Consider the following 72,089-nt stretch of genomic DNA (forward strand, 5'->3'; position numbering starts at 1 on the left):
AATGCTATTGATTTTATAAATATTTTATAAATATTTTATTGGTTAGGCTTTGCCATGCCAAATTTCCTTTCTGCCTTAGTTTCATAAAATGACCTAACCCCTCAAAAAGAAATCAGGTAAATCCAAACAATTGAAACATCCTCAAGAAAATCAGCACACAGCTGTATTCTTACCATTAACTTTTAAACCCCCTGAAGAACCTACATATGTAAAGATGCTAAGCTGAACTTGCTAATAAATCTTAAAAGACCAGTAGGCAGTATGAGTGGCAGTCTAGGTATGACTGGACCTCACACCTTGCAACCCCATACCATTATCAGGACATCAGCATTAGAAGTATGGGGTTAATCAGTATGACTTGGCATTTAAAATCTGAGTATTCTGTTACTAATTTTATGTATGTGAATATACATTATAAATGTAAACTACATCTACTACTAAAAAGAGCAGAATCTATTTTTTTGTATTAAAAGACAGAATTTCAGCTATATTAAAAAAAATTAGCCATCTTGCAAAACTTAAAAAAAAAAGTGTATCTTGGAAGTTTTTTTAAAAAGGGAGAAATCCAATACATGAAAGTATTTGAATTTAACTTTAGATAATTAACTAAGACATTCACACAACATATGCATGTCAGTCTCCTATTTGGTCCTAGAGCCTGCAGTATTGTAATTTATTGTGAAACCATGTAACCAAGTACTTAAATATATCCACAACATCTCTATCACGGTCATGTATAGTACATAATATACTAACATCTCAAAATAAATTTCTATTACAGTTTTATGCAAATTATGGTATAAGATTACCACCTGCCACATTCTGAAAATGGCACCAACTTCATGTAATGTTCCATTATCAATGTACTACTCAAAATCCTTACTGGTAATGATGTTTTATGCATTATCATCTGAATATTTGAAATTAAGCTGCTAATCTAATAACCACAGTGTCACCAATTCAAATCACTGCATACTTGGATGTTAAAGCAGGTTAAGTAATACAGCAGGAAAAATATTTCTAATTCACAGTTTCAAAAATAAAGGGTGCAGTTTTCAAATATCTGATTGCTTAAAACTGGTCACTAAATTTAACAACTGCCTCCTTCACATGTAAACTATGTTTGCACAGCATTAGGAGATGTCTTTATTTCAGAAGTTAGTTCTTACTGTTACAGGAGCACCACAAATTTGAAGGAAGAGGCTACAGTGTGAAATGAGTTCACTGAAAGATATGTTAAATAAAATTTCAACTATGATGTAAGGTACTGCAAAGCTTTGTTTCCCCCAGCAGAGACCCCTTAATCAGGAAAAGTGGTCAGCATTTACCAAATACAGTATGTAAACTAGCTCTACAAGAGAAGGGGAAATCTAACTCAACTAAAAGAAAATGCTATTATCAGCTAACAAACCTGTGAGAGCCGGTTTCAGAATTTTCCTAAAACTAAAATTTAAAAGCATACACAGTATTTGTATCCTTCAACAAAGGGATGGAGAGATCCAAAGGGAATGAAAGAAAAAACTGGCCTTAAGAATTTAATTTCTACGTGGCAACACACACACAAATGGGTAACTGAGAAAAACTGTGTACTTAAGTATTCAAATTTTAAATGTGTAAGAAAATTTATAATAGAAAAAAGTGGCATATTGTTACTGTGACTTGATTTGCTGGAAACATTGCAAATTCACACTGGCACTAAGAAAACCAAAGTTTCAAAAATTTACTCCTCATTCTCTCTCCAGATATGTTTTCTGTGCAAAAATAAATATCTGCAAATTGCACTAATACAATACTTATTGTAACTTTTGTATTATGAATAATCTGCACATGCGGCTTTACAGACAATACATATTTGTAAACTTGCTCATGCAAAATTAGTGTGCGCAACAGGGATATTTTTAATCCCTATACTTTAAAAAAATGATACCTTATTATCTTTTTTAAATTGCCAAACCCTCTGAAATGTAACAAATCTTACACAGATATTCTTATCTGCCAGCTAAAAATCAATTTACGTTGCTGAAACAAAAAGTTATACAAGAAAAAGAAACATGGTTTTTGTCTTGCAGAATTTTTGATTTTTAAATATGAGAAATTTTATAAAAGAAAGAAATTCATGGTCACAAAATTTGAACATTTTAATCCTAAACATTACAGGGCAAGTAGATCCCGGACCCTACCTCCATATTCCATAAATCCTAACTTTTGGTTTCCATTTTAAATGTTGCCCTAACCACTAAAAACATTAGTGGTTTTACAACCTCTGGGTTATGGAAATACGTATTTCTGAAATAAATGTTACAAAAACAAAAATGGAAGTAAGCCAAACTGTCTCCATGAAGGAAAAAAAAGTGGAACATTTTGAAGCTTTTAGACACTTCTCTTTCCATGTCTTATGATTAACCTGTCGATTCAGTGCATCATAAGGTCAATGTCATGGTCCCCATGTTGAACAAACATCTAACTAGTGTCCATTGATTCCAAGTTAGTGGATGATGAATCTTTTTGGATACTTTCAAAGATGGCTGCCAGCTCAGGGTTAGAGCTGATCTGCGACTGGAATTCACTCATCAGTGGACTCTTCTCTGCTTCTGGAATGGTTAGCAGTGCTGCTACTGCTCTCATAGCAGATCGCTTTAGTTCGTCTTGCTTTTCAAACTCCTGCTTTACTGAGTTTGCCTTTACCTGTAAGATTGAGTAAATTTATGATATGCTATAAAAGATAAGCTCTTATACACACAAAATTTAAGCACCTAGAAATTTCTGGTAAATAAAGCAAAGCTGCTTTCATAGGTCCCAAAGTCATGTTGTATTCTAAGCATAGTTGTCTTTAAACTTCTTTTTAGCCGTAGCTTGCCTCCTTTAAGGGAATAAAGCCCATTAGGAAAACAAAATCCAGAGCCATATTGTTGAAAGAGGAAGTATCTGAGCTATAATACTCAGCAAGTCCTACTTTGGCCTCCACCAACAAACTACTACTCTAGACACCCTGTTCATTCATTATTCTTCAAACACATCATGTACTGACATCTCTGTGCCTTACTTCATATAATTATTTTCATATCCTGTTTTACCTTCTGAATCTAAAAGCATTTCTGACTTTTTAAGGTCCATTTTAAATGTCATCATGTTCATATGAAGTCTTCTATGATTACCCCACCCCCAACCAGAATTAAACATTTCCTTTTTTGTGAATCTATCTCACTTTACCCTGTATCAGTACTTCAAAATGTATATCATACTGCAATTATTATAAATAAAAACTAAAGAACAGCATTAAATAGTGCATAGTTTTCTAAAACATCCACATTCAATAGGTTAACTTTCAAAACCTACTGCTACATATGGTGCTAGCATGATGAGGACAACTAACAGTGTAAAATCAACTAGGAATCCTGAATACACCAAGTCTGGTCGAAGCTGATGTCTACCAATGATTAGTTGTTCATGAATGATTACCTTAGTTGTACATGTGGCACGTAATGGCTCAACAAGCCGGTCCAACCTCTGCAGTACTGCACTTGGACAAAGGGTGGACAATCTCACCAACATTAAAAATGTTAACATCTATTATGAATAAAAAAAGACAGAATTTAGACCTTGTGTTATTTTCTGAAGACAATTCCAAATTCTACAAAGCTTTTGATTTTTTTCTAACAAAGCTTTCAAAAGGAAAATGACTAGCATGCACCATAAAGTTTCATTTTAGTGTGATCAGTCTCAGAGTTGTAGCAAACCTTATCTGAGGAATTTGAGTTACAAGTACTAGAGAGACCTCATTTACAATGTGGTCCTAGTGTACAGAACTAGAAAAGTGGTTCTCAATCTTGGCCACTCATTAGAACTGGGGAACTTTGCCCTGTTCCCAGAGACTTTTAATAAGAAATAACTGAACCAGGAGAAAAGCTTTCTTAGTTTCTACTATCTTAGCAGATTTTCCTTTTAAAAACAAAAAACAAACTGGTTATTCAGATTTATCCATAGAAAGCCAGGTAACCCATAATCTTTTTTCTCTTGGACTATAAACTGTAGAATTAAACAGGAAGATCCTATTACTTCCTTGGGGGCTCTTTTTAATAGGTTCTGGTAAAGGTCAGGTTACTACTACATATGAAAATAAGAAGTTGGAGCTCTGAGTTTGGCTGCATAACTGCTCAACTACCACTTTTGCCTGCTTGACCAAAGGCCATGCATGCAAAAGAAAAAAAGGCAATGCACTTACTATTTTTCAATTCCCCCTTTAACAGTTCACATTTGAAACGGACATGATCAAATAGGAAAAACAAAGAGCAGATATGAGCAAAATTCATGCTCTAAACCTAAAAGGTGGTATATTTCTCTTCTAGTTGCTTCCACAAAGATTGCTTTAGGTATCTGACAATAGTTCTTGCATGTTATCCTTTAACAAAATTCTTGATATTACACCAGCATATTAGATTGGAAAACAAAAATCCTCATTCAGGCAATAATACGGTCATCATGCAGAATGACAGAAAACCCTCGACTGGTTTACCGCAGCACACTTTTGAGACAGGCCAAACAGATCAGATTATATACTCTGAACTGCAAACCTGTCTGGACTCTTCTTTGGAGGGAAAGCATCTAGGGACTACGCACTAAGCAAGCTGGCAAAGAATTTCTTTGACTTTCCATCCACTTAGACTAGACCTCCTCCTCCAAGGAAAAGGTTGCTGGATTTTTTTCTATATGTCAACTGATGTTACAATTGTACCACTATTACTTTTGCATATTATAGTTCATGACAAGCCAAGCAATTTTTCTCACTTAACAGACAAAAGTAAATTATAAGGGTAAAAGTCACTGCAGCTAAGTCTTCTAAAACATTCTATAAAGAGACACAAACATCTTACCTTAATATCATAATGGTCCTTCAAACCATCTTCAACATGATTTAGAAATTCAAAGATATCTAGCCTATCAAGACAACTGTCTAGAAGTGTGTACATACACTCAAAAGCTGCCTTTCTAATATCCAGGCCGTCATCAACTGTATGTTTAAATGGACCCATTTCTACCTGTTGAGACATAAAAGAGTATGTACATATACTTAAAAGTAAAAGATAATCTTAGAGAAAATGTAATCTAACAAACTAGCTTACCTCTCTTATAAGCTCCTTTCTAACTTTTGTTTCATTGTAAAGATGTGGAAGAACAGTATCTAGAAGATCCCTTATTAAAGATGGCTTATTATGTGCCGCTGAATTGAATGTGACCAAGGCTACTCTTCTTACATTCAAATCTGGGTCTTCCAACGTTTTTAGGAAATCACCTGAAAAATTTTAAGAGAAGCAACATACAATTAAGGTAAGCTTAAAAGAAAATATACATTATGCTTTTTTCTAAATTGATAGTTTATTGTTGTTGGTATTATTTGTTCAATGCAGGTCAGGAAAGAACATGATGAAATACTCAGTGAACTATATAGTTTCTTTTAGCAGCAGGTAAACTATCGTGTCTCAATGTGAGTGGATTTAATTGATAATTTGCTCTTGTGTACCTATAATATAGATACATAGTGACACTGAGTCATGAAAGTTCCCTAATTACTTTACAGATAGTTTATAAAAAAGGTGGGTTGCAAAGAGAAGTGATGAACTCAGCAAGCACAGGATCTAGTAACTTGAGTGACTATCCTTAGAGTTCAAAATAAGATAAGGTGAGGACAGATCCACTGCTTGATAAAGATGGAATACTGTTAATAAGTACACAATTTATCAGATGACAAAGAGGAATGTGCCTCCAAAAGTCCTATTTTTATTTGTTTCTTTAACAAGAAATATACAAATTGGTAAGAGGATAGAATACAAAAGGAGGAAACTGAAACCTAACATAGGACTAAAAGCTAAAGCACCTAGGCACTTTAAAACAGACAGAGACCTGGTTTTCTAACAAATGTGGGGAAGGAATTATAGTGCAAAGATCTTTGGAGTCCTACAGATGATGATCCAAACCGCTTCATTTGTCAATTGTATGACTTTTGGTAAGTTCCTTTAGGCAAAAGTCTCGGTGTCCCAGTTTATAAAATGAGAATTATAAACCTTTAGGGCTACTGAGCAGAATAAATACCATGTATATTGTTGAACAATGTCTGGTATGCAGCTGGTATTCACCTGGAACTATCATTACATAATCTCAACTCTACCATCAGCAATCTTATAGAATTCACAGGGAAAAAGAGAAGTGCTAGAAGACTTAAATGTATTACAACAGCAATTTGAAAAAATGGTAAGAAAGAAATACTTCAGACACCACAGATTGATAAACTCAATGTTGACCATCTAGGAAAGTTCTGATTACAAAAAAAGCTTAGGAGCTAGCTTGGGTTCAAAAAGAATTTAAATGTACCAGACTAAACTCTTCACCTGCTCTCTTTAGAGTTACTAAGATGATAAATTAGAATTCTAATTAAAGATGTTTTCAGTAAACCATCTAAATAAAACATTGCTATTATTATGGACAAATGATGACATGGACTAGGATCAGTGGTCCTCAACTCCTTGGTCTAGGAATTTCAGTTTCTGAAAAGCTTCCTAGGTGGTTGTAAGATGTTTATATAACCACATATAATATTGAACTAAACCATAATTCAATTAAAACGATAATCACCTGATTGAATAACTATATCAATGATGAACACTGACTGCTGTCAACCTGGAAGATGTCTCTAGAGATGTGACAGAGGTCTTTTCCTTTGTACTATCTTATACAGTACCAAACATGAATAAATATACCAAAGGGGGGGTGACGGGAACAAAGGCAATAATCTTCTGATAGAGAATTTCTTTGAATTATTTCTAGGTCCCAGCAGTAGCACCCATTTATCCCTGTGTCCTCTTACTTTGAATTGATAATCCCTTTCTGTAATTCTTTTAAATTGTGTTTCTCCCCTTTTTGGTGCACTGTAGAATGACCTGACACTGCAAAACTTCTTTCCCATATCCCTCAATCCTCTCCACTTGTATATCCATTCTTCTGTCCTCAAGAAAGCACAAAAGTGAGTTCTGAGGGCTTTTAGCTACTACTACCAACTCCAGGAAAACTGATGATGAAAACAACACAGGGAAGTTATGACATCATGAAAAAACAATTCTCAAAGCTAGTTCTTGTCTTCACAGAAATGGAGGGAGCCCTAGTTGTTCTGGAGTATCTCCTCTTAGTTCTTCTGGTAAAAATCTTTTTTTATTCTTAGGATGTTACATATGGAAGTCTCAATAGTTCCCCTTGGGAACTGGAGAGTTACAAATAATAACAGAAAATTGGGGCCCTAACAACTCAAGATAAGATTCATTTATCTGGGGGGAAACTTCAGGATTATTTAGATAGATCAAATACCACCCCCCATCCATTAGTTATTTTAGGCCATCCCCAAAAGACGATTATCAAATGTGTACTTGACTCTAAAGACATTCTAGCGTATTTATTAATTTCAGTTATTTGCAAAATTATCTGGTAATAATTTCAAACTAAGGGGCAACAGAATGTTAGTATATAAGATGATACATTATCAATACCTTTCTAATGAAACAATTACCAGACCCTTAAAAGCATTTTAGTTCCTTAGTGATACTTTTAGTCATTGAAATGATTTGTTTTTTCACAATTAACTACTAAATAGTTAATCAATATGTTTCCACTTACCTATGCAGTTCTTTAATAGTGGATCAATAGGTTGTGGATGATCAGAAATAGTAAACTTCACAGCTGTAACCACTGAGCTTCGAGCATATGATGAGCCTAATTAAAAATAAATTTAAACCTATTGGTATGTAAGTCTACTAAAATCCATGGATATTTTCATTTTTCAAACCACTTCAAATAACACTAGTGTCTTCAATTTTTCTAAGTTCTCTTTGGCCACAGGGTGGGGAGGTGGGTTGCTATCAGAATACTAACAGAACGGAAGCAAAGTTTACTCATGAAACAATCTCATTTTACTTCTAAAGGAACAATTTCTTCTGGGAAGAAGGCGGCCTGGGAGAGTAGCAGTGGAGGATCTAGCCCTCACAAAAGGGAATTGGTTAAATCCATAAATAGCTTATAACATCTTCAAGTTTATTTAAAAAGAAAGCAATTTCTAAGAATAAATGGTATTATTACCTTCTACTTCCTTTAAAGGGATTTATATTGGTAAATCTGAAAACTCTTCTAGGATCTTTCATTTGAACTAAAGTACACCAACTTTACTATTATAATTATTAGTAGTAAGCTCCTCAGGATATATTAATTCAAGAAACGCCTTTTCCGCATTTTAAGACAAAAAAGTAACAGAATATAATGAACACTAGGATAGACTTATTTAACCATTATCTAATGACTCTTTATCCTTTTAAATAACAAAAGGTTACTCAAATATGGCTCCATATTGTAACATAAGGCAATGGGTTCTATATGTAACAAGATACAGAAATGTTTTAACTTCCACATTAGGCATCTTTTAAGGCAACCAACTGCTAGAATTAAAATTTTTTAATTAAGAAAACCACGGGCCCTGGCCGGGGTGGCTTGGTTGATTGGAGCTTCATCCCGTACACTGGAAGGTGGTGGTTTGATTCCCAGTCAGGGTACATATTCAATCTGTGGGTTCAATCCCTAGGATGTGTGCGGGAGGCAACCAATTAATGTTTTGCACATCAATGTTTCTCTCTTTCTCCTTCCCTTCCTGAGATCACTAAAAAAATTAAAATAAAATAAATAAGAAAACCTCGGTACTCACCTGATATCAAGTACCCCTTAAGCCGTGGAAGGAGAGTTTCTGGATCAATTAGAGTGAGTTTGCCTAGACATTCAGCAACAACATTTCTGGTTCCTTCTTCTGCACACTCACAGTGCTTTAGCAATAAGGCCCAGATGTTTTCAACATATGGTTTAAGGCCCACCACTGATGCAGAGCTAATAATTTCCTTCAAGGAATGAAGCAGTAGATACTGCCTTTTGGGCTGACTGGTTATTTCTTGTAAGACAAATGGTAGATATTCAGGAAGGTTGCCCACGCTAATGCTGCCTAATGCGTAAGACGCAGCTGACTTGACTTCTTCACTGGGAGATGAGAAGGCTTCTAATATTACTGATTTCAGTTCCAGTTGCCCGCTTAAGTCAATGTGATGCCCGACTTCTCCAAGAGAAAGCAGAGCTAAAAGACGAATAGAATCTGTAGATCTTGAGTTCTTGACATCTTGAATAAACTGACCTACCACAGCTGGTCCTTCTTTAGGACATGCTCGAGTAAGGGCAGCTACACATTTGGCAATGGAATAATAGGACTGCTTGTGAGTAAGAGCTGTGCTCTGAGAATAAACTGGACCGGTCAACATGCGCAACAAATCCATGTATCCTAGATTATTTGTTCCAGTGACGACCAGGGCCTGGAAAAAGTCTAGCATGGCACTGAGAGCACCCCCCTGCAATAAGGGTGATCTCACAAGTCCAATAAGTTCATTGAGAATGGATCCACTTATCTTTGAAAGGGAGGAGGGATACACTTTTGCCAGTGTGGTAAGAAAACTGATAGCCATCTGTGAAACATGCATATCGCTTTCACTGATAAGAGGTGGGAGCTCATCTAGAACTGCATCAATCATGGCAGCTGTCAAGCTGTCGCTATAGTTTTTAATTAGAATATCTAGGGCAGAAAGAGTGCCCAGTTTCAAAGCTCTCTGGTTTTTCCTGAGAAATGAAGCAAGGATAGGAACTCCTTCTCCCAGGACAGGCCTCAAATCTATCTTCAAAGGTGACCCAGCAATCAGTGTCAACGCCTTCACTGTAGTTAACCGGGTAATTTCATTCTTTAGTCTCTCCAAGAAAATCTGAAGTGTATTAGGCAAGTCAGAACCCAAATTGTCTCCAAGGTTGCAAATAATTTGTCCCATACAGGAAATAGCCCTTTCCTTGACTTCTTGATCAATATCAGCTGCTTTTAACCTCTTAATGGTACAGGTAAATAGATCTTTGATGTAAGGAGTTGCATCAAACGAGGAAGGCTGATCTAAGGGACGAATTACTTTGACAAGTTGTTGCGTAACAAGAAGTGCTTCAGATGTAATCTTGTAAAATGGGTCTCCAACACAAGCCACCACTGGAGGGACCAAAGCCTGAACATGAGGATGGAAGACTTGAGGAGAGTGATTACAGAGGATTACATATAGACACGACAAAGCATCGATCTTCAAATTTGATGAGCTTGATTTGTCATTCAATGAGAAAATGATTCCTAAAAAGCCAATAAAAAAAATCACAATAATTTTTATGTAATTACATATACATATAGTTTTATGAAAGAAAAAAAAACTAATCCTTAAAATATTGCTAGTTCCCACTTCATCACATTATCGCTAAAGTAGTAGAACTTCCACAATCTGATATCAGAGCCAAAAATTTGAGGATAATATTTAACATTTTACTTGCAAATTTCTAACTTTAGGTATTCAAAACGGTTCTATAACAAAGTTTAGTTCTATGTACAAATTTAGTTGTCACAAATTATCCTTTGGAAGGAATCATTTAAGCTTACCTAAGTCTTAATAAAGTCAATATTAAGTTCCAAAAGTGATATATTATTTCATTCATACCTGGTACAAGAACAGGAATATGCTGTGTTAGGGCCCCAGGTAACACATTTACCAGTTCAGTTAACATGTTAAAACAGCACTGTCGGGTCTTTACACTTTTTTCTTTCATCTGTTTGTGCAGAGCTTTAACAATGTTGGGAACCTGTAATTATCACACACTCATTAGCTGTTTTAACTACTGATATTGCTTCAGTACACTTAACACAAATTACAGGCGATGAGGAGAAAGGGAAGAACTCATTTTTTTTGGTTAAATTCCTAATTCTTCTAACTGCTAACAAGACTGTTAGATACAAACTTTGTTACATAAATTCCACTCTCTTGTAACTGTATTTGCTTGATACTGATAGAGAAAAATAGCTTTCTACTGAGTAACAAAATAGTCTTCCTCAATTAATTTTTAATTATGAAATGCACAAGACTAAAAATAAATCAAACCAAATAGTAAAATTTTTAACCAAAATATTCCTGGCATAATTTGTAAATGGCTTTTTTGAACATAAATAACACAGAAAAGCATTAAAGGGAAAAAAACAAATTATGGAGATACCATCAAATGAGTCCTCTTTTTTCCTTTTAGTTTGCCATTACAATGAAATCAACCTAATTTCAAATGGAGCTACAAGCAGTAGGGGCTTGATTTAAAAAATGTATGCGTGAGCCTGGCTGGCATGGTTAAGGGGTTAAGCATCGATCTATGATCCAGGAGATTTCAGTTCAATTCCAAGTCAGGGCACATGCCCAGGTTGCAGGCTCGATCCCCAGTAGGCCACCGGTGTGCAGGAGACAGCCAATCAATGATTCTCTCATCATTGATGTTTCTATTCTCTCTCCCTCTCCCTTCCTCTCTCTGAAACCAATAAAGACATATTAAAAAAACAACACATATATATTTTTTTAAAAGTATGCTTCTAAACTTTCTATACTAATGTTCTGTTAGTAAAACCTAAATAAAATATTTATTAATAAATCTTATGAATACCAGGATACAGCCACATATATCGAACAATGATTTGAGAACTATGGACAATAGAAAACACCTATCTAGTTAATCATAGCATCATCAGAATTTCCTGTGATTTTACCTAACTTCTATACACTTATTCAATTGCTTATGTCACCCATATACTTTATCTTATTTCTTTCTATAATTAATCTTCAATGTTCACCTTTAAGCTCACCACATTTTTCAAAACTTTGTACTACTTGAAAACAAGATATGGTATATACATCCACCCCTCTAGTTTAGTTGTTTAATCTGGCTCACATGTTTTGTAATCCATAAAAATGGACAAATATGCACCCATTGGCTGCCATAGGGATTACATATATGATAGGAAAATGCTTAGCATGTACCAAATAGGAGCTATATAACTATAATATTTAGGATCTTAGAAAAGATGAGCTAAAGTGAAAATGTGTTTTATTAATAAGAGCTGCCATTTATAAAAATACTTACTATATAGAAGGCACTATATTAAATGTTTACATAGATAATTTCTTCTATCACTACCCTGGGCAGACAGTTCTAAGTAAACTCTTATTACAAATGAAAAAAGTGAGGTTTAATAAAATGAATAAATGATCTCTTCAAGATCACACAGCTACATTAGGAGTGAAGCCAGTTACCACTGCAAGTAGTCTGACTCGAATGTTCTAAGGTTTTCCATTAATATCAACGATAAAAATTACTTTACTGAATCATAAAATTATTTTAATATTATTTATCCACTAAAATCAAGAATACTTCAATCAAACTATTTACAAGTAACATAATATGAACATACATAAACTACTGTACAAACATATTCCAGAACTTGGTTTCACTCAAGATGTTCTGGAACTCACATTTCCACATTAAAAATACAATTTTAAAGAACTCATCTACTAGTATGACTTTCAAAACCATACTTTTAAACTGACCTGACTCTGAAGCATTGTTAAAGGTGTTTCTCCCTGTTCCATTGCATCAGGGTCACACAGCCAACTTTGTACAGGACGAGTTTGCTTCAAAAGAGAAAGGTATGCGTGAAAAACATCTGCCTTTACATTTTCTTCACGCTCTTTAAATCTGGATATCAGTGCAGGAGAGACGGTCTTGTAGAATTCTGCAAGCATTTCATGCCTTGTGCTAACTACAGCATCCAAGCACTTAGCAGCTGCACGTCTCACTTTCCAGCTCATGTCATCATCATCACTGTATTCATCATCACTCCCTAAAGAGAAGTTTTAACGTTAGGTTATTAATCATAGGAAAAGTTTATTGTTTAATACAGGAAGTAAATTCATAATTAAGATAGTTTTCTAACTTTTCACTAGCATATACAGCAGTGGATAAGTTTATAAAGAACTAGAACTTAAACAGATCCAGTTAACTTTGATAAATTTACACATAAATTAACCTCTAAATAAAAACGATCATAATTGTGTTTTTAATTTGTTAAACATTTTCTCATTTACAGTGAGTAATGAGCTGCTTATTAACCCTTTAAAATCATTAACACATTAAACTTTAGAATATAAATATTTGTAAAATCAAAAATGCCCCAGGCTTTTAAACAATATGAATAAAAGTTCAAAATCAAACAATCAGGGAGTTTATAAGATAATCCATGAAAAAGACTTGTGGTTATAATTGATGTGATAAGAATGGCTATCAATCCCAGAACAATCTATAGAACTAATTCTCTGAGGAGAAAAAGTATTCTGACATCAGCTTTCTTTATGACAAGACTTTTCACTAAATTGTTAATGAGGGGGTTATTAGGAACAAATATGTATGTTCACAACCTTTCAAGATACTGTCTTAATGTAGTTTAAAGAAACTACACTGTCTCAATCATAACAAGAAAATTCTGCCCATGTAACAACAGAGCACCATCTTCTCCATACTTCTATTAAGACTTAAAACAATATTTCAACCATAAGCATTAACAATTCCATCTCATTTATGTATACTTGATAAATTTTGTGTGTGTGTAATCTTTGAAAATTATTTCTCCCTAACACCACCAGGATGAATCAGTTGGGTAAAATGAAGTCAGGAGGATGGCAAAAATATTAGCAATTCTCAGTGCAGTCCAAAATTATCTAACAACAATTTTGCTATTCTTAGATAAGACTAAAGCCGTGAAATGATTCCTCATTGGGGGAAAAAGATATCTCATCATTTACTTATACCCCAATTAGCCAGTGAAAGCTAAATGTAGCCTTAAAAAACCCTAGGATATATAATAAAATTGTCCAATCTCCAAAAGGTTTACTTAATTTCCTCTTAACACATTATAGGAAAACGCAACTGAATACTGCTAAACCCAAGGCATCTGATCTATTTACCAATACCTATTTGAATAAAAATTACAAGGTACTATCAAAGCAAATAAGTGAAGTTTTTCTCATGGTAACTGAGCTATGAGAATAACTTTGCAGGAATATACTTTATTTAAAAAAAGGTTATAGCCCAGCCAGGTGTGGCTCAGTGGTTGAGCACTGACCCAGGAACCAAGCGGCCAAGGTTCAAAGTTCGATTCCCGGTCAGGGTACACGCCCAGGGTTGTGGGCTCAATTCCCAGAGGGAGCATGCAGGAGGCAGCTGATCGATGATGTTTCTCTCTCATCGATGGTTCTATCTCTCTATCCCTCTCCCTTCCTCTCTCTCTAAAAATCAATAAACATATTTTTTAAAAAGTTATAAAAATTCAAACATCCTAATCACTGAAATTATAATATATAACTGACAAAAGCAGTTGAAATTGGTTTATTTTTCAATGTAAGTACACTAAAAGCCAACAATAAAAACCTGGAACATATACTGCTACAGTTCTTTCAAAGGATATTTCTATTGGGAGCTAAGATTTCCCTTCATTAATACAATGCATTTATTAAGTGCCTACTGTGTGTCAAGCACTGTCCCAGGCACTGGGATAAAGCAATCGATAAACTAAAATTAAAACCTCTGCATTCATGACGCTTACATGTAAGGTGGAAAATAATTACAAAATGTCAGAAAGTGATTAAGTGTAATGAAGAAAATAAAAATGCTAAAAAGAGTATAAAGTAAGGGAAAAGCCCTGAGATGGGGTGAGGGGAGAGAAAAGTGAGAAAAAGTAATCAAGTAGTATCACCCCAAAGTTTTTGGCCTGAGGAACTAAAAAAGAATAAAGGTGCCATTCTGAGATGGAAAAGGCTAAAGAAAAAGGTCAGGAAGGGGATGGAAGGAAGGTAGGAAGAAGATATTTTAGACATCTAAGCAGTAAATCAAACAGTTGTATATAAGAACCTGGAATTCACAGTAAAGATCTCAAATAAAGATAAAATTCGGATTTTCAACCAGAAGACTAGACGACATCAACAAGAATCTAAGAGTATAACAGAAAAGTCCAAGGACTGAGCCCCAGAATAGTCTGAAGTTCAGTGGTCGGGGTGATGAAGATGAACCAGTATGGAGACTAAGGAGGAGTAATCACAAAGACAGTACTAGAACCAGGAGACTGTGGATGGTATCCCAAATGTTAAAAAAAAGAAATGCTGCTGAGACTGAGTAATAGGCAGAGTCAAACATTCGAAGCCACTGGCAATATTGTTCATCACTGGAAAACTGGATTCAAGAGGGAAGGAAAAGAAAGGAACTGGAAAGCATTCTTTTAAAGATTTCTGTTGTAAAGGAGAGAAACTGGGCAGTAGTGGCTAGAGCATAATATGGGATTTTAGAGGAGTTTTTGTAAGTTGTTTTTGTTTTGTTTTGTTTTTGTTTTTTTAAATATATCTTTATTGATTTCAGAGAGAGGAAAGGAGAGGGGGAGAGAGAGAGAGAAACATCAATGATGAGAGAGTCATTGCTCGAGCCCGCAACCTGGGCATGTGCCCTGACCGGGAATCGAACCCCAATCGCCTGGATCCGTGGTCAACGATCAACCGCTGAGCCATGCCCGGACAGGCTTGTTTTGTTTTTAAAAGATTAATGAAATTACAGGCTTTAGAGGAAAGCCATTATGTAAATTCATTCAAAGAATCAAACTAAAAAGTATTATAAAATATAACAGGACCTTGGCCAATGTGGCTCAGTTGGCTGGAGCGTCGTCCTGTACACCAAAAGGTGGCAGGTTCAATTCCCAGTCGGGGCACGTGCAGGGGGAGGCGGGACGGGGCAACTGATTGATGTCTCTCTCTTTCTCTCTTTCCCTTCCTATCTCTAAAATCAATAAAAAAAATAACAACAGGAAATCCACCAACCCATATGACTAGTAACTTACCCATTTAAACATCTCTATTATGATTCTTGGAATACAAGCAAACAACAAAACATGAACAACCCCTACATCCTTGAAGTGCTACTCCTTTCCAGAGTAAATACAATTCACACAGCATGACATCAATTTTAAGAGCCTCAGAAATGTTTAAATTATTCATGAATAACCTAAAGTTAAATGGAGCCTCAAACAATATTTAGGATTTTTCATGAAAGTAACTATGTATAAAACCAACCACAATGCTCTAAATATGTATATCTACTGGTATAATTATAAAAATAACATTCATTTCCCTCCTTACCAAAACACTTTGTAAGAAATCTGAAGAACAAAAATCATTTATAATTGCTAGCCATGAGAAAAATACTAGTTCCATTTTTTTCTATTATTAAAAAAATTTGTTTAAAAAAAACCCTAAAAGGCCCAAAATGGCATCATTGGTGCCAAAAGCCCATGATACCAAACCTAAATTTAATACCTGATCTAACTGCAGTTCCACCCTTTACCAGAAACATAATCTTAATCAACTAGTATGGAATATTCTGGCCAAGCACCAGTAAAGTAACCTCTCACAGGAAGAAGAGGCAAGCTACATAAACGAAAACAATTCCCCTAAGAAAAGGTGTCCAGGCCCCAAAATAACCCTTTCTTTTCTTTCATAATAATTCCCTTGCCCCTCCTTTTCTTCTTCTTATAAAATCCTTCTATTTTGTACAACCCTCAGCCCTTCTATTTCCTACTAGATTTATGAATCCCTTAATTAAAACCAATCCAATCTTTGAATTTACTGGGCTGAATTTTGTTTTTTAATGAAATAAAACTGGGACACAGTAATTTCTGTTACCCACTTTTCCACTCAACTTATTAACTGCTTTAATAAATATTTTTCTAGAACATGATTTTGAAAATATTGCATAGCAGTTCAATACATGGATGCCCCATAATTTATTTAATCAATTTGCTATTATTGAATATTGAGGTCATTTCCATTTTCACTATTATAAATAATAAACATACAAATAGTACAATTTGGGGTAAGAAACCAACTCCATCTTGAATACTGGTCTTTTATGATTACAAATAATTTTCTTCTACTTAATTTGAAATACCTTGGTCATCATCATCACCACCATCTGCATCCATGGCATTTTCATCTTCATCTTCGTCATCATAATTATAATTCGGATCATAGGTAAGATATTTAAGACAAATATTTATAATGGTAGAAACATGAGGATATACTTCCTTAGGACATCTGAAGAAACAAAAACTGTCTTAAGTAACTGAACTTTTCTCTCCTTGATTCAGTGCCTGCCACATTTTGCTTTGTTACCAAATTTTTTCCTCCCCTTTAATAGAGCATAAAAAAGTGGACCCCAGTCTTTTCAACACCAATGACCCTACATCTTTCTCTCCCATTGGCTCCATTTCTAAAAGATTTACTTTTCAAATTACTTATATCAATTTTAAAATAAACTTTAACCTTCACATTTTAAAATCTCTGAAGTCAGAATGATTTTTAGGGTTAACGTGGAGTAGTATAGAGAGAAATTTGTATACAGTAGTCCCCCCTTATCCATGGGTTATATGTTCCAGACCTTCGCAGTCTGTACTGCAGACAGTACTGAACCCTATTCCCCCCCCCCCCCAATACATACGTTCACTTTTATGGCTTCTCTTTGGCATACTGGAATTGCCAGCATTACTACTCTTACATTTGGGGGCCATTACAGTCACGTGCTGCATAACAACTTTTCAGTCAATAACGGACCTCATGTATGACAGTGGTCCCATAAGATTATAATGGAGCTAAAAAATTCCTATCACCTAGTGATGTAAGGTCTTAATGCAATGCATTACACAAAGACTTACCATTCTGTTACAACTGCTTACAGTATTCAGTATAGTAACATGCTGTACAGGTCTGTAGCCTAGAAACTGTAGGGGAACAGAATTTGTCACCCCCAAATATGTCTCTTTGGCATAAGGACTGTATTAAGCTGGTTAATTGTAAGAAGTAGCAGACATGAGAGAAGCGCTGAAGACCAAATATAAAGTAACCTTTGTAAAAGACATTTACATTTATAATGGAAATCCCTATTTGTAATGGTTTCTCCCTGACTGTACCAGGAAAAAGGTGAAGGCCTTATCTCTAAAAAACCTTGTACCAGTGAAGGCCAGGACTCAAATCTCTGTAACAACCTTACCCTTGTTTATCATACTTTTCCTGGTAACCTCCCATAATTGACTCCCCCTATCCCTAACATCATCTTTTCTCTTCAACTGAAGATGGTATGTATCTAAAGGGTGGCTTCAGCCATTTTGACAAGTCAGTTTTCACGGGTCTCTCCTATGTACACGAGAAATATTTGTGGGTTTTCTCTTATTAATCTGTCTTATTACAAGGGGTCTCAACCAAGAACCCAGAAGGGTAGAGATAAAATTATTTTTCTTTCCCTACAGAGCAATAGGCTGTATACCACATAGCCTAGGTATGTAGTAGGCAAATACCATCTAGGTTTGTGTAAGTGCACTCTATGATGTTAGCACCAGGAGGAAATCACCTAATAAGAAACATCTCAGAATATATCCCCATCATTACGTAGCACATGACTGTATTAAGTAAAAAAAAAAAAAAAAGCACTGCAATACTGCAACATGCAACAGTAGACCTGAAAACACAGACAGCTATTAACTAAAGGTTTGGTAGCATATGCAGAATGGATACGTTAGAAGAAAGAATGGGTAGCATCCTCAAAGGATGGTTTGAGATTTCATTAAATTGCACCTTAAAACAGGGTGCAATTTAAAACTTATGAATTGTTTATTTCTGAAATTTTCCATTTAATATTTTCGGAATAGTTAGCAGATAACTGAAATCTCAGAAAGGGAAACCATGGATAAGGTGAGACTACTATATGCTGTATCTTTTCAACATATGACTAGAGAACTAAGCCCATATGAACTTGCTGCTCTTTAGCAATTAGGATTATTTGTGAAAAAGCCAATGCACATTCATCTAGGCTTGGTCTTCTAGCTATATGTTAAGAAGACAGAACATAAAAATGCCCCAAAATAAAGGAATAATTTGTTTCTCAATTAAAAGGACAAAAATAAACCCCACAATTTCTGATTTTAACAATTTGATATGACTATAAAGCTACTTAAAACCATGAGTGGCAAGGGATTGCTGCAGATAGCAACCAGTGAAATCTCAAGACACAAGACACTATACCATGCTACTATACTGTCAATTCTAGGCAAAGGGGGGAAAATCTGTTACACGGCCCTTTCTAGTACATAACTGCAGTTTTTATTATTAGAATCAAGATTTTCAAATTGAGAACCACTGCCCTAGCAAAATGGATGTGACATACCTCAAAAACTGTTGAAAACATATGAAACAGTATATATTTATATATTTCTGGCCTGATTCCTGGCTGTCAGTAAAATAACTCATTTCTTCTCACCCACCTAATCTAGATCTTATTTTATTTTTAAGAAAAATTTTTATTTGAAAAAATAGAAATCTTAAAAACTTACCGTCTCACAAATGATTCAAAGGCTTGAATGCAGTACTCTCTTAACTCATCATCATCTACATTACAAAATTTTACCACCAAAGGAATTATCTTCTCAAGGTATTCACCTAAGAAAAGCATACTGGTTCTTAAAAACATTCTCTAATACTTTTTTTAAATTAAAGAAAATTTGAAAATATTTAAGTATTTCTTACCTATTCTATGGCCAGCTTGCCTACTAATAGCAGCAATACATTGAATGTAGGTTCTTGTTGTTGACATGGAATCATTTTTGGACAACTCTGACAAAAGATGTTCAATAAGATCTACAAAAACTATATTTCCACAGCTCATAACCAGATGGCCAAGAGCAATAATGGTTCTTTTCCTCACTGCAAGTCTAGGGCTGGTCAACTGGGGGAGTAGACAGGTCAGAATTGAAGGATGGAAATTAACAAGAAGTCCTCCTTGCCTTAAAATAAAATAAAGGAAGAAAATGACAAATAAATTCAAGATGTCTGAGCATTACTGAAATGTCTGGCCCCTGAACTCAGTATCTTCAAAAATTAAAAATTTACATGACATAATCTAAATTTAGAATGAAAGGAAAACTAAATTCTTACTCTCTCTACCAACCCAACTGAAAACTTGAACTAAGTGAACGTAGTTTTGAAATTTGTTTCCCTAAATTACCTTCTGGAATCTAGACCTATATTCCCATTTATAGGATATCCAACCAATAGACTTGGGAGTACATTAAAAAATAAACCACAATGATCTTGTAATTTTCCCCTTCCCAGATTTCTAAATTAATTTTCTCTATTGATAGCTTTTTCTCTATTACAGCTCCTTCAGGGTTCACAACTCAAAATATCAACACCTCTTGACTATCCCCTCTCCCTGTTGTCTTTTCTCTATACATCTACAGATATAATATAAAAGAGTAAAACAAAACAAAGAAACTTTGATGAAATACTGAAGTCACAAATTTTATGAATTTACTTCTCAAAACTATATACAACATGCTTGCTATGCAACATTACATGATAAATATAATTAGCTTATTTCTCCCCTCACTCCTAACCACACATTTATAAAACAGCCATACTTAAAACATGGATAATTTTAGACCAAGTTATATTATATTTATTAGAAGGGATTTTTAATAAATGCACATATTTATTTTGCAAGTAGTATAAATTATAGGCATGTTTACCTGCTCAACATATCAGCCATAATATCCAATGCTTCTAGCTGAACAGAGACATCTTCCTGCTTTGCTATTGCACTGGTAAGACGTCCAGTAATCTTTTTACATACATTAGCAGCTAATGCAGAGCCTGCATGAATAAGAAACCAATAATCATTTCAAGGCAAGTATTTTTAATTCCACCTCACATTCACGGAAGCTGCCAAATATTCAACAACTTTAAATTTGATTATGAGACTGACTCAAGAGATTGATGTCACAAAACAAAACAGGTATTTCTCAATAAAAAAAATTTATTAGACAAACAAAAATTAGAGAGAATAACTGCAGAAAAAGAATACATGACCCAGGGAAAACAATATGGATTCAGATAGGCTCTATTGGACAACTATCTCTATGCATGGCATGAATGCTAACTACGGAATCAGTAGTAGCTGTAAGTGGTTGGAAAGCAGGAATGAGATTTTTCTCTACTGGAGTCCTCTTTACCAGTAACCTACACTTTTAAATTTCAGTGAATTAAAAAACAATGATTAACATGGTTTCTTAAAAAAAAAATACTAATAATAACTGTAAACTCTAATAAAATCCATTCCAATCCAAAGATTCCACAACTTCATTACAAAGTAAGTGTTGTTGCAGAGAATTCATAAATCAAGGTTACTATTTTAAAGTAGGTTTGTGTTACTAAAGTGAGAGGGAAAAATGTTTTGAAAGGAAGAACCTGAATGGTTAACAACCAGAAATCAGCTAAAAACAAACATGTTTTAATGAGGAGGAAAAAAAAAAAAAGGAAAATGTCAATATAGCTAATATAATTATAAATAACATACTTGAGTTGGTGAAATAACTAGTTTTAAGTTTTTAAAAATTACCAAGTAGCTATAAGAGGCTCAACCTTACCTAAAAGATACTAGTAAACTGAACTATTTCACAGCTGTCTTAACAGTGTTAAAAGTTTTACATCATAAATTCTAATGCAAAGCAAAATTAATATTGAAAATTAAGAGCTAACCAGAAGTAACTCATGATTTTGGTTAACTTTTTCCTTACTGCATAGGATAGCATAACTATATTCTGTAGCCACGGTACGTAAACAATATTATATCTTGCTCCAACATAAGAATCCTTCAAAACAGTTATTCCTATGAGATACTTAAATTCAATCAAAATATTCATTTAAAACTGAATTTACTTTTAATCAAAAATAAGACTCTGGGCTTGTTTTTCTTAGTTGTTCCAAGAGATGATTACCAAAGATCTTTTAGGATAGACACCTCTCTTCCTCCCTGACCAGGAGAAAAAAAAAAAGAGTAGAGGAGAAATATCTCCAAAGGGAAATAGGAAGAAAAGCATGATCTTGCTTACTTACCACTGGAAGCTGGAGGAAGTTCTCCAATTACTGTTTTAAGGCCAATACTTGAAATATCTCGAAGTTGTTCTTTATCAGAAAGCATGTTAGTGCAGAGGGTATCTACAATTGTCTCTACTTGGTATTCCTTCACTTTACTCACTAAAGGCCCAAGGCTGTAATATAAAGAAAAGCAAAAATTTAAATCTAGATAAATATAAAAACTAAAAGAAACAAAGAGAACATTAACTTTCCTGCCTAGGACCTGTCAACACAGAGTAAACACACCATGCCTGAATCGTGAATAGTATGCAAATAAGGGTATACAAGAAATTCTTGATTCATAAGCTCTTTGCAGCTGGTTTCCAATCCCCCCCCCCCCCACACACACACTGATTTCCATCATAGTACAATGAAACTTGAGATAGTACTACTTTGTATATGCTGTTCATGTTAGGATTTTATACTGTTAGGTTTGTATGTAGACCCACTGGTTAAGGGGAAAGAGAAGTCATTGCTTTGTGTCCTTTCCCACAGAATTTAGCACATAATAGGTAATGTTGAGTGCATGACTACTCATTGAGGAGGAGCCATTATATTCAGGACTGTACTGAATAAAAAAGTATAGCCCCTATCACCAAAAATTTACCATCTGGTTGGTGAGGTAAGGAATTAACATGACTATTTTAGAAATGAACTGAAGGTACTATTCTACACAAGTTTTGTAAAAAAAAACCTTTTAAACTCAATGTTATCTACAGGATATTGCACCTAAGAGTTTTTTAGGTACAGGGCTTTGATGGGATATAGTTAGAAGAGCATTTCATATATGAAGATCAGAGACTAGAATAAGTGAAATGCATACTCAAAGAAATGAGAGAAAAGAACTGTTTGATACAGAAGGCAAATGAAAAACGTAATAGGAAACGTAGGCCCCTGGGACATTATGGAGAACCTTTAAAGTTAGACAAATTAATTTAAATGTGTTGTGGGAGCCGATGGATTTTCTCAAGCATAAGTGACAGAATAAAAATAGTTTAATTTGATAAATGCTCAGGTTAATGTTTCACATATATATGCTCAATAAATAAATGCTGCTTGACTAGAGAAGTAGTAAGGAGAGAAATTTGGGGAGTTAAGAAAGAAAAATAAACAAAAACGTTAAATCCAAGAATAGTCCAATTCAAAATGATGGCAGTGACAGCAAAGACATGGCATATATGGAGAGAGACACTCAAGATGAAACAATGAAAATTGGTAGTGAAAATAAAAGGAATTAAAAAATGAATTTAAAGAGTTCTAGCTTCCATTACTGACAAAATAGCTCCGTTGGACTAACTCTCCTGCAGGTAACAACTGTAAGGTCTCTACAACTATTATTTTAGAAAACAATTTAAATGCCAGATAATGATGAAACTAAAACCAGAGGAAAACTACCTACATTCCATATCCAGTAAAATTACCCTTAAAAAATGAAGATAAATTAAGACAATGTCAGTTAAAAAACAAGAATATATCGCCACCAGACCTATACTACAAGAATTGCCAAAAGAAGTTCTCTAGGCTAATGGAAAATTAAACCAGATGATAAGTTGGATTTATAGAAAGGAATAAAGATCACTAAAAATGGTAAATGTGTATACATATAAAAGGATACATTTTTTAAATTATATATTTTTTGCATTATGGACACACACACAAATATATAAAAAACAGTAACACAAAGACAGAAGAAAGAAAAGTGAAAATTACTGCAAGGTTTATGTAATTTATACCATGTGGTACAACACTAACTTTTAAAAGATTGTGATAAATTTAAGATGCAATTTATAATCCCTAGCCTAGTGACAATTTCAAAAAGTAATGCAAACAGCTATCTAAAGACCCCAAAGAACTTTTCTTTGCGTGGGTTGTACCTGTCAATATTTACCACATTAAAAATTAAAAGTGACAATAAACCCATTATATGTTAACATAAATAACATTTAAGAAAAATTATATTACCCCCAAAAATAAAAGTCAGAAAAATTTTACATTTTTGAAAATTAATTTGGTGCTTAAAACAACTGGATCCAATCTGTTGTAATATCATATATCATGTGGTCTCTGGAAAATTATACTGTGCACTTATGAGAAAAGGAGAATCAAAGGGAAAATATTCATATGTAATTATTCATATAATAGCCTTGATACTTTCAAGGTAACAGGATGTCCCAGGAACCCCCAAATCAAACTAAGAATTGCTGCTATAAAATATATGATTAACCCAAGAGGTAGCAGGGGAAGAAAACCAACAACCAAATAAAAACTGTAAGAACAACAACAAAATAAAAAACAAGAAGCAAAATGGCACACCTAAATCCAACCATATCAATATTGACAATAAATGTCAATGGACTATTTGATGTCTACAAAATACAGAATTTAAAAATAAAAAAAGAGATTAAAATGAAAGTAATATATAGAGATACACTATCCAAACATTATCTTAAAAAAGTTGGAGTGGCTATATTAATATAAAAGAAAATATATTTCAAGATATGGTATATTTAAAGAGAAATATTTTATACTCATAAAACAGTCAAATATCAGAAAGATAAGTACCTAGTCATACAGCTTTAAAGTACATGAACAAAATCAACATTAAAGAGAAAAACAGATAAATTGACAATCATAGCTGGAAATTTTAACACCCCTCGTTTGGTATTTAATATCAACAAAAGAAAAACATCACTAAGGATATAAATCTGAACAATACTATCAACTACATGACATAAGTGACATTTCTAAAATACTGTACTCAAGTACTGAATACACTTTCTTTTCAGTGTTCAAGGAACATTCACCAAGACCTACCATATGCTGAACCATAAAACAAATCTCAGTAAATACACAAAACGAAGAATCCAAAAACCAAACAAAACCACCCTGAAATCTTAAAGAATATGGCTCTCTGACCATAATGAAATTAAGTTACAAACCAGTAAAAATAAAAACAAACATCTAGATACCTTCAAACATTTGAAAATTGCTTCTAAATAATCCATAGATCAAAGAAAAATCACATTGGAGATTAAAAATACTTCAAAAACAAAACAAAACAAAAACAACAAAAAATAAATAAATAAAAATACTTCAAATAGAATGGTAATAAAAATACCAAAATTTATAGGATGTAGCTCAAGAAAGTACTTAGAAAAAAATATATGCTTTTAAATGTTTATGAATTAGAAAGGAAGAGTGAGAAGGAAAGTAATAATATGGATAAGAAATCAATGAAATAGGCAACAAATAATAGAGAAACTTAACAAACCATAAAATCAGTTATTTGATAAGAGTAGTAAAGTTGGTAAATCCCTAAATAGAGGAACTAAAGAGAAAAAAGAGAACAAATTACCAAAATCAGGATTAAAAGGGGGATAGTAACTGATGACAATTATTTAGGTAGAAAAGCCTGAAGAATCAACAAAAAAGTATGAGATATTGCAGTTCATGGTTAAAAGACTGACTCATTCTTGTTAGGATGTTGATTCTCTTCAAGTATTTCTATAGCTTCAACACAGTCCCAATCAAAATATGAGCAAGGTTACTTATAAAATAAAATAGAAATTGACAAACTGATTCTACAATTTACATGGAAATACAAAAATCAGTACTCCTTTGGAGAGGAAGAATGAAGTTGTGCAACACATCTATGGGTCTACTCCAGCGATTCCCGCCCACGGGCAATTTTGTCCTCCGGCAGATAGCCAGTACGGGTTCCGTGGGAAAGTTTTGGCTGTCACTAACAGCCGAGGGAAGAAGGAACGCTACTGGCAGGAAGTGGGGTCAAGGCCAAGGTGCTACTAAACATCCTACTGCACACCTAATAGCTCCTCACAACAAAAAATTACTTGGCCCAAAAAGTTAATAGTGCCATGGCTGAAAAAGCCTGACTACTCTAATAAAACAGTGCTGTACTGGCACTAGAATAGACAACTAGACAACAGAACAGTGATCCCACTTCTAGGAATATATCTTAAGAATCCTGAAACACCAACAGAAAGAATTTACGCACCCCATGTTCATGGCAGCACAGTTTACAATAGCTAAGATCTGGAAACAGCCCAAGTGCCCATCAGTAGATGAATGGACAAAAAAGCTGTGGGACATTTACACCATGGAATACTATGCAGCTGTAAAGAAGAAGGATCTCGTACCCTTTGGGACAGTATGGATGGACCTGGAAAGTATTATGCTAAGCAAAATAAGCCAGTCGGAGAAAGACAAACATCACATGATCTCACTCATATGTGGAATATAATGAACAAAATAAACTGACGAACAAAAAAGATCCAGAAACGTTGAAACATGCAACAGACTGACATATTTCAGAGGGGGTAGGGGTGGGGGCAGGAAGAGATTAACCAATGGACTTACATGCCTAGATACATAACCCAAGGACACAGACAACAGTGTGATAAAGGCCTGGGGAGGGAGCTGGAGAGGGGTGGAGGGGGTGAATGAGGGGGAAAAAAGGGAACATCTGTAATACTTAACAATAAAGACAAATTAAAGAAAGAAAAAGAATGTGTAACAACTAGTACTTTCATGTAAAATGGTACAAATATTTTAGGGAAAAATTTGGTAGGCTCTTAAAAAAATCAAAATGGAAAACAGCAATTTCATACTTAGTATTTTTCCATAAGAAATAAAGACACACGCACTGTATTAAAAAGGACTCATACAAGAATGTTCGGTGTATCTTTTATTCACAATAGCCAAACCCTAGAAACCAAATGTATAACAGACTGTGGTATTGTTGGCTATTGTTTTAAAAATATGTCTTTATTGATTTCAGAGAGAGGAAGGAAGGAGGAGAGGGAGAGAGAGAAACATCAATGATGAGAGAGTCATCGATTGGCTACCTCCTGAACGCCCTCTACTGGGGATGGAGCCCACAACTGGGGCATGTGCCCTGATTGGGAATCAAACCGCAGTCTCCTGGATCATAGGTCAATGCTCAACCACTGAGCGACGCTGGCTGGGTGTGGACTATTAATCAGTAATAAACTCATAAAACAATAATACACTCATAAGCCAGACACAGAAGTGCACATACTGTATGAGTCCATTTAAGTCAAGTTCTACAAGAGGCAAAACTAATTTAAGATGAACAAAACAATGGTGACCTCAAGTAGGGATGTTGTGTGTGAGGTAAGAAAACAATTTTCTTTTTCAAATGTTTATCCAGTCTTTTGAAAAAAGGCCCAACTTTTCACCAATGATGCCTGCCACCTACCTTCATTATGTACTTTCCACTCTATTTTACTTCACTGGTCTATTAATGTCTCACTATCTCACTGTTTTGATTAGAGAAACATAACAGTATGTTTTCCTATCAAGTAAGGCTAATCAACACCCCCACTCTCACCCCAACTCCAGCACCTATTATACTTTTATAGTGTTTTCTTAGCTATCTTGAGCAAACATCCTGCCCCCTTCTCCTTCCCACCAAAATTTACTTTAGAATCAACTTGTCTAGCTGGTGGGCAAAAATTACTGATTTTTATAATCAGGCCAGCATTAAATTAACCTGGAGAAATTGAGTTATCCTAACCCAAGAACATGGAATGTCTTTCCATTTGTTCCAAGTACATTTGTTTCCAAGTACATTTTGGTTATCCATTAGGAGTATTTTTAAGTTTTCTTTCATGTAAGTTTTGAAAAAGATAAAATTGTTAAGTTTCTCTTTACAATACCCTCACTCAAGGTCACCACTGTAACATTTCTTGTTACATTTATTCCAAGGCATTTTGTCTTTCTGTTGCTGTAATAAATGAACATTTGTTTCCACATCTTCCAACTGGTTATTACCTACTTATATGAAAGCTACTGATTTCTGTTCATTAATTTTACATCCTGTTGCTTCACAGAATTCTTATTGTTTACATCAAAATTTTTCCACTTATATTTTCCCATGTACCCTTTTCAATACTTATGTGTCTAATTTTTCCCCCTTGTCTTACTGTGGCTAATAAATACCTTCAAAAGAAATGCAACAGGGACAGAGACACATCTTTGCCTTGTTCCTGACTTGTGTGTGGAGGTATCTGGTAATTTACTGGTACTTGCAATGAGGTATGAATGTGTATGTTTGTGAACTTTCAATGCTAAAAAGGTACTATCAATTCCATGTTATTAAATGTTTTACTTCAGGTAATGAATTATCTCTACTGAGATAAAGCATCCCTGGCCTCTTCTTCCCACTAATGACACATTAAATACAATGCTGGTATTTGGAAGGTGCTTCGCTCCTCTATTTATCCAAAGTAGCCTAAGTGTTGGGTTTGTTAATCAAAATCAAGTTAAATCTTACAGTGCCTTGACAATTAACCAGGTAGTTTTTTCCTTCCTTTGATCTATTAACATGGTGAAATAAATGTATTAATAAAGCACATAATACTGAATTGCCCTATATTCTTGGGATGCACCTCACTTGACCATAATATGTTGCACTCAATATTTTTTTAATTTTATTTTGAACATTTAAATGAAACTGGCCTGTAGTTTTCTTTTTTAATGTTATTTTTAGTCAGGATTTATCATCAGTATTTAGTTTAAATAAAAGATTGGAAGGTTTTCATACTTTATGTTCTAGAATAGTACTAGAAGTATGGGTACTGGAATTGTATGTCCTTTGAGGTTTCAAGGTGTGTGTGAAAGATTTTTGGGCCTGTCTTTTGGATGATAAGTTCTTTGCCAATTTTATAAGTTTCTTGATAAGGCTACTTAGTAATTTATCTATCTATTGGGATTTTTCCTCCTCCAAGAATCAGACCTTGAGTTTTATCTCCTAATTTATTACTTTTCTTTATATCTTAATTCTTTTATTTTCTTGAATATGTGATTTCTCCCCCAACCCATTAAGTATAAAAGATCATCAAAAGATCAAAAGCTCAGGTTCCTATGAGTTAAGATTCCTACTCAAGTGGTAAAGACCTAAGTACCTCTCGACTCTCAACCTGGAACAAAGACTACTTTTTTTGATTGTATTTAAAGGCCAGTAAATGTTCAGCATGTATTTTGAACAAAACTTTCTTTATTAAGCAAATGGCAAAAAATTTAAAATATGAAAAATAACAATTTGGAATTGTTCTGCAACTTTAACATGTGTCTGTTGAAGACCCATTTTATTTTAAGCTTGCAAATATCCCAAGTTAAGGAAATACATATAAAAGAAAGTTTTTTTCTTGAATATATATATATATTTTTTAATGTCTCTTTATCTTTATTGTTGAGACCATTACAGATGTCCCCCTTTTAATCCCACTGATCCCCTCCACCCCACATCCATCCCACCCCCAGGCCCTCCCCACACCAATGGGCATCCAAGGGCCATGCCCATAAACATACAAGTTCCCTGATTAATCTCTCCCCTCCCACATCCCCCTACCCCCCTTCCCTCTGAGATCCCTCAGTTTGTTCCAAGCTTCTATGTCTCTGGATCCACTTTGTTCATCAGTTTATTTTATTATATTCCACATATAAGTGAGATCATTTGGTACTTGTCTTTCTCTGACTGGCTTATTTCACTTAGCATAATACTCTCTAGTTCCCTCCATGCTATGCCAAAGGCTAAAAGGTCCTAGAAATTCTATGCTGACCTATGATTTCTCACATTTTATGTAAAGGCTTAGCTCAAAACCAATTAAAAGTCTTTATAAGAAAATCCAATAAAGCAGTAATGAGACAATGCTTCATTTAACTGATATCAAATATTATGTGACATAAAATTCTATAATTTAATTTTATATGAAACTAAAGGTTATACTTACTAATAACTTACTACGTAAATTGTTAAGGATTTCTAATATTTGGTATGTATAAATTAAATAGATGCATTAACAGAATAAGTCCAACTTTCAAGTTTTCTTATTAGCATCATGCCTAACAAGATGCTCCTACTATATTATACACACGACAATTGGAATTCTCACAATTTTTAAGAAAGGTTCTTTGTAACTATTTTATCATCAGTGTTGATTTGTTTTAATGATGGTTTTAACTGCTGCTATTTTTTTTATTTTATTTTTTGCTATTTTTTAAGTCTTACTATTTTTGTCTTTACTTCCCTTGATCACTGGTTCTTAAATTTTTTCCACACTGGAATATAGAGGTGGATAGAGGCAGGTAGGCCTTTTAATAAAGCTAAAAAAAAATCAGGTCAGCCCGGCCGGGCGTGGCTCAGCGGTTGAGCGTCGACCTAGGATCCAGGCAATCGGGGTTCGATTCCCGGTCAGGGCACATGCCCAGGTTGCGGGCTCGATCAATAACTTTCTCATCATTGATGTTTCTATCCCTCTCTCTCCCTCTCCTTTCCTCTCTCTGAAATCAATAAAGATATATTTTTAAAATAAATAAATAAATAAAATATCTTCCTTTAAAAAAAAAAAATCAGGTCAAACAAGTCAGAGAACCACTCTTTCTGGAGTTTCCTATATGTACTTCTTAATAAAATACCATAAAAGGCTACATTTAGTCAATATAGAAACTGTAAGAAAATGTATCATATGTACCAAGTATAAACACTAAACATTTACCACTCCCTAACTCCAGAAAGACATAGTACAAGATTAAGATAATTTACCAATTATTGCAGTATTTTAAATGTGCTAGAGGGCATAGTAAGCAAGTAAAAAAACTTACCATTTGACAGCTAAATTCTGTACCTCTCCATTTTTATCTTCCAGTAACTTCAAAATCATTTTCACTACTTTCCTTTCACTATCGTCATCCAACTTGATAGAATCTTTCTGCAGTTCTGTCATCAAATCATTTGTAGCCATAAACCTATCAAAAAATTAAAATTTGTCAAAAATTTAAATAAGTTATCATTACTCCAAATTACCTTCCCCAGGTTAGTCTTGATTTCAAATTTACTGATAGGACTATAGTGACTGATCTTTCATTCTAATTTATTGCATCACTGCTTTTAGGGGGAGAAAAGCTCCTTGTAACTTTTTCTTTGCATGTGATTTGAATTTTACCTAGGAAGCCTTTAATTACCAACATTAAGAATACCTTCCTAAGTATATTGTGTGTTGAACTGAGGTCACATAATACAAATTACTAGGAAATTTCCAAAATCAAATTCTCACCTCCACCTCAACTCCCACCACTAGGTATCATTTTCAAAATGATGAGGTGATTCTAGAAAGTTGTTGCACCTGACACCCAAGCCCCTCCCCTTAAGAACCACTGCCAAACATTTAAGACTAAACACCTCACAAAAACTCCCAAATGATCAACTGTCTAATCTCAGTTTTAAATGAAAGCGTTGATCAGAAGATAAAATAAGGTAAATAGATTTGCAGATTTTTCCTTATACCTCACCAGACAATTGTTTCAAAAGTAATTTTGCAGAATATTAGATAATCACATTGAAATCAAGCCCCCAAATCTGTTTAAAGACCAATGAATTTTCCCCATAATTCTTGGCTCCCTTCTACCTATAAAAAGAACCTAACTGAAATAACTACTTAATGCCTTTTTCTTTTATTTGAACTAGATCCTGTTTGAGCAGAAATTCAATATTTTATGTTACAAGCAGAAATATGAAAATCCACATTTAAATCAATTAAAAAACAACCATTAAAGCTGAAACGATAAACAGCTATGCATATAGCCTGGCAATGTAGGCACTAAACTATGTGGCAAGGATTTGGCAAAACAACTTATTAATTTAGCAACTCATTACTTATAAAGCAATTTAAAGATAACTCCAGTAATTCGTGTGTTCATTTAATGCTGATTTCACAAAGTTTTAAACTACATGCAAGCACAATTTTTATCAAATTTTGTAAAAGTGGTTATAAAGAAAAGCTTATGTTCAAATTGAGACAACACAAGGTAAATTAAGCATGTACTTTTAAAAACTGGACAGTTCTCCTTATTGGAAGTCCCCCCCCCCATTTATATGACAAAACTAAATTAAAACCACACAAATTCTGGAAAGTAAAATAAAACAAACTGAATAGCACACGAATGCAGGTACTTCTAAACATAACACATTAAAAGCATCTTAACCATTTTACTTAGATAAAATTTTTAAATAACCATTGTAATTAGCACCTCTAAGAATCCCTAAAATGCTAATCATCTGGTTAAAGAAAAACATAATGATTATCAATTTCAGTAAAAAAGCAGATAATCTCAATGTAAATAATTGTTTTATGGTTCTGAAGTGATTCTACTAGCATACAGATTCATTCAATCACTGCCTATTATTCTTATATTCTAATAACTCTATTGATTTTCAAAAAACAATTAATAGTTAACATGTTAAAATGATGACCTGCAAAACTAACAATAGATATTTTTAAAAATCAGAAAAATTGGATTCTGTAGTATGAAGTTGTAAGAGTTACTTTTTATTTTTTAATTTTTACAAAAATATATTTTTATTGATTTCAGAGAGAGGAAAGGACAGGCAGAGAGAAAGACAGAAACATCAGTGATGAGAGAGTCATTGATTGGCTGCCTCCTGCACGCCCCCGACTGGGGATCGAGCCCACAACCCGGGCATGTGCCCTGACTGGGAATCGAACCCTGATCACCTGGATCCTAGGTCGATGCTCAACTGCTGAGCCATGCCCGGCCAGGCTAAGAGTTACTTTTTAATAGTGACACTGAAAACTAAAAAATTCTGAGAATTTCTTCCTTCTGTTAATATAAAAAAACTATACTATAAATCTTCTTATAAGGAAATTGACCATTATGAGAGCTGTCCATGGCAGATTCAAAAGCCAATTGGTAAAATGTCTCTTGAGCATTTACTCTTTTAGGTATGGCGCTAATGGCTGAGATAATAAACACAGAGTCAGTCCCTTTCTCTTAACTTTTTCATCTACTATGGCAGACAGATAGGTAAAAGGACAAATCTCAATCTCACCAGTTTTTTAAAACAATACTCAAGGGCACCTGACAATGACCAACCAAAGAACTGATGGCTAGTTTGAGTCTCAAAGGACTAACAGGGGTTTGCAATGGGAAGGCTGGTTTGGAATTTAAAATGTTTTCTCTGTGTGTGGGTGGTGAATACAGACCTCAGAGTAAAGGACTAAGGAGCAGTTCAGTGGAAAGCTGATCTGGTAACCAAGAGGGCAGGCAGCGTATACCGTGTGGATATGCTGGACAGAGATGATTCACATCCAGGTGGGGCACAGCGGGATAGTGAGAAAGCTCAAAACAGTGCTCAATTTAAAACTTATTAACTATTTATTTCTGGAATTTTCCATTTAACATTTTTGGACCCCACAGTTGACTGTGGGTAACTGGAAGTGCAAAATGCGAAACCGTGGATGAAGAGGCACTAATGTATCCTCTTCTTAGTCTACTTAGTCCCTCGTTTTATGAATATTTGTGCTTTTTGTTGGTAATTTTGCTATGTAAAATAACCCCCAAGCGTAGTGCAAAACTGCTGTCTAGTGTGCCTAAGTACAAGAAAGCTGTGATGTATATCCCAGAAAAAATTACATGTGTCAGGTGAGATTTGTTCAGGCAAGAGTTATAGTGCTGATGGCCTTGAGTTCAATGTTATCAATCAACAACATATATTACATAAGGTGTTTTAAGACAGAAACACACATAAAACAAAGTTACAAACTGGTTAACTGATGAAAATTCTGTGACTTGCTCATAGAAACCTAATCCTTTATTTCCCCTAGGAGCAATGGTTTGGTATTTGCTAACTGAATCTTCATGGCAACTTTGAAAAATGAGAACCAACTCTGAGATTTACAAGGTTAAAATTAACAGGTCTTTGAAATGGATTAGGTATGGGGATGGAAGAGATGGGTTAGGAAATGGACAAAGAAGTAAGAGGAAAACCACAGGACTCAAGTGTTACAGCTGACTCTGTATCCTGACCAGTGTCTTAATGTTATTGAAGAGCCACTGTCACATCAGATGGTTCAATCACTCATTTTACAAGGGAAAGGATTAATAAGCCTGGTTCAACTACAGACTACACTGAATGGCCACTTCTCTGATCTGAAACAACAAAACATCAGCAATAGTGAAAATGTGAACATCATGAATTAATGTCCTGCAGCCCAAATTCACCTGCCTTTGGCCAAAAATGAAGACTGAGAAAGAAAAAAAACAGCAATCCCTGAAGTCTTGGAACTGATCTGAGGCTCATAGCTAAACCTCAATGTTACTCCAAACTGCTCTGATGTTTACAGCCAAAGCATATTGTTTCCTGGACATATACAACCTCACAGAACAACCGTATCAGACAAATTCACTTAGCAACATAAAATATCAAAAAATTTCCTCCTCTCTGAGTGACTGCTACTTCCTTACCAATTACAGCTCTTTCTCTGCTTTAGCCTTCCCTACCTGTAACGTTAAGATGTCCAGTGATAGAATTGCCCCCAATTTCAAACAGCCAATCTAAAGCAAATCTCCCTTCCTTAGACCTTTCCCAAAATTACCCAAATAGGTCCCAAAACCTCTTGCTGAGACATCCCACAGTGTGTGTGCTCCCTCGCTATAAAGTAATAAACCTAATTCCTATATGAGAATTCAAGAAGGAAAAAGTGGTAAACTGCTTACATATCAAATAGATGAGTAAAGAAAATACCCACTAAATTAGTTACATGAAGGTTGTTAGGAATTTTGGGGAAAGTAATTTCAGTGAGCTTAGGTGGGCAACAACTAAGAACTTTAGTTTATCTTGTAGTCAATGGGAATTAGTGGGGAAGACAATGATCAGCTGTGATATTGAGGAAGACAATTCTAATGGAAGAGTTACCAACAGATTGCACTAAAAAGAGGCCTCTAGCTGGCTGGCTGGAGCGTCATCCCATGCACTGGAAGGTCATGGATTTGATTCTGGGTCAGGGCACATACCTAGGTTGTGGGTCTGATCCCCAGTTGTGTATGGGAGGCAACCTATCGATGTATCTCTCATATCAATGTTTCTTTCTCTCTCCCTTTCTCCCTCTCTAAAATCAATGAGGGGGAAAAAAGAAAGAGGCCTGAGATAGGGAGACTAATTTGAGAAATACTCATCACGGGACCAAAGAAGAGAAGTAAGGTAAAAGGGTAACATCAAGGTTTTCCAATTGGGACATTTGGTGGATGGTAATGTAACAAGACCAAATAATAATAATAATAATAATGATAATAATAATGGATTAATTTAAGGTGGGAGGGGGGAAATTAAGATGTTAACTTTCAGACTCACGGGGGAGTCCCACGTGGATATAACTTACAGGCAGTGCCATTCATTCATTTATTCAACAAATATTTTGGGGGTATTATTATTAGGAACTGTGCCATGCTTTGGAAACACAGTTATGAACAAGACAGTTATAGTCTGGAACTTACACACCTGGCTTATTCTATAGAACTGAAAGCTCCTTGAGGAGAGAACTTACTCACCTTTAGTAAATTCAAAGCAGAGAAGCTTAAATAATGGTAGAAATAAATACCTTGTACTGCACAATGAATAACTCTCACAACACTTCCTCTCATGTGTAAACACAATTTTACCCTTGTGGCCAGCTGCACCAAAAATCTAAGTGATATGGGCCAAATGCATCATTCTGTGAACCAATTTTCTTTCAAGGACCTTATACACACCCCAAGACTATCTAACTTTTTATTTATTCCCTTAGAGACATTAATTAACTTGGGACAGCGTTAATATTGTTCATGTAAACAAAACTGATTTTTAGTCATCTTTCTTCTTCCTGGTTTCCTCAATGAGGTCCCTTTCTCCTCTTTTTCAATGGTGAGCTGTAATCATTGCTGATAATCAATGTTACCAGTATACCTATATCAAGAAAAATCATATAAGTGAAATCAAGTAACTTACTGCCACCAACCTGCAAAGTACTTAAAAATGCCTCCAAATCACCTTCTTAATCTCTACAAATCTATTTCTTCTGATTAAACCTACTTTTTTCAAGCACAAGCAGTCCAGATAACTTCACTTAGTATTTCCTGTAATATTACTGTAAATGCTCACACAATACTTTCAGCTATGTTATAGGATCTCTAATATCCCTTCCAGCTCTGAAAACCTGATTCCATTTAACAGGACTGAGATTTTTATTAGCATTTTAAACAGCTTTCCAATATCCAAAACACATAAGTAAATACAATAGGAAACACAAACCATTATCACGCTAGGAAATTCTACAATACAATGAATTATTTTAGACTGTATAAAATGGTATTTAAAAAAATAGATTGGTAGATTTTATACAGGCTTCTGGAGCAAACTTCTCCAAATTCTTACATGCTTTTTTCCTTAACTCTGGAACTAAAATCCAATTCAACTAAACAAGCATCTATTGAGAACCCACATGGTCAAGGCACTAAACAGAATGAAGGATTACGTTCAGTAAGACAAGGTTCCTATCCTCAAAGAGTTTCAAGAACAATATTCATTCCTCAGATACAGTCAAGATTATCTAATCCTTCTCCCCCAATGAAATTTTGTACAGTGTGCTTTCACAATATTTTCTCTACCTATAATTTAAAGACCTGCCAGACACTCAAGACACTCCACGAACATGAATCTTCTTACTTTCATCTTCTCTGCTACTTCAACCTGACAAGGACATATTGCCATGGGTTACTCATCTTTTTTCACAATAGTGTCTTCACCATTCAACAAGCATGTAGTGAGGGCCAGCACTAGAACTTCAACTTTTAGTAGTCTCTCTTAGGGACTTACTAAAAGTGTCTTCCAGCACAAAACATTCCGCAAGTCTAACGTAGAAGAAACTGAAATTTAAGGCCTTACTTTTTATGTCCCCTAGTCAAAACCCTAGAGAAATAGCATAACATGGTCGTTAAGAGTTCATGCTTGGAGATATCTGGAAAGCCCAGATCTACTAGTGTCAAACTGACCTGGGGCAAGTATTTACATCACCATTTCAGTTTCCTCAGCTGTAACAGACATTGCTAGTATCTACTGAACTAGAGTTGTAAGCTGGGTGGTTTCAGGTGGTTGGAGCACCCTCTGGTACACCAAAAGGCTGTGGGTTTGATCCCCAGTTGCACCCTCTCCCTTCCTCTCTCTCTGAAAAATAATAATAATTTAATCCTCGGGTGAGGATTAAAAAAAAATAAATAGGATCAAGTGTATAAAGCCCATATTTACCATTAATATTAACTATTGTGAACAGAGAGATAAAGAATAGTAAATTTTTTCTTTAGCTCTTGATTCCTTGTATTATTTTAATTCAGTTGGTGGTGAAGTATATAAAAATAAAAGCAGAACTTCATTATCTCAACCCATTGAATATTCAATATTAATACAGTATTCATAAATGGAGCATTCACATGATTCAGGCACACTGAAGTTTGCAGTCTGATATCTACAGAATCACCTACCTACCGGCACTAAACCTTAATATATATCCCACCTCCAAATAATATAGAATACTAAACACGAAAGAAAAGGGCATTAGTTGTTTTTTTTTTCAATAAATTGAGCCTATGACTTAAGTCCTACAAAACAATTCTTTTAAAGTGCTGACATTTCAAAACTTTGAAACCTGCACCTATTTCTTTATCTTCTTTGCATTAATGGACAATGTAGTTATCCACAGAAACCTGAAATTTCGGGCCTATAAGGGACCTTATGTCTCTCAAGTGAAAATTTAATTCCAAATTAAGTAGCTTGCCCATGATCTCACAGATATTTCATAACAAAAAGTCCTACATGACAGAACTCATATCTTGAAAGTAGGAGGTTTTCTGTTTGGAGACTACCATGAGAAGAATGTTTTTCTTCCTCTTAGATATATTTTTTCCCCTTAGCACGAGGTAGAGTGGTTTGCATGTTATATGCTCTACAATCTTAATTAGCCTTGTCCTCATCATCCTTCTAGCCCTAGGTACTTTAAAACATGTAATGGGAAAACTGTGATATTTACATCAAAATAAACAAGTAAATAAATTTCTAATGAGAAACATACAGAAAAATCTTCGAAATACTTGACTTCAAATGCTCACTATTTTAATTAATCTCTTAAATGTCTGTAATTTAATATATTTAGTGCTTTCATTCCAAAGGCTACCACAAGTCTTTAAAAAAAAGTTAATAAAATTTCTTAATGATGTCAAATCACTGGAAGTCACTTATTGTTCCTAAACATATCTTCTACCTAAAAGTATCTTCTGTAATACTCATCAACTATTAGAAATATTTCAATATTACACTTTCAGGAGAATAATCTTCCAAACAATGTTTTGATTTATTCCAGCCCAAACTGATAGACAATCCTTATGAAGCTCACTAACTGTAGCTTAACATCAGAGCATTATTTCTTAATATAGTTTAAAAAGCAAAAACCCAAGCATGTGTATATTTTTGCCTTTACTAGAAATTAAAGAAAGCTTCAGTCAATAATTACATATGCATATTATCACATTTTTTGATTTCTATGTTCTAAACATATCACCCATACACAAGTCTGACTAGTTGAGCAAAATTGTACTATTATAGGGAAAGTGCTATCTTTGAACACAATCAAAATGAAATTCAGTACTTTTACAGAATGAGCCAAACTGACAAATGGGAAGAAGGGGATCACACCATATACTCTACTAGCTGAAAGTTAGTTGAAATGTTTACTGAAACTTCAATGGTTTGCGTTAGGACCAAGAAAAGCTCCAAATGGAAGTAAAGAGCATTCAAATCCTTAAAAAACAAAAAAAAACAAAACCCAAAAACTTTTATTTCCCCTACTAATCTTGATTTTGGCCCTAGAGCTACACAAATCTAAATATCAAAATACCCAAAACAAACATGTCTCCTCCCAAAAGTCACAACACTAAAATCTTTAGTATTAGCAAACTGGATTTTAAAAGTTTCAAATACAATACTAAAAAACTCCCTAGGTAGCAACTTTCTAAAAAATCACTTGGCTTTGAAGTCACACAACTAAAACTGTATTTTATTGGCAATTTTAATATGCCAGCACATCAATTTAGTTAAGAACACAATCTCTACATTTATCATGGTTCTTGTTTCACAAATAGGGAAATTTCTTACTGGCAGATAAGGTTTAGACATGTTTTCAGGTGTTAAATCGTACTGTTCATACAATAAGTAAATAAATACACAAATAAATAAGTAAATAAGCTCTTCAACCACAATCTTAATAGAAGATTCTATGTCCTCTCTTTTAAAAATGCACACAAAATACAACCACTAAGCCTTAGAGAACAAAACGAGTATCAAATAAATAATACTTTTTTTTTAGATCGAGAGCTTTTTTATTTTGTGATGGGATGGAAGGCGGGAAGAAAGAGTTGAAACAATTACTGTAGTGCAAAAATGAAAGAGAAATCAAGATAATCTGTGAAACTATAACACTTTTTCAATATGCATGCTACCAAGGTTAAGAACGGACAGTACAAGTCTCCTGGAACAGAACTGCTATCATATTTACCATCCCCATATTAGAAAACGCTTCTTTCCAATAAGATCCATTTGCTTGGTTTACTTTCTGTTTAAGGTTCAGCAATTCACCTTTCTGGCAATAAATTCTGGATATAAAAAAATAAAACCGAAACCCCGAGTTCTTGCTTGGGTTTTACCTGACAAGGGAAAATGACAGAGATGCTGGCGGGAAAACCCTACGAGTCAAGTTTCCTCCATCCTGGCCACCCTACCCCCTTCCCACTCTCTAGAATGAAATAACCCAAAGAAAAAGTTTATAACCTAATCCGAGAAGAGCTCAGAAACAGAGAATTGTTCAAGATGAATGCACCGAGGCCCACTCACAACTGCGGGAAAGGAGGAGACAGCGAGATGCCCGAGTGGGCTGCAGCTCCGGTCCCAGCGAGAAGGGCGGCCTAGCGCCTCCGGCGGGCCGGCGAGTAGGCCGGGCCTCCCGATCTCCCAGCCTAGAGCAACTCCCTTCCCCACAATATGAGTGATTTCGCCCCTTTTCGCTGCCTGGGACACGAAAATCATGTCGCGTGTGGGGGAGGGAAAGGGTAGCAAAGAATGCGGAGGGGACGTTTGGGGACACAGAAAAGGCCGAGGACCAGCGGCGGGCAACGGCCTGGAGAAAAGAATGGGGGGAGGGGGTTACAAGGTGGGAGAGGCAAGGAGACTGCCGGGATCCGGGACCCGAGTGGCGGGATGGGGACTTGGGAAAAGCGGAGAAACCGGTTCAGGCCAAAGGGGTGGGGCAAGGCCTGTGTGAGGGCTAGGGCCGCGGATAGGGGTCCCCGAGGTGGGTTTAGGGTCGGATTTCGGCCTTACCTGAAGTCCTTGTCACTGGATGTCATTTTTTCCAGCAGATTGGAAATGTGGTACGAGGCGCTCGCCATGTTGACGGCCTCGATCCCGCCCGCTGGCGCTGCAGATGCTGCTGCCCGCTGCCGCCGCTGCTGCTCCTCCTCTTGCTCGCGGCGGTCTCGCTTCCAGGGTCGCAGCGCGACGCCGAAGCTGACTAAGGAGGCGCCTAGACGGGATGCCCCCTCCCCGGCGAGGCGTGGGCCTGTCCCGGGGACAGCAGAGGCTGCGAGGCCCGCCTAACGTCGGCGCTGCTCGCTGGAGACCGAGCTCATGGGAAGCGAGGAGTACAGCAGGACCTCTGGGGAGCCAGACACTTCCACTCCGGCTCGGCTCGCTCCCACTCCCTCCGCACTCTCTCCCTAGGGCAAGAGGCCAAAACCCGCCTCCTTCGCTCCCGGGGCGGGGGCGGCAGACGCGGGACGCTACGGAGAGCTGAGGTCAGGGTTCATGGAGGTCTCCCCACGCACGCTGCAGAGACGCTAGTTAAAGGGCAATCCTGTTGGAGGAGACTTGTGTCAGTCTTCACGTCTACCGCCTTTGAGGAGGCACGACCACGACCCAAGGGGGCTGTTCTCGCGAGACTTAAATGCGACGGTTAAAGGATGGGGGGGCGAGTGGGATAAGTGTGCTTTAATCTAAAAATAACCTGACTTTTTTTCTGTAGGACAGAGAAAAAGTTTACATTTTTTAAGGAGGAGAAGGTCTGGAATTCATGCTAATTAAAGGGCGAGCCTGGAAACCAGCAGAGGAATTACTAAAAGGAGCTTTCATTTTGAATCGGACGCGTGGCCTACATTGCTTTAACCACGAAGGTATAATATTGCCACGTGAAAACCACAAATCCCAGGATTCAGTGGGGGAGGGGTGTTACCGTGGCTCGGGATGTGATTGGCTGGAGGGACTTCTCTTTATTGGCTCCCGCGGGAGGGAGGGATGCTGGGATCTGCAGGCTGGCGAGGCGGCGATGGTGGAGAGAACCTTTAGGTCCCCGCGCGCTGGGTTTGTGTAGCTCCTTCGGACTTTCTCGGCTTTCGCTGTTCAGGGACGTCTGCAGAGCTAGGCTGTTGCGGTTTGGGCAGGCGCGCTGCGGATCAGTAGTTGTTCTTGGCAAAGGCGTGGTAGCGACTTTCCAACACTGACCCTTGAGAGTGATGGTCGTAGCCGCCTCCAAAGGCAGCAGAGCCCCTGGGCACATCCTTCCGTGCTGCGTGAAGAGGCCGCCGCCTAAAGCGAGAAGGACGATCTTAAGATGAATGGGCCAGCGACTGATGGTCGTCTTCAGGGCTTATTCGTTTTGTTCAGAAGAGCTAAATGGCTACCCTCTGTAGTGAGTTTTTGTAGACCTGATAATCCTACAGCTGTGTGCCTCACTGTGCCCAGAGACGTACACACACAGCAGTCACAGACTAGATACGAAGTCCCTTGTTTTAGTATCGGTGTTTCTTATCCGCTTAGCTGGAGCCAGCGACAGGCCTTTTTGAAAGAAAAAAGGGAGAAAACCCAGTCCAGAAAAAAGGGAAATTCAATCTCAGTTTCTTACTGCGCCTGTTAAAAAAATAAGAACTTTAAATAGCTCCTTTCTTCCAAGTATTAAATCTGACCTTTTTCTACTGTTCTTTCCTATAGCTGCCGACTGTTGTTCAGTGTCTTCTAAAAGCGAGGCACTGTTAGAGGCAATAACAGTTAAGACAGATGACTCGGGATTTGACCTCTTAATCCATACCCACATTTTTCCTCGTTACTCTTGTTTACTCCCATGTATCCTTTTACTTTAATACTGTTTTTCTCCCCAGTGGTACCACATCTCTTCCCTCATTTTACCGTCAGCTATCATTAGGTTCCCTGAGAGCTTCAGCCACAATCAGTTCACTTCTGCTCGGAACGACCCACATACACGTCACACAAATAATCCAGTCATTTATCTTGTGTGGACCCCAAGGCTTGAAATCTGCCATCTGGTGATAACCCTTTCTTTTAGCCTGAATCCAAGCTATGTGTAAATCCTTTCATTTATCAGTTTCCAACTGAACCATAATATTTGTAGTCAGACAGCTTGAGTATAAATCCTGTTTGCTGCCTCTTACTAGCTGTCTCAGGCAATTCACTTTTAGCTCTCAGAGCCTGAGTTTCTTCGTGGGTAACATGACCATTAGAGTATCACCCCATGGGGTTGTTTTAAGAATCAAATGAGTTTAGTTTGCTTGGGCTGTCGTAACAAAATACCACCGGCTGGGTGGCTTAAACAATAAAAATGTATTTTCTCTCAGTTCTGGAGGCTGGAAGTCCAAGATCAATGTGTCAGCAAAGTTGGTTTCTCCTAAGGCCTTGGCTGGCACACGACCGCCTTGTTACTGTGTTCTCACACAGCCTTTTCTCTGTATGCTCTCACCGGTGGTCTCTCTTACAAGGAAGCCAGTCCTATTGGATTGGGCCCCACCCTTTTAACCTCATTTAACCTTATCAGTGTTCTCATTTAATCTCAATTACCTCTCTAAAGGCCCTATCTCCAAATTCTTTCACATTGGAGATTAGGGCTTCAACATATGAATTTGGGGGGGAACACAATTCAGTCCATAACAGGTATCTCATTTAATGTACTCAGCACACTGTCACGAACATAATAATAAAGTTTATAACTAATTTTTTTGGCACACTTACAAAGGTAATGATAAGCATTTAATAAAAGTTGGCCATTATTATTATGTTCTCTCAGTCTTTTACTTGCCCCTATCCCAAACCAGTCTACATACACAGTTTTTCAAACTGTTGTTTTCATTGTGTTTCCAGTTTTAAAAGTTCAGTGACTATTACCAAATAAAATCCAAATGTTTTGCCAATCAGTAGTCTCCTTGATCTGTCACTATCCCTTTCTTTCTGACCTTTCTCTCACTATTCTAATATAGGAATTGCTCCCGTCAATTTCTTTGTTGAGTCCCTCAAAGACCCAGCTCCCAAGTTTTTGTACATCATCATCATCACAAGCACTTAGAGATCAGGTGCTGCATTAGCTCATTTAACCCACATTTTGACTATGAGAGGCACAGAGGTTAAGCAGCTTGCTAAAGGTTACCAATAAGTTACACTCAGAGTGAAAACCCAGGCAGTGTTGCTTCAGAGCCTGTATTCCAAACCTCCATACTGGAATGCTTCTCCCCACCTGGGATGCCTTTCATATCCTCTGTCTCCCTTTCAAAAATCTTGAACCAATCATAGTGTTTATATGCTAGCCTCCGATAAGAGCATAAGTTCCTTAAGAGCATATATCACCAACTTTAAACCACTTATGCTTCTTCCAAGTACTTAGCCTGTGACAAATTCATAATAGGCACTCAATAGTACTTAATTTTATTTTGTATTCTTGACCACTTAGAGGTTTGATTTGTGTGCCACTGAACATAGCGTGTTAATAAACAGTGGGAAAATGCTTTCCTTTAAGGATCTGTAAATGCTAAATTAATTTAAGTACAAAGGAAATAGCCTAGATAAGACTATCCTCTAAAAGGTTTCTGTCTAGTCAATGTTCAAATAGAATAATGCGACAAGAAATTTGAAAGGGGAAGAAAAAATGGAGTCCTTCGAGCTGTTGGAAGGTTCTTCAAATATGAACCAGTAGTTTAGCTTAATTCACAAACATTTATTTTGTGCCTACACTATGTTAGGCACTAGATTCTGGGGATGCAAAGATAAGCGAAACAGCCCTAGCTGGGTGGCTCAGTTGGTTAGAGCATCTTCCTTTACACCAAAAGTTTGAGGGTTCAATTTCTAGTCAGGGCACATACCCAGGTTGTGGGTTTGGTCCCCGGTCGGGCATGTATGGGACGCATGACCTGGCCAGGGACCAAACCCACACTGATGTTTGTGTTTCTCACATTGATGGGTTTTTTTCTCTCCCTTCCTCTCTCTCTCTAAAAACAAACAAACAAAATCAATAAAAATATATCCGTGGGTGAGCATTAAAAAAAGATGAGCAAGACATGTTCCTTAATTTTGAGGAACATTCATGTTGACCGAATATTAAATTTTATATCATTTTTTTTTGTATTTTAGGCAAAATTGAGAAAATTGCTTACCATAAGAATAGAATTAAAATAAATTTATATTTATATTCTAGATTTGTAATGAGAAATAGGTCCTGAAATTGTGTTTAAAATGTTTAAATATGGTAAGACTGGGGTGAACTAAGTTTTTAGAGAGATATCAATTAAAGGGGAACAGTGGGAATATTGCATCACTGATTTATTGACTCGTGAAGTTGTTGGGGTACCAGCATGAGATACTACTTTGTTTTGTTTTTCAAACACACAGTAAACATTTTTCATGGCTCTTAATGACATATTGGACAGACCCCACAGCTTTCCCTTTGAAATCTTAAAATTCCAATCAAGTTTAGTCCACTGCCCATCTTGATAGCCCCTTCTATTTCTAGATCCCATAAGGTTAAGGAGGATGGCAAAAGAGAAAAGGGGAAAGAAGCAAATTTTCTTCATTTAATTGGTATTGTTATACTTCTCTCTTGACTCTAGATACCATCTGGCAGACGCCTACATACTGTCTTGTGAGGGTCAAGGTTGTGCCTTATTTCAGTGTCTTTCAGAGATCTTTCCTGTGCATGCTTCCATGACCTAGCACGTCTGAGCACTCCTTAGCCCTCTAGGGAACAAGTAGTACTCATAGATGGGGTACCTCAAGAAGGCACAAGCCCAACTTGTTTCAGAGGGATTGTTCGCTTGGCCAGCTGGAAACTCATGCACCCCTGCCACACCACATGAAGGTGGGCACTGCTATACCTCTATCCTGCCACTTGTCTCCATTTCTCTTCTTCCCTCCTCAATTTTGCACAGATCAGTAGGTGGCCAACCAAAGGATGAATAATCTGAAGTATTGGGGTTCCAATGAGAAATGTTTCTTTATTGCTTCGTTTTTTCAATCACTGCTTTCAAACACACTCTGTCATATATTTTCCTTCACCCTTAATAACGTCTTGGGCAGACCTCAAAGCTCTCCAGACCCTTCCCTTCCTGCAAGGGTTCTCATTTCCTCTGATTGGTGGGGTTTTTTGTTTGGTTTGGCGTTTTTCTGGAGTGGGAAGGGAAGGAAATACCCAGCACCCAGCACTCTGTCAACTAATAATTCTCACATTTCTCTTAAATCTTTTCTTCCCATGGTAGTCATCTTATAGACTGGAGGGTGTTAGGATGATGGTAACAAAGTTACTCCTAGAAGGTGAGACTGGACCCCCTTGGTGGGTCTCTTTAAAAATAAGGTATTTTATGCCTAACATTTTCATCTTGGGAACTTCTAAGACAATAGGAAATGTCTCATTTTATACATTTGTGGAGGGAATGTGAGGAAAGAGACCTCTAAGAATGTGGAAGGGCAATAAAGAGGGACAAGTTTAGAATGACAATGACTCTCTAGAGAGAAGGGAAAGATCTGGAGTGATACGGCAAAGAATGAATTTTCTTTGTCGATTTTATAGCTCTTGAAGCCTAAGTAGGTAACATATAATTCCCCAGTGATTTGAGAGGAATATTACTGAGTCCAGGTTATTTTCCCAAGAGGTGCTTGAGGGCTTTATATCAACTTCCATCTTTCTGCACCATTATTACAAGAAGGCTCCACTGTAGCATTTCCCAAACTGTGTATTAGTCCCAAATCCCATTCCATAAGACGTAAGTAGAAGCAGATACTCTTGGAGGGATGATACAGGGTAGAGATGTGGTTAGGAAAAAGAGTTTAGGAAATAGTTTTCTTAACTGTAGAACATCTCGGAACAATTTATATGCCAATGTCTTGTGAATCCCCAAGAGAAATAGATAGAATCACTATGAACTGAATTGTGTTTTCGTTCCCTTTTCTTCCCTATGCAGTTACTTGACACATTTTAAAATTTTTAAAGTTCTGCTACTATCTCAAGGGATCAGAGTACCATGAAACATAATATGGATATCATTGTTCCATTGGTTATTTTTTTTTTCTGAATTGAATTCTCAGTGGGTGATGGGAAGATGGAGAGTCTTGATAGAAAATGAGTTCATTTAACATTTATTTTAAACCAGCCTTCTACCAAGTAAATGTGGACTGTGCTTAATTCGTACATTTGTTGTAAATTGAGTTGAGGGAAATAAAGAAAATAGAGCTATATTTATTCAACCAGCCATTAATTTTTGAAATATAATTCTCTGTTGAATGCCAAAGCTGGTATGTTAATTCAAGAGGGAAAGGGCAGTTCTGATTTGTGTTTCAGTGCAGACAGCTTTACATGCAAATATAATGACACAAAATGCTTCCTGTTACAGATCATTTGTCAATACTGAATTCAACTTAGAGGCAAAAGGAAGTAAATGCTACATATGACTGATCCTAAGAAGGTTTATTTCCAATTGATTGGAAACAGCCCAACAGCTAGAGTTTTTCCTATGATCTATTCTCTTCTAAACAACTGGGAGAAGCTCTTTGTTAATTTTTAGTAGCACTCTAAATCAAACTTTATTGCTATTCTATGAAGGGATTATTCTTCTAGAGTTAGAAATACATTTGCAGCATATTAGAGAAAATTATAAAGATTATTTATGTCACAAAGGTACTGCCTTTAGAATATCTACCATTTCATTCGTATTTTAACTATTATAATAATATTAATCATCATCTGGCATTTTAAAATCATAGAATTTTCTGATACAAATTTATAAGATCACTGTCCAGGATTTGCAGGCAACTAAAAATATAACTTTATAAATGTAAAAGCTGGTTATCAGTTTTGGCAGAAGGATACAGAAGCAAGTGCCAGAATTCAGCAAATGCTGCATTTTTCTTTAAATACAGATGTTGTGCTGATGATGTCTTGTCCCATTGCTTATAAAGGTATCTGCTTGCTACCAGGTGCAAGTTTTACTTTTGAAAAAGATGTGAAAGAGTAATTAAAGACAAATGACTCCACAGATTAAGGATTTTTAAAAAAATTATAGGAAAATGAGGCAGGGAAGATAGTAATTTTAGTGAAAATAAATTTAATGAAGTGGTGCTGAGATTCTTTCAGCAATGGATATCCATGCAGTGAAATCAGCCCATTATTATTATTTATACTAATAGGTGAAGTGATAAAAACATTCTAGAAAAAAAAATTGCTCATTATATGAAATAGGTGCTTTTACTGTATTTATGTAACTTTGGAAAATACAAGCATTTCTACATAATCTAAGTAAAAAAAAAATTAGGTAAACTCTTTGTATTTTATGATGACTACAATAATAATTTTGTATTAATTCCTAACAGGTATGAGAGCTTTCTTATAATGGATTTAGTTATTAGCAATTAAGATGTGTCACAATCAAGAACGGGTTTAGAAGAAAATGTTTACTGATTGAGGCAAACTATTACTTTTAACAGTACAACCAAGGCTTAAGACAGGAGAAGATATTTGCAGAACATGTATTTGACAAAGGACTTGTATTCAGAACTCATAGAACTCAATAATAAGACAGAAATTCTTATTTTAAAATGGGCAAAAGATTTGATCAAACGCTTCACTGAAGAAGGTACAGGATGACAAATGAATACATGAAAAGGTATATAAGATATATGTATCTTATAATACATATAAGATACAGTGTCATTAGAATCAGGGAAAGACAAATTAAAGCTACCATGAGACAACACTCCAGACTTATTAGAAGAGTTAAAATCAAAAGGCTGATTATAGTAAGTGTTGGTAACAATGTGGAACAACTGAAACTCTCCTACATTGCTGGTGGGAAACAGTATTAAAAAGCTAAACATACATCTACCATATATCTCAGTCATTCCATTTCTAAGTATCTACCCCGAAGAAACTGAAGCATATGTCTATACAAAGACAAAGACCATAAATGTTCATATCACATTTATTTGTAGTAGTGCCAAACTGGAAACAATCCAAAAGTCCACCAACAGGTGGACAGATAAACAAATTGTGATATATCCATACAATGGAATACTTCCTAGAATAAAGAGGAGAGAAGCATTGATACACACCCCAGCATGAATGAATCTCAAAATCAACATATAAGTGAAAGAAATCAGAGAAAAAAAGAGTACAAAATCGGTGAGTCTGTTTATACCTAATTTTAGAAATTGCCAACTGATCTGCAGGGACACAAAGTGGACCAGAGAGATGAGGCTGGAGAGAGGGACAGATTATGAATGGCTCCAGGACAGTCTTGAAATTGATGGAAATATTTGTTATTTTAATTGTGGTAATGGTTTCACAAGTGTATATAAGTGTCACAATTTATCAATGTGTCCACTTTAAATGTGTGCTGTTTATTGGATGTTAGTTACACCTCAATAAAGATGCCAAAATAATGATAAAAATAGAAGCCAAGTTAGCTAAAAACTTAGTTAGAATATGAGTCCAAGTCATTTTTAGTTTTCTTTCATGGATTTCCCCCCAAAAAAGAGTACCTGATCTAAGACATAAAAAGAACAACTCAGAATTGTCACTACTGGAGAGCAAGAGATATTAACTAGGAAGGAGGAACCAGGAATTGTATAAGAGAGAGTATATATTTCCCATATACACCTACAGTCTTGATAACAATTTTTAGAAACTAGTGATACTCTATTTAGGGCACATCAAAATGTTTGTGTGCTAATGCTCCATTTAAAATTGCTTGGAATGCATGGTTAAGACTATTAATTACTTGAACATATAATACAGTCATTTTACCTGTGCTGTACTCCCATATTTCAAACTGTGCTGTCACATTTCTGCTTAGATATTGCACAGTCACCTTAAACTCAATATGTGATACTGTATAGCCAGCTGATTCAGCATACAGGCTCACACTCACAGAGAGCTGGGTTCAAATCCCCACTATCCCACTTATTCTGTATTCTTGGGCAACTTCTCTAAAAGGAGACTAATACTAATAATACCTAGGATTGTATGAGGCTTAAATGAACTGAATATAAAATGCTTAGTACAAGGTAAATACTTTATAAATATTACATACTATTATTAAAAACCAAAAATATTTTTCTCCAAAAAAACTAATCATCTTTCCTATCACATTTCTTTTCATAGGACCCACAAATATTCCAGTCTGCTAGACAAGAAATCTTGGGAAAATATTTAAATTTTGCATTTTCTTCATTATCTGTATTCACTTCAACATCAATTCTTCATTAAAATATCACTTAGGTTTTTCCTTTCTAATAAATTCCCAGTACAATTAGTCTCTCTAGGCCCTCTTCAATTCATTGCTCATATAGTAATTTCGTAAACGCTAGCCACATTATACACCACCCAGGCGATTTAGGCAAATTAGTTAACCTCTCTAAGCCTCAGTGCTCTCCACTACAATTTGGAGATAATAATATCTACCTCATAGAGATAATGTGAGGATTAAACTATATAATGCATGAAAAATCCTTTTTCACTGTGCCTGATGCAAGAATAATTGCCTGACAAACAGGAGTTACTTTTACCATTTCCTAATTATCTATTCGATATTTACAATTTAAGATCATTTTAGCTTTTGTCAGTTGTCACATCTCACTGTTGCTTCATTGATCTTTTGGTCCACAAAATCCTCTAAGCACATTCATACATGCACTGGGCTTGGTTATCCCACTTACCACCCCCTTTTCTAAGTTCATTGTTAGGGTTCTGCAAGTGAGCCTCAGCTCCTGCTGAGCTTAGAATCCACTGGATGCCTCTAAAAAATACTGAGGCTCAGGCTGCACCCAGACCACTTAAATAAAAAGCTCCCCAGGTAATTATGCTGTGCCGCTAGCATTGAGAACCACATTTTGTTTAGTTTTCATCTTTTGTTTTGTTTTGTTTTTGTTGGTTATGTTTTGCTTGTTTTGTTTGGAATCTAATTGTAGAATTTTGCTGCAGTTTCTAAAGATTTTTTTTTTTTTTTAATTTTTCCATGAGACATGCAAGCTACCCCTTACTGTTATTGAGTTTCTGCCAACTTAGGTATCAGGTCAGCAATATCCTTAACCAAACCATTTGTACAAGAGAGAGAGAGAGAGAGAGAGAGAGAATAAGACAGTAATATACCCCTGGAGAATTCTTCATGACTTGGCTTTAATTCATTAATCAGCTCTTTGGAGAATATCATTAATCAGGTATTCCAACTACAAATCCACATAACTGCACTAATTATACTTCTTAATCTGCAAACATCATTTCGTTTAAATCTTTTACAAAGGATATTATGAGAGAATCTGTCAAAATTGTTTTTAATCAAGATACATGTTATAATTCTATCAAAAATATTATGTGGTTTATCTGGTAAGATTTTTAAATAAACTTGATCGCAGGTTTCCTTTCTCAGTTGTTAAAGACTCAACAATTCATTCTTGAGTTTTATTTGGTAGTCATAGCAAACTCTTGGTCCCAGAGTTCGCATAGTTTGCGGCATCTTTTTTTTTTTTTTTTTTTTTTTAATTTGAGGCTTTATTTTACTAACTATAATTTAAGCACCTTTTCCATTCTCTCCAAATTTATTTATTTATTTATTTAGTTAGTTAGTTAGTTAGTTAGTTAGTTAGTTAATCCTCACCCAAGGATATTTTTTCCTTTGATTTTTAGAGAGAGTGGAATTGGGGGGGGGGACGGAACAGAGAAACAGAGAGAGAGACACTGATGTGACAGATACATCAGACACATGGATTGGCTGCCTCCCTTACACGCTCTGAGCAGGGCGAGAATCCAACCTGCAACCCAGGTGCCTGCCCTTGACTAGAATCAAACCCACAACCCTTCGGTGTACAGGCCGATGCTCCAACCACGGAGCCACACCGACCAGGGCTCTCCAGATTTCTTAAGATTATCAGTAGTCACTTAGTAACAGTCAATAGGTTTCCGAGAGATTGAGATGATGGTAGCTTCAGGGTATCCTGAGATATTCACCTGGGCCTGGAGATGAACTAGGGCAGATGGATGTTTCTTTACTATTTTACTCTTTTGATCTTCTTTTCTTCTTGTTACTATTTATTTTGTTCTTCCCAGATGATGATAAATCTTCACGGAAAAGATGGAAGGAAATATAGCTGAGTTAGCAGCATTAAAGAAAGTTAAGTATTTCAAATTAGTTTCATTACTGCCATTCATCCCAAATGGCAGCCTTATATACCATTCTTGTTTCCTTACTCACAAATAAGTTATTTGTCTTGTTATTAATAATTTTCACAAGCCTCAGAATCTTCTGAGCTTTTAGCCTTGCTGATGTAATTTCTATACAGTCCTTGCTACTTCTCCAAATATTTTTCCTTCCCCTCCTCCCCCTCCTCTTTTTTCTTCATAAGCCTTTCCCTCATATTTCTGTTCTCATTTTTTCAAGAGTCTTTTAAAGGTGAACTCTGAAGATTTCTCCATTCAGTTATATTCACCACTTAATTTTCTCCCCCTTTTCCCCTCTTTGCAATAGATCAGAGGTTGGCCAACTTTTTCTGTGAAGAGATAGTAAAAATCGTAGGTTTTGTGGGCCTGTAGTCTCCATTATATTTACTCAACTCTGCCATTGAGCACAAAAGCAGCCACAGGAAATACATAAACAAATGATTGTCACTGTGTTCTGATAAAGCTGTATATGTGGATGCCTAGTATGGGTTTATATACATTTCACATGTTATAAAATATTCTTCTTTGATTTAAGACCACTTAAAAATGAAAAAATCATTTATAGCTGATGCACCTTAGCAGAACCAAAAAAATAGTTAGATGGAATTCATATGTAGTGTGTAGTTTCTCAGCCCTGCCAGAGAGAGGGGTCAAAATGTACAATACACACTGTAGTCAGTAGGAAAAAGTGATAATAATAAAAATAACCAAATAAATGAACTGAACTAGCTCTTAAACCCATGTTTTCCTTAGGAACTCTTGTGGATTGAATTATGTCCCTTCAAAAAAAATGTTAAACACTAATGTTAAAGTACTATAGTCATTATGTTAAGCATTATGAAATATAATGACTATATTGGGGTCCCCAAAGGCCTGGCATGGTATTGGAACATCTAGCATAGCACCTTGCACAAAACATGAAATCCCAAAAGTTTGCTAATTTGAATAAATAAATGCGAAACAGCTACTTTGAATATATGTATTCAAGTTATAAATATTCGTAGAATTTAATGTTATTTCATTGGCCCTTAAATTCATATTATTCTTTAAATATATTTTTGTTATTTCTTTATGGAATAGAATATGGGAAGAAAACCAGTAGACTACAATAATGTACTATTCTAAAGAAAAATATTAGAAAACAAAGAACACAATTTAAGTGGAAAAATACTGAAAAGAAAATAAATTAATTTCTTGACAGAATAAGCTTATTTTACATTCTACATCTACAATTTTTGTCCTTTGACTTTTCCCAATTCACAGTGATGGTTAATGAAGCAGAAGAATCCTATAGAGGAAATTCACTGCCACATAGTATTCGCACACCCTTCTCAAGGAACCCCAATGATTACTGGCAATCACAGAAGCTAAGAGCGAGGCATAGAACAGATTTTCCCTCAGTGTTCAGACAGCCAGTGGGACTACCCACACCTTGATTTCAGACTTCTAGCCTCCAGAACTGTGAGAGAAGAACTTTCTGTCATTCTGAGCCACCTAGTTTATTGTGCTTTGTTACAGCAGCCCTAGGAAACTAATACAGAGACAGAAAACCATTTCTCTTTCCAATGATGTTATCTCAGTCTTTTCAAGGTCTATAAAGCTGTCCTCTAATTGTTTATTCCCTTGGGGATTTTCTCTCTTCTCTGCTATCCTCTCCTGCTTCCCAAGGTGGCCTCGGGCTATACAGACAACTTTCATATATGCTACTAGGGAAGGAGTGTCTGGCCCTCTATGGCCCTCACCCCCTCCCTGCAAAAAAGCATATACGCTGTCAAGGAGATATCCTCTCAGTCAGGGGAATGAAAGATGCTCTGGTTGATTTTTTTCCTGAGTAAATTTTGTTTAATCTAAAAAAAAAAAAAAATGCTTTTTAACCAGTCCTTATATTAAAAGTGACTTCAGGATGTTACAGCACATTTCATTACAGTACAGATGACTAAATCTGTTTTTGTTCTGATAAAGCATTTTGTAAAGACTCATGATTACCATTCTTTGTACCAACTTTCACCCTCTAGGAGTGTAGCAATAGGAGAATAAATAGTGTGTATTGACCTCAATAAAACACCTGGCGTTCAGGGCTTATTTTCACAAAATACTGAGGTTGACATCCTGTTCTTATCAGCTACCCCATCTCTGAAAATGCATCACTGTCAGACTATTTTGGTTAAACTGTGGACTCTGATCAGTTGTGTGTTGGGGGTGGGAAAGGGGGAGGTGTCCTATCATTCCATTATGTCTAATTTTACTTTAAGCATTCCTTTGAGTGACCAGTTTCTTAAAAAGTAAATCTTGGGAGAATCAAACATTTAGCCTAATGAAACATTTAACACTCTTTCTGATCCTGTTTTCTGGTTTTCCTGTGAAAATTTAGCACTGAAAACTTTGAGAGTATCCCTCACATGTTTTTCACCAGAAAGGGTAGACATTCTCTAATATAATAAAATAGAGAAACATCCTACATCCACAAACATTTGGAAATCCAAGGTATAAGAAAAACTCATTTTCTTTTAGGTTTCCAATTTCTACTAACACATGGTATCAAGTTTGTTTTACACAATGAACCCACTGCCTGAGTACATATAATCTCAGAGATAAAGGGTTTGTCATCTACCCTACAAGATACAAAACACACGGTACTATTTATGTTGGGTCCTCAGTAGTGATGAGTCTTTTCAGAAAGAAGTATTTGTACCTTGAAAGGTGAACTCAAAGGATATAATTTATGTACAGGTGTGGCATTGTTTGAGTGTTGTCTGACACCAGTCTCTCCTAACATTGTTTCTTTACGAACAAGCCAAACTTAAGCATGGGGGGGAAAAAAATCACCTAGTATATTTTTTTTAAGAGTGGGTACCAGTATGACAAATTGCTAGAAGATGGGGTACTTAATAAAATTTGGGGGTAATAATATAAAATACTGCATCAATTTGTACGGCTAATAAACAAAAGTTATGTATACAAGATGGCTTCCCAACAAATACATAATTCTATGTAAATATTTTATGATCTTTGGATATAAATATCATCTTACCTTCAAGTTACTTGAAGTTTCTTAGTTGTTTGTTGGTAGCACAGGGCATTTTAAGAGAGGGAAGTAGGGTGCTGTCCAACTGCAGCATGTGGCAGTGATAGGCTTGGAGTTGGGTAGTAATGCGTGAGTTAGAAAACACAACCCAGAGTTGAACTGGCCTTGTTTTCTGGGTAATAATCTCTAGCTCATAGGGGTTTTTGTGAAGACAAAATGGAAATATGCAGATTCAAAACTTCACCTGGCATCTGGCACATAAGGGAGCCCTCTATTGGAGATGCCTATTAATAGTGATGCTGTGCTAATCTGAGTTCTTGAAACAGGATGGTACCTGGAGAGTGAGAGAAACATTGTGAAAAATTAACAACACATTAGTCTCTCCTTACGCTCAGAGGGTATGTTCCAAGACCCCCAGTAGATGGGGGGAACCAAACCCTGTACATATACTATGCTTTTTCCTTTACATACATACACTTTCACTTAAAGGAAGTCCTTTATGGCTTTCCTTGGCATATCTGAATTCCCAGCATTTCTATTCTTGGGCTTTGGGGCCATCCTCAGGGTTACTGGAACACAAGCACAGAGACACCACGACAGTGGATCTGGTAATGGAAGAGGCAACTAAGTGACTAGGGGGAAGGAACCATCTAGTGTGGATGCCCTGGGCAAAGGGATGGTGTACTTCTGGGAGGGACGAGGCAGGAAGGTGAGAGCTTAATCACACTACTTAGAACGGCATGCAATTTAAAATTTATGAATTGTTTACTTCTGGAATTTTCCATTTAATAGTTTCAGACCAGAGCTGATTGCAGGTAACTAAAACTGCGGACAGTGAAACCGTGGATAGGGGGGACTACTGCAACTGTTTGGAAAAAGACAGTTAATCTTCCTTCCAAATGTTTATTCCCCTCTCATCAGCAGTTTTCAGCCCCCTAGTTCAAAAAAGGAGTAAGCTATTCTCTGAAGTTAAAACGTTTTATTAGTGTCATTCCCATGGAAACTTCTGAGGAAAAGAAGTCATGCTGATCAAGGGTAATTGATTATGTTAGAATCAGATAGAAAATTCAGTGTTCGATCTGAGTCCGCCTCTTTCACATCCATCCAGGATTCAGCCAGGCCATCACTCGTTCTGGCGTGACTCCTAGAAATTAGGATACCTCGCCTGTTTATGTTTCTGAGCAGAATGTCTTTATTCCTACTCATCTCTAACAGACCGCTTCACAAATCTTCTTCATAACATACATATATGCTTTTGCACTTGTAGTAAAGCTTCTGGCCAATAGACAAGAAGTTCTTACCACAAATGTAATAATTGAATATTGTTTTGACATTATTTTCAGCAATCACAATAAAAGAAAATTTAAATGTATCAAATAGATCCCTTAGGGAGTGGTTGTTTATATCAGAATTTCTTTATTATTAGCTTCTTGAACAAAACAAAGGACTGGCAGAGAAGCCTGAAGCTAAAACATCAGGGGCTCTTGAGCAATGAAGCAGTAGAAAAATAATCCAGTTTAACAAACTTTTTTTCCCCATATAATGTTAGGGCAGATTTACCTCTGGATACTACTGGGTCTGTTTATTTACTTTAAAAAATAATATTAAAGGGTTTCTTTTTTTCATATACCCCAAACAATTCACTATAGAAACAAGATCATTATGCCAAAGAGAGAAATAGGTGCAGTCCCTTTTTCGTCTCTTTTATATATGAAATGAAGCTAACCCCTGTCCCAACAGGGACGAAGATAAACAGAAAACACTGAAATAAGAGTTGTTGTAAATTAGGAGAAATGATGGAGTTTATTTATGTAGAAGAAATGGTGAAGTTTCTGCTTTCCACTTGGCTGTTAAGTCAACACCTGTAACTGATTAGTCCTAGAGTCTGGTGCTCTTTGGAGAATTAGTCTTCCGTGTGCCTGGGCACAGATCTTGCACTCAGCTGTGCTTCCCATTGTTGCCTTGGACCAGATTAAAATAACAGTGTAGAATTTCTCCTTGCTTGAGCCTAATGATGTCACAGATTTTTCTTGCTCATGCTGGTCAGCTGGCTATCCGTTTGCTTCCTGGCCACGATCAAGTTATTGATTCAGAGGAATTAGGTCATAGACTATGACATTCCATTCACCCCAATATTTCTTTTTTTCAACCTGAATTTTTAAAATCAATCACAAAAGTGAACACTTATAATTATAGGCCTTTAACATGAATCTTATAGACTACAGAGGAAAAATATCATCTAAAATGGGTTTTCAGCCATATTGTTACCATGGTACACATTAAGAAAAACATTTTATATCACAACTCAGTACATGCACATTTATAGATGTAGATATATATACACACACATGAATGCGTGATATTGTGATTTATAATAAGAATATCTATGTGGTCTTCATCCCCGTTTCTAGCACAGAACTCCTTAAACCCTTGGGATTTCCCTAAGTAATGAGAGCAATAAAGGTGTCTTTTGGCATGTTAATAAGGTTACCTCTAGAAAGCAACTAATTACGGGGAGCTGTTTGCCAATCAAGGAGGGTAGAGGGGCTGGAGGTTGCATCCATCACCAAGGGCCCATGAATTAACCATTCATGCCTATGTAATGAAGCCTCCAGAAAAAAACGAAAGAAAGGGTGAACAGAGATCTGGTGAGAATAGCACCCCTGGAAAGGGCATGGAAGCTCCTTGTCCTCTCCCCATACCTTGGCCTGTGCATCGCTTCCATTGGCTGTGTTCCCGGGGAAACGAGAAGACCTCAGTTCTTGTCTTCTTGAGGGAAAGATTTCAATCCAGAGACAAAGTGTAGAAAAGAAAGCAAGAATTTATTGGCCGTAGCAAAATATACTCAGGACAGTGAGACAAGGAGGGTACATAGAAGCAGTAACAGGAGAGCCCAGGCTGGGCTGCCTTGGCTCACTGAGGAGTCAGAGAGAAGGGGGCCTTGGAGACAGGCTCAGGGGGTAAGCTCTGGAAGAGCTGCCGCTGCCCATTGCTCCCCTGGTTGCAAGTCCCATGGGGTCCCCTGGGAGGGGAGAAGAGAGAAGGAAATGGTGCTGGCATGCTCTCCTGGTGGGCGGGAGGGGGGGGAGGGAGAACATGCGCTGGGTCCTTTGTCCTGAGTGTATTTATCGCTTTTTTGCCGGTGGAAATCAGGAGAGGTCTCAGGGGAGTGTCTCAGTAGAATATTCATCAGCTTTCCAGGGGTGCTCTTTCAGGGTCCTGGTCTCCACTGGTTGGTCCGTGCCAGGGCAGGGGGTCTTAGTCGATGTGCCTGGTCCTGAGGCAGCCACAAAGCTGCTTGTCTGGCTTCGCTGCTTATCTGGGCCTGGAGCTGAAATACAACTGAGTCTAGATGTTATCTTTAGGGAGGAAAGCTCAGGGGGTCTAAACTGCATGGCCAGCAATATGCGGCAAAGTTCTTGTTTTCCCAGTTTTGCCCCTTGCTAGGCATCCGGGGCTTCCTGCCCTGGTGAGTTTCTGTACCCTAGTTTCTGTAGCTGGGTTTCTGTAGCGGTACCTTTATCGTCTCTTTTATATATGAAATGAAACTAACCCCTATCCCATCTAACACAAACCATCTACTCTCAAGTGTCCTTGGTTTAGGGAAATAGGATTTACTAGGTGGCAGCAATCTGCTGTTTAACAGTCTGTCTCAGTTTCCCTATTCCATTGTCCTGGAATTTCCATAGCTTTTACCAAACTACAGCAGCTGTTTCTGAGTATATCCATTTATAATAAATCTGTGATCTACTAACTGGAATGTTTCTTTGAGCTCTGTGAGCCACTCTAGCAAATTAATCAAACCCAAGGACGGTTATGGGAACCTCTGATCTCTAGCCAGTCAGTCAGAAACACAGGTCATATAATCTGGACTTGAAACTGGTGTCTGAGGGTTTGCAGGGGCAATCTTGTAGGACTTTCCTGTGGGATCTGACACTATCTCTGGTAGGCAGTATCAGAATCGAGTTAAATTGCAGGACACTCAGCTGGTGTGCCAAGAATTGCTTGGTGATATGAGGAAGCCCTCCCTACCCCAGTCCCCTCCTCCACACATGTTGGAATTGGGCCCAGGAACTCAAACAGGGCATGTATTCCCACACACCCAGATAATGTGAAGCAAAGGTTACTCTAGGCAAAGCACTCCAGTGTTTTCTGATCTATTTTATTTCATTCTTTCCCTAAATGGTTGGGAGCCACTAATTAATTGTGACCTAAAGTTTAAAAACTCCCCTTCTCAGGAGAGTCCCTAGAACTCGTCTCCCTTGCTGGGAATCTGCTGAGTTTGTCACTGTTTGTACACTGGATAAAACCTTTTTGTCCTGCTAAACATTTATATAATTTCTGTATGTCAGAAAAGCAGTAGGAAACAGATTTTTGTTATCTCCGCAATAGTGAATGTGTCCAGAGACTTAGGCCTGAAATCTGGGTATCTGTATTCAAATAATTTTTACACCAATACTTCTTTTGTTTTTAATGTTTTTATTGATTTCAGAGAAAAGAAGGGAAAGGGAGAGAGAGATGGAAACATCAATGATGAGAGAGTCATTGATCGGCTGCCTCCTGCACACCCCCAACTGGGGATCGAGCCCGCAACCCAGGCATGTGCCCTGAGCGGGAATCGAACCCCTGTCTCCTGGATCCTAGGTCGATGCTCAGCCGCTGAGCCACACCAGCCAGGCTACACCAATACTTCTTGACTACATTCTGATGAACTTGTTAAACATACTGTGAGTTGTAGGGAAAAACGGGGGAAATTCAAAGTACTTAAAGGTAACATTTTTAACATTATCTCTGCTGCTTCCAGAACAACACTGGCAAATGTTTTGCTTAGGGTAACAGGACAGTGCCTCTTGCCTGGAGAAAGGGATTCTGGTGACTTGTCTGATGTTAATTTAATAGCAATTGAAGGTACAATTCTCATTTCATCCTATCATGGACAGACAAGACTCCCCTCACCTCCATTTTCTAGATGCTTTTAATCTTGCAATCCATTTGCAGTTCTTGGTTGGAAATAGTTTTTTTTTTATATAGAGCTCTGTGTAGAGTTGGCGACCAGAATTGGAAGAGCTTCTGTCTGCCGCAGCAGATATGCAGAGAGGCAGATGTGAAGTTTGACGATGCTTGAACTCAGAAAACTGGGGATTGCATGTTCCACTCCTTGTGAATTATGCTGCCTCGGGAGAAAAGCATTTAACTTATCTGAGCCCCAGGTTAGTGAACATATAAGGTGCATATCATATGCCAGGTATGGTATGAGATTTTGAAGACAAAGATACTAAAAGGTAATACATACCCCTAAAACGAAGGTGATAATACTCTCATACGGTTCTCATAGTATTATTGTCAGAATTAAAAGACAGAACAAACAGGAAATATCCAGCACAATGTTTCACCCATGTTAGGATTATTTGTTGGTTGCTTTTTGCATTTGAAGCCATTTTATTGTGAAACATAACACACATTTAGAAAAGTGCAAAACATATATTCAGTGAAATGAATTATTTAAAAGCGAACACTCATGTAACTGTCACCCAGATACAGAAACAGAATACATATTGCCATTACCCCAGAAATTCCTACTTGCTTCACCCAATTAGAACCTTGCCCTCCCACTAAAGGTAGCCACTTGCTTGACCTTCACAGTAAATACTGTTTTACTTTTCTTTATATGTTTTGTTTTTTACCACATAAGTATGCACCCTGCACATTACAGTTTGATTTAGCCTGATTTAGCAGTTTATATACAATCTGTTCTAGCTGGCTCTTTCTACATATCACATTATTTTGTAAATTACCCACATTGTCAATGTGAGTTGTAGTTAATTTGTTTCTGTATAATATTCAATTGAATAAATATGCCACATTTTCATTTTTAAATCACTCCATCACCAATAAACATTTGGTTTGTTTCCACTATGTGACTATCACACAAAAGGCAATGAAAATTCTTGTGCATGTCTTTTGGTACATCTAAGTTTGCATCTCTGTAGAGTATATACTTAGAAGAATCGCAGGGTCATAGGACATACGTATCCTCATTCCTGCTAGATAATGTCTAACTGTTTCCAAAGTGTTCGCACCAATGTGCACTCTAATCAGCAGTGGGCAAGAGTTGCTTTTGCACCACTACTTACCAACTCTTGCTATTTTTCAGACCTTTAATTTTAGCTAGTCCATTGAGCATGTACATCTCATTTTAGCTAAACTTCACATTCCTGATTACTAAAAAGACTGAATACCTGTGTCAGCCATTTGGATTTCCTCTTATGTAAAATGTCTATTTAAAATTGACCCCCTTTTTTTTTTTTAACTATGTTGTCTGCCTTTTTCTAATGCTCCGGATAGGATCTCTTGGTTAGTATATATAATATAAATGTTACACAAGTAACTTCTCCTAGTCTGTACCTTGTCTTTTAATCTCTTCCTGATGAACAGAAGTTCATAATTTTAATATTAGTTCGCTGTATTGATCTTTATTTTAAATGCTTTTCTTTGTCCCAATGATGTTTTCTGAAAAGAGCTTTTCCCTCACTGCACCCCAATGCTATTTCTGTGATAAATTGAGAGTCCATATATGTGTAGGTCTGTTTGTGGGCTCTCTTTATGGTTTCGTTGATCTATGTGCTTATCATGGCAACAATCCCACAAATTTCCTATATCCTTACTAATTTTTATCTACTTATTTAATCAGTTACTAAAAATGTATGTTATAATTTCTCAATATGATTGTGGATTTGTCCATTTCCTGGTAACTCTGTCAATTTTTGCTTTATATATTTTGAGGCTAAGTTATTAGATGCATACAATTTTTACTTTGTTTTAATTTCTTGTGAATTCAACTTTTTACCATAATGAAATGTCCTTCTTTATTTCAAGTGATTGAAATATAAACTTTTGTTTTTATATTTTCCATGTCCTTATTTCTTGTAAACAGCACCTAGTTGTAATTGTTTGAAAGTCTTTGCCTTTTAATTGGATCACTTAGTTTACTTGCATTTAATGAAATAGTGGATTTGTTAGTTTATGTCATTATCAATCTATCGCTTCTGTGCTCCAAATGCACCCTTCACTGCTATGCTTGTGATATTGGAACATTTCTTCCTTGAGAGCTGGCATGATGTTAGCTTCACCAGTGGAGGCCACTGAAGACACAAAGAAGAAGGGTGCAGAAGACAAAGCCTTTAGCACCCTTCCATGGATGGCTCCTTCTGGCACCTCACTGGACTCTCTCATATTTTTACCACTCCCTCTTCTATGTTACTTCTAGTGTTGAACTTCTCACACTGCATTATAATTCACCTAGGTGTCACACTGTCTCCACTCCTAGGATAATACTTCCTTAAGAATGGGGTCTATGTATTTGTTATTTCTATTCCTCAGTGCTTAGCACTGTTCTGGGCAACAAAAATAGTTTCTAGCTTATTATATGTTAAACAGTGTCTCACGTGTTTGAATATAGTAGATGTTCGGCCAATGTTTGTTGATAAAATAGTAAACTATTATTGCCATTTTCAGGAGAAGTAACTGAGAATCACAAAAGGAAAATAACTTGCTGAAGGTCACATAACCAGGAAGTGGAATGGCCAGATTGAAATAAAGACATGTCTCTTTCCTCTAGTCTGTGCTCATTAAGATACAAGAGTGGATCATGCCAAGGGACTGCTGTTATTTTGTTGCTTACAGTAGAATCTTCTGTTGGACTTGAACTCAACACTAGGAAATAAGGAAGTGTCTTACCTGGCACTGTGTGCCAATATATTTACATATATTCAGTGATACGATGGGCGTTATCATCATGTTACAGAGAAAGGCACTGAAGCCCAGAAGTGTTAAGTGCAACTTCTCAAGTCACACAGCTTCAGAAAGGTGGAGACAAAATTTAAATCCAGTTCCAAGCAATTCTTGAGCCTACACTCTGTGGTGTTTGTTTTTTTTAAATTTATCTTTATTGTTGAGAGTATTACAGGTATCCCATTTTTCCCCCCAATTGATCCCTTCCACTTCCCTCCCACCCCTTTCCCAGGCCTTCACCCCATTATTAACTGTGTCCATGGGTTATTCATACAACTTCTTTGGTTAATTTCTTTCCACCCTCCACCCCCCTTCCCTCTTTCCTCTGAAATATGATCGTCTGTTGCATGTGTCAGTGTCTCTGGATCTATTTAGTTTGTCATATTCTTTTGTTCATTAGCTTCTTCTTAAAGAAGACCCTTCAACTTTTCCTGTAGTGCTGGTCTGGTGGTGATGAACTCCTTTAGCTTTTCCTTGTCTGAGAAGCTCTTTATCTGACCTTCAATTCTAAATGATAGCTTTGCTGGGTAGAGCAATCTTGGTTATAGTTCCATGTTTTTCATCACTTTGAATATTTCTTGCCACTCCCTTCTGGCCTGCAAAGTTTCTGTTGAGAAATCAGCTGACAGTCGTATGGGTGCTCCCTTGTAGGTAACTAATTGCTTTTCTCTTGCTGCTTTTAAGATTCTCTCTTTGTCTTTAACCTTTGGCATTTTAATGATCATGTGTTTTGCTGTGGGCCTCTTTGGGTTCTCTTCTTTGGGACCCTCTGTGCTTCCTGGACTTGTAAGTCAATTTCTTTCCCCAGGTAGGGGAAGTTTTCTGTAATTATTTTTTCAAATAGGCTTTCAATTTCTTGGTCTCTTTCTTCCCCTTCTGACACCCCAATAATATGAATGTTGGGCCTCTTGAAGTTGTCCCAGAGGCTCTGTATACTATTTTCATACTTCTGGGTTCTTTTTTCTTTTTGCTCTTCTGGTTGGGTGTTTTTTGTTTCCTCATGTTCCAAATTGCTCATTTGATTCTCAGCGTCCTTTACTCTACTGTTGAGTCCATGTAAATTATTCTTCATTTCAGTTCCTGTAGCCTTCATATCAAATTGGTACTTTATTATGTTAACAATTTTCTCAGTTAATTCCCTAATAATATGCTTAAACATCCTTATAAACAAAATTCTGAACTCTGTATCTGTTGGCTTGCTTGGATCTATTTCATTTAGTTCCTCTTCTAGAGATTTCTTCTGTTCTTTCCTTTGTGACATGTTTCTTTGCCTCCACATTTTGGCTGCTTCCAGGTGTTTGTTTCTATGTATTAGGTAGAGCTGCTATGTCTTCTGGAATTTGTAGAGTGGCTTTGTGTAGTAGGTGTCCTGTAGGGTCCAGTGGCTCAGCCTCCCCAGTCACCTGAGCTGGGTCTTCCAGGTGCTCCCCTGTGTGGGCTGTGTGCACTGTCCTGTTGTAGCTGAGCCTTGGTTGCTGTTGGTGTCACTGAGAGGAATTGACCCCCAGGCCAACTGGCTGTGAGGACCAGCTGCAACTACAGCCAAAGAGCTGCTGTGCTGGAGACACCCCTATGGCACAGGATTTACTTCAGTGGAGCTTTGGTGTTCACCAAGTGCGCCCCTTGAATGTCACTCGTGGATGTGGCAGGGTTGTAATTCAGCGTGGCCGAGTCTGACCACCAGGTGCACTGTCTCTGAGGCCTCCTGGGAGGTGCACAGTCAGCCTGTGCCAGTGCCTTGCCCAGGGCCACCCAGCATGAGCTACACAGCAAACCGTAGTTGGCTGCTATCTGTGCTGGGCTTTGGTTTGTCCAGGAGAGGCCAAGCTATGAGCCAGTGCAGCTGCCGCTAGTGCCAGGCCTGGGGCCACTTATTAAGCTGTATGGGGCCTGCTGTTGCTTGTTTGAGAGATTTTAGGAAAGTCCTAAGCCTGAGGCTCGAAAGGCCACTTGCATAGAAAAGCCCCTGGAAATGGCCTGGATGAGCTGCAGGTGGGGAGGGGCGGGGCCTCCGGGAATCACGGGGCGGGGCCAAAGGTGGGAGTCAGGTGCTGGCGATTCAAACATGGCGCCTGCCTGCCGGCTGTGTGCGGGGAGGACTCGCCACAGGAGCCATGGCCTCCGCCAGCCCTTCTGCCTGGGAGGAAGCCGCCCCTCCACCTCTCTCCTGGATCTCAGGCAGGTTAGTTCCTCCCGAGTGTCCCGGGTCCTTTCAGGCTGCTGCCGGCGCTGGGCTCAGAGGGAGCGTCTGAGTGAGTCCGTGCCGGGCCCTTTAGGAGGAGCTGCTGGGGCTCCCACAGCCTCAGGGACCCTCAGAGACAGTCCCCGCTGGTTTCACAGCCCGGAGTTGTGGGGACATCTCTTCCCGGCCCTGGAGCCCTGGGCTGGGGGCCTGCTGTGGGGCTGGGACCCCTCCCTCCTCCGGGAAACCTCCACTGCCGAGATTCCCTCCCAGGTTTCAACCTCGGCACCGGGTGTGGGCCCGCGGCCGCGTCTCTGCGATTCAGCCGCGATCCACCCGCGTCTCCGCCCCTCCTCCTGCTCTCAATGCTCCTTCAGCTCCCTGGTTGTGGGGCTTCTGTGCAGCCAGATCTCAGGAGGCTCTGAGTGACGGTGGTTCTGTATTTTAGTTGTGATTTTGCTGTGGTTGCGGGAGGCGGCGGGTGCAGCTGTTACCTACGCCGCCCTCTTGTTTCTCCTCCTCATATTGATGTTTCTCGAGCCTACACTCTTGAGCATTAATATATTGACTGTTCAGGTACCTAAAAAAGGTAAAGAAATAATGATATAACAAATATCCACGTACCTATTACTCATCATAAAAAATAAAACATTACCCCACATACTGATCATATTTTACCATTTGCATGCATGTCTTTAGGTTTTTTATATATTAAAATACTGTATAATATACAGTATTATTTTTTATGTAGTCATACTTATATAAATATTATTCCTCAGCAAATATTTGAGTATCTACTCTGTGCCAACCACTCTTTTAAGTACAGAGGAAGCAGTAGTGACATAATAAAATCCTTACTCTCATGAAATTTAATTCTGGAGTGGGGAGACAGACAATAAAGCATAAACTAAACAATATATAATATATCTGGTAGTAATAAGTAAAACAAAATAATACATAGTAAGGGATAAAGAGTGATGAGATGTGGAAAAACATGAAGTCCTCTTTGATCAAGAGATATTTGAGCAGATACATAAAGAAATGAGAGAGGGATGTCTTACATTAAAAACAACACCCTTCTTGCCACTGTGGAGAGTAGATGGCGATGGCGGTGGCTACTCTGTGGCAAAACGTCCAGATGAGCGATAATGGTGGCCTGCATTGCTGAGGAGGTAATAAATGGTCAGATTTTGCTTGTATTTTGAAGGTTATATTTATCAGAGAAATGGTCCATAATGTTCTTTTCTTGATTTGCCCTTATGTTATCGGAATCAAGATTCATTAGCCTCAAAATGATGTGAGCAGCTTTTCTTGCACCTTTCAGACAACTTGCGTCAAATAGGAACTAACCTTTCAACGAAACATTGGTGGAACTCACTGAAAAGCCACTCAGGCCTGGGATAATTTGGAGTAGGATTTAGATTTTTAAAATTCTTAATATTTTCTTCAAATTCTCGCTTTTTAATTTGAGCATCTTACTTTTCTCTGGTTTATTCCACTGCATCTAAGTTTTCAACTGTATTCGCATACACTTGTTTGCACTATTGTGTCTACATTTTTATGCCTTTTTATTCTGGGTTTTATTTATTTTTGTACTCATTTATTAGTCTTGCATGAATATCTTATTAAATTTTTTGAAGAACAAGGTCTGGGGTTTTTAAAAATCTTCACTAATTCTTATTATCATTGTCATCTTTGTCTATTTCAGAGTCTTATGTGTATGAGAAGATAAGTGGTATTTCCTCACTTTTTGTTTCTCTAGGTGTTCTCTAATGCTCCCCCCCACACCAGCCTTTTACACTGACTCTTAGCAAATAAGTTCCCGTGGCTCGAAAGCCCAAAAGGACAAGACATTTTACAGTGGAAACCCAACCTCTCGTGCTTGACCCTGTATGTTCAGTTCTTACTGTGGTTCTGTTGTCCTGTTCTTAGTTTCACATTGTCGTTCCAGAGTTTCTCTATGCATAGATTGGCATATATATATATATATATATATATATAGAGTCTCATTGTCTGGGGAGACAGACAATAAAGATTGTAGATTATAAATGTTCATCTGTACCCTTTTAAAAAAAATTAATAATATAGTTTATACATTTTCCATAACTGTGCATAAAATACTTTCTAATTTTTAACAGTTGCATAATATTCTATGTATCTTGTTCAGTCATTTGCCTATTGATAGCCTTTTGCGTTGTTTCTCACTTTTGTTGTTATGCATATTGTTTGAAACAGATATCACTTGGACCTTTCAGTCTCACCAGGGTCCTTTGTCACTATATCCCCCAGCTGCTCCTGTAACAACCTGTCCAGCAGGAGCTATGGTTCACTCCAAGCAGGCAGTGCCTGTCCCTTGCCCAAGACATGTGGCTTTCACCTCTTGGCTTAGGGCTCCCCTGTTGCAACTGAGGCATAGATGCCCTAGGACAGGCTCAGCACCTGCATTCAAACCAGAATTGCGAGAAAGTGAATCTTAAAGAGAATCACAGGGAGTGAATTTTAGAACAAAGGGAGATGGGAGCCAGCAAAAAATGATGCAGTCTTCCTCCTTCTCTCTATCCCACGGACTGTCCTGAAACATCCTACAAGATCAAGCCATGAGTTTGTTGGAAACCAGGTGGTAGCCTGCTCAGTAATATACCTTGTGTTACTTCCCCCACTCTTTCCTCTTTCCTTTCATTTCTGGGCTTGCATCCTTGGGTAAAGTAGCACCATATAAGTGTTTGCCTCAGGCTCTGGGTTCTAGACCACTCAGGCTAAGACTGCTGCACCCAGAACTAACCCATGAAAGCAGACCCCTCAGGACAGGATTTGGAGAAGTGCTTCTCTCCAGTCTGATGCCAATAGGGACCTTATTGCTGGTGGTAAGTGTAGGTGGCAATAACTCCTGCTCATGGCAGCAAGAGTCACTAAGGCTTTCATCTAGGGTTAAATGGGATGAGGTAGGGGGGAAACAGACTCTAGCATGTGCTGTGGCTATAGCATATCTCATGTCTCAGGGGATATGAATGAAATCGATTATAAGCATAAAGATTAGGGAGGAGACTGGGTCTTCTTCAAGGCATTGGGTAACCCAAATAACGGCTTACTGACCCAGTTGCTGCTATGATAGTCTGAGGGGCACCCTGCTGGTTATCAAACTTGTTTTTCAGTTCCAACCCCATTTTCTATACTTTGCTTTGAGATACTCTATGAACAGCTGGCCTGGCAGCTGGCTCCCTGTTAGGTTTTTCCAAAAAAGAACACCAGAGGGAGACTGAAAGCCTGGAGAGAAGAAGGAACCAGCCAGCATCTTTTGGCTTTGTGTTGAGCGCCTGTCGTCATCACCCCTCAGAAACACCGTCTTCCAGTCCCCATCCTCAGAGGCTGCATCTCTGCTACATGAGGCTCTTCAAGCTTCTAAGTTTTAATAAATTCTATTTCATTCCTGTTCCCAAGCTCTTGGAATGGCAGCTTCTACCTATGCTATTATTTCTGTGTCATCTCAATGTTTTCCTTTTGCCTTTGCAGTATTTCAATATCTGTTTAACTAATTATTTACAATGCACTGTCTCTGTTTTATAACAGAATTGATTCAAAGAAACTGAAAGGATTATCCTTTCCATAGATCAGAAATTTAATGTGTTATCTTGCACATCTGGAAGTGGTTCTAATAGTTTGCTTGGTTGGTTGACAGAACTTGGGTTCAATGGTGACATGCATTCATTGAGAAGGAGAGGCAGAACTTTCCCCAAGAATGCAGAGGAGGGAATTTAAAGGTTCCAGAGGATGGGGGTGCTGGAGTGGATTTGTAATAAGAGGCCCGTACCCTAACCTCACAACCCACCCTCATTACATCATCCTGGATGTCTCAGAGGACTCTTCTTTCACTAGGGCAGTAAGCAACACATTGGTGAGACAACCATCAGCATCACAGAAAAGCTCAGTAGCCCTTGTCCTCTGTAAGCAGGCAGGATGGTGTGAGAAGCTGCCATTGCCATGAGTCCCCTGATTTCAGTGGGACCCCAGCAAAGCAGAGCTCAGTGGCACCACTTACCTCTGAAAGATAATGGGGGACACATAAGCATCACAGACAAAGAGATAATCAAAATGTTTGGCCACCAGCTACATAAAGGATAGAGACATTCTAATCTAATGTTTCTTGATTTTTATAATGTGGAAAAAAAAAGTCCAGGTCATATATCCAGAAAACTGACTTGAGTTGCCACAGTGGAGAGTCAACGCCTCTCATCCAGCTGCAGACCTAAGTCCACAAGCTCAAAGTCCTTTAATTGAAGAGGAGGGTGGGTCCCTTGAGAAAGTACCCTATTACTGGGCTACAATAGATACTGTAAATCTTCCTCTGAGCTTTCCTCAAAGATTCATGGCAGTCATTTATTATCATGACTGTGCACTAAGGGAAAGGAAATACTCTAACCTTAACCGATAAGCTTCTAGAGTAGTTTATAAGTAAATGCTCAACTCCTGCAGCCACAAGGTGGGCTGTGATGAAAATCAGGCCCTAGATCTGATTTTAAGGGTGGAGATGCTGCAAAGGAGATTGACTGTGCAAACTTGACAGATTTCCTATGTAAAATACAGGATCTTGATAGAAAACAAATGGGGTCCTGAGATCTGGAATTGAGGCATTTACATAGGTGAACCTGAGAGGTTTCTAATGCCCAGATTCTTCTAATCTCTCTAAACCTGTAAAAGCAGACCCTTCCACTTGCTAGGGCGAGAGACCTGGTACCTGGAGACTATGCAATGGCCTCAGCTATAGCAAATATCTCATAAAGTGGTGCCAATTATTAGCACCCACACACACCCCATTACCCTAGCTGAAAACGGGTCAGATTTCAGCACAGGTTGAATGAGGAAGTAGTCTGCTCTGGGAAGAAATAGCTTGCATGTCAAGGGAATTGAATAATGTGGGCCATATACATAGGCATGAACCAGAACGTGTGAGGGGCCAGAACTTTAGAACATGAGAGTGGGCAGGAGTGTAAAATACAAGGCTAGATAGGGGATAATTCTTGCCTATGGAAGCTCTCTTCTATGACTTGGGACTCAGTGTTTTGGGAAAGGCACCTGAACCCAGTGATCCCAGTCTGCCATGGCTTGGCTTTTTGAAGTCTGGATACAGCAATAGCCTATATTAAATTAAATGGAGATGCCAGAATTTCCTTGGCATGAGATTGGGAATGTGTTCAGAGGGTTCAAGGATATGGGAATGTGAGAATGAAGTTACTGTGTAATGCCTAAGGACCCACCACCTAACAGGTCACAAGAGGTCCTAAAGGATGCCCCCTTTCTAAAGGCAACAAAATGTACCTGTGAAGGAGTCACCAATGTCTTTGGAAAGTTTAATGGCTGCTGTCTTGTGGGGGCTGGAGCTGAAAGTGTAAGATACAGTACTGAAGTGTGATCTTTGGAGTACGGGAAGAAGAGGGATTGAGACATGGCAGAAGCCAGGTGGCAGCACTGAATCGCTGAGGCAAGATGGAACTAATTACCATAAGGAGTAAGGTCAAGGTATGACATAGTTTGCCCAGGACAGTTTTTGCCTGTTGTCCTAGAATAATTATTAATAGTGTCAGATTTCACTTTCAGAAGTGCCCTGGTTTTGACAATAAATCTTTGGACACCCTAGTAATGTACAGAAATAGTGGAATGACAACCAGGACGCCTTGATCCATAGGGATCTAGGGTGATGGCTACTAGATCATAGTGTCTCTAGGGTCAAAACTGACAGTTCACTAAGGTTTAACCTGATTGGTAGAAAAACAACAAATGTAATTTTTAAAAATGAGAGGTGTTGAGTAGTGGGCTGATGTCAACTATTATAAGAGGAAATTCTTGCAATTTCTCATTCACTTGCCAGACCTAAGCAGGTTCAGAGACCCAGAGCCAACTGATTGAAGCAGAGTGTTTGCCCTTGAGGATGTACCCTGCAATGTCATCACAAGTATGTATTTTTCCAAACCTTCCCCAAAAAGACCTGTGCTTTTTTCCCAGGCTACCTGTCCACTGGAGAAAGGAAAATATTCAGAATGTTTGAGGGCCAGTGATCAAGTAAAATTCATGCAGGCTAATTGATAAGTGGAATCCTGGCCCAAGTTCATCTTACAGTGGGTCCAGTGAGATCACAGGTCCATCTTGTGGTAATTTTCCTGGTCCTGAATGTGTAATTGGAAAAAATATTCTTGGCACAAACAGAACTTTTCCATCTGACCAAAGACTTACTAAGTAAGAACCATAATGCTAGTAAGAGCCGAGTGCAAGTCCCTGAATCTGCCACTCACCCTTGGTAGAGAATACATCGGAAGCAATACCATCCAAGAGGAATCTCAGAAATTAGTGCCACTACATAAGCCTGAAAGGGTGCAAGGATGATGTTCCCCATCAGGTCAAGGTCTAATTCTTGGTTGTGTAAAAAACATATGGATAGTGGAGGATAATATTGGAATACCTTAAATATAAACAGGTGGTGATCTCAGCTGCAGCTGACATGCCAAATACGGTAGCTTTACTGGAACAGATGGACATAGCCAGTGGTATTCAGTATCCAATTATTGATTTGGTAACTGTATTTTGCTCAGTCTCATTCAATAGAAAGGATCAAAAGTGGTTTGCTTTTATATGGCAAGGACAAACTTACTGCCTTGCCCCAGACCTGTGTGAACTTTCTTGCCCTCTGTCATAATATGTCTACATACTACTAGTCGTCTTGATATTTCATGGGCCCATCACTGGTCCACTAGATTGGTGACAACATGCTAATTGAATCTTGTGAGCAAGAAGTAGCAAGTAGCCTAAGTGATTCCCTAGTGCCAGAGGTGGAAGACAAGCCCCGTGGACATTCAGGAGCTTGTCATATTATTAAAGTTTTCTGGACTGGGAAATACTGGGATATCCCCTTGTAAGATAATATATTGTTGCACCTCATACTTTTTGCCACAGAAAAAAAGCACTGCACTTGATGGGCTTCTGGATTTTGGAGGAACACACTGTAATACATAATATTGCTTTGACCCATTTATTGGATGACTTGGAAGTCTTCCATTTTCTAAGAGACCTAGAGTGAAAGAGGGCTCTGCAATAGGTACCTGCAGGAGAAGATGCAAGCTTCTGTGCCCCTTAGGCCATGTAAATCAGTCATTTACAGTTTTCAGTACACAAGTCTTTTATCTTTTTTACAGATTTATCCCTACATACTTCATAATTTTGATGCTACTTAAAGTGGTGCTTTTATTTCAATTTCTGGTTGTACACTGCTGGTATATAGAAATATAATTTATTTTCAGTGACTTTAGATACAAGAATACAAACAATTTGATACTTTTATGACTTGTTTCACAGTTTCAGGGTAGGGGTCAATGGAATTGTTAAATACTGAGGCAACTTTCTGAGGTTGTTACCCATTACTCTGTGAATTATGTCTTTCCAGGCTGCCTGTTGGGAACAGGCACTATTGCCAACTCTTTGTGAGTACCAGGCACTATTCTCTGAGTGCTTTTCTTTGATTTTATTCCTAAATTTGGATGATTTCTTCACATTGATGAGCTGATGAGTCCTTTACTAAATACTTGAGGGGGGTTCTGTAGGTGTCAGAGTTCTCTCTCTGTGAAGCTCTCTCGTGTTTAGTACTCCGGTCTGCAAACTCTAGCTGTCTTGATCTACTCAGACTCTCAGTTCACCCCCTCAACCCAGCGTGTCCACCAGGATTTGCCACAGGTTCCCCATCTGGTACTATGAAT

General features: G+C 37.3%; 1 protein-coding gene across 1 annotated transcript; it reads right to left on the reverse strand.

Annotated features, from left to right (window-relative positions):
• Positions 1-2,113: 2,113 nt before the first annotated feature.
• Positions 2,114-40,769, reverse strand: CAND1 (cullin associated and neddylation dissociated 1). Its single transcript, XM_081130414.1, has 15 exons — positions 40,201-40,769; positions 30,606-30,749; positions 21,939-22,093; positions 20,573-20,696; positions 19,572-19,828; positions 19,379-19,484; positions 16,945-17,090; positions 12,510-12,802; positions 10,587-10,728; positions 8,735-10,228; positions 7,660-7,755; positions 5,121-5,290; positions 4,872-5,036; positions 3,460-3,567; positions 2,114-2,685 (listed from the first exon to the last, which is right to left on the reverse strand). Exons 1-15 carry the CDS (start codon positions 40,266-40,268, stop codon positions 2,461-2,463), a joined length of 3,693 nt encoding a protein of 1,230 aa, XP_080986540.1. The 5' UTR covers positions 40,269-40,769; the 3' UTR covers positions 2,114-2,460.
• Between the last annotated feature and the right edge of the window lie 31,320 nt (positions 40,770-72,089).

The sequence above is a fragment of the Miniopterus schreibersii genome (assembly GCF_964146895.1).
Source record: "Miniopterus schreibersii genome assembly, chromosome: 2".
NCBI lineage: Eukaryota > Metazoa > Chordata > Mammalia > Chiroptera > Miniopteridae > Miniopterus > Miniopterus schreibersii.

Coding starts and splice junctions, on each gene's coding strand:
- CAND1 (XM_081130414.1), bottom strand. CDS start 40,268: ATGGCGAGCGCCTCGTACCACATTTCCAATCTGCTGGAAAAAATGACA. Junction 19,829..20,572: donor ATGGCTGATATGTTGAGCAG/GTAAACATGCCT, acceptor TTTTATTTTAAG/GCAAGGAGGACTTCTTGTTA. Junction 5,291..7,659: donor ACTATTAAAGAACTGCATAG/GTAAGTGGAAAC, acceptor AAAATTTTTCAG/GTGATTTCCTAAAAACGTTG.